The 72,089-nt window shown below is 43.8% G+C and overlaps 1 protein-coding gene across 1 annotated transcript; it reads right to left on the bottom strand.

The window, feature by feature from the left end:
• Positions 1–16,281: 16,281 nt before the first annotated feature.
• On the bottom strand, positions 16,282–71,347 carry LOC142463856 (uncharacterized). The gene is made up of 51 exons (XM_075566669.1): positions 71,272–71,347; positions 70,152–70,413; positions 69,697–69,811; positions 68,340–68,427; positions 67,410–67,516; positions 66,600–66,816; positions 65,959–66,084; positions 65,283–65,400; positions 64,859–64,997; positions 64,391–64,501; positions 63,614–63,683; positions 62,755–62,892; positions 61,508–61,672; positions 60,474–60,568; positions 57,386–57,512; positions 56,865–57,120; positions 56,152–56,204; positions 55,758–55,858; positions 55,367–55,518; positions 54,234–54,372; positions 53,056–53,166; positions 52,687–52,866; positions 51,428–51,667; positions 50,543–50,699; positions 50,123–50,251; positions 49,221–49,371; positions 48,680–48,723; positions 48,172–48,384; positions 46,598–47,604; positions 46,182–46,528; positions 43,742–45,533; positions 39,276–43,063; positions 35,605–38,774; positions 34,880–35,184; positions 34,133–34,307; positions 33,482–33,729; positions 32,111–32,294; positions 31,137–31,479; positions 30,349–30,527; positions 29,984–30,053; positions 29,782–29,894; positions 28,538–28,569; positions 27,489–27,666; positions 26,613–26,717; positions 25,823–25,863; positions 25,493–25,615; positions 25,266–25,364; positions 23,692–23,820; positions 21,591–21,630; positions 21,188–21,311; positions 16,282–18,134 (listed from the first exon to the last, which is right to left on the bottom strand). Exons 1-51 carry the CDS (start codon positions 71,345–71,347, stop codon positions 17,498–17,500), a joined length of 17,109 nt encoding a protein of 5,702 aa, XP_075422784.1. The 3' UTR covers positions 16,282–17,497.
• Between the last annotated feature and the right edge of the window lie 742 nt (positions 71,348–72,089).

The raw sequence follows: 72,089 nt of genomic DNA, 5'->3' as shown, positions 1-72,089 counted from the left end.
CAGGAGTCCAGAACACGGCCTCTGCTATGTAGAATAAGCAGCAGGCCCCAGGAACCAAACAGATAGGCTCTGCAGAGAAAGGACAGCAAGCCTCAGGAAACCGGGAGCTGAAGTCAGCACTGGAGTGACCTCCGCTTCAGCACAGGAACCAGAAACACGGCCTCGGCTATGACGAATGGGCAGTGGCCCCAGGTACCGGTAGATAGGCTCTTGCTGTGGAAGGATAGCAGACCTCAGGAAACAGGGAGCTGAAGTCCACACTGGAGAGACCTCCGCTTCAGCACAGAAGACAGGAACAGGCCGCTGCGTGCGACTAGCAGCCAACCTCAGGAAACAGGGATCTGAAGTTAACATGAAGAGTACTCCCGAACTAACGAAAAAAGACGGTGCAAAACAGCGCTAAAAAAATAATAACAACGATACTTGAAATAAATATTGCAGGCAGCCTGCCAAATACTGACTGTACAGTCGGAAAATGGACCACAGAGAAAAGAAAGAATTGCCGGCGCCAAATCAGTCCTTTAAATAATAATAAATCCGAATAAAGACCAAACCGTCTCTTGAAAAGTCCCAAAAGTGTCCTTGAACAGATAGGCAGTGAAGGGGTCAACGAACGGCTCACACCAAATGGTAGTGCAATATGTAAAAAAGAAAACAAACAGATAATGGTGCAGTACGCCAAAAAAGTTGACATTAAAACATTAAAAACTCACACATGACAAACATAACACACAATAACAGACAGACACTAGCAAGGCTATAATCCTAACAAAAAGCTATTTATTAACATATAAAAATATTGGGTTCCGGAGGATACAGCACTTAAGTCCAGAGGGGTAAAATTGAAACCCTACTTACAGGACAGTAGATGGTAAAAGCAGTAAAGCTGAAGATCGCTCAGGTGCTCTTCTCTGATGATAACTGGAGCTCCTTTAGGGATTGCCTCGTGTGGGGGATGGATGTTGAGTTGCACGAAAACCGGAACTTCCTAGTGGATGTGACGTCACACGCTGCGGTGTTACTGAAATCGCTGCTCCTCTTCCTCTCCTTTCCCCCCACAGCCTGCACAACTGCTGCCAATATCCTCCACAACCAAACAGACAGCTCTAAAAACAGAATAATCTCCCAACGACGTGAAGAAGTGCACGCATGTGCATGAAACGTCGTTGGGAGATTATCCTGTTTTTAGAGCTGTCTGTTTGGTTGTGGAGGATATTGGCAGCTGTTGTGTAGGCTGTGGGGGGAAAGGAGAGGAAGAGGAGCAGCGATTTCAGTAACACCGCAGCGTGTGACGTCACATCCACTAGGAAGTTCCGGTTTTCGTGCGACTCAACATCCATCCCCCACACGAGGCAATCCCTAAAGGAGCTCCAGTTATCATCAGAGAAGAGCACCTGAGCGATCTTCAGCTTTACTGCTTTTACCATCTACTGTCCTGTAAGTAGGGTTTCAATTTTACCCCTCTGGACTTAAGTGCTGTATCCTCCGGAACCCAGTATTTCAATGTTAATAAATAGCTTTTTATTAGGATTATAGCCTTGCTAGTGTCTGTCTGTTATTGTGTGTTATGTTTGTCATGTGTGAGTTTTTAATGTTTTAATGAAGAGTACTCCGCTTCAGCACAGGAACAGGCCACTGCATGAGACTAGCAGCCAGCCTCAGGAAACAGGGATCTGAAGTTAACATGAAGAGTACTCCGCTTCAGCACAGGAAACAGGAACAGAACTCTGCGAGAACTAGGGAACAGAACTAGAGAGATTAGTACACAACAGAGCCAAGCCTTAGGGCTTGTGGCAGAACACTTGTGACAACCAGGAAGGGTTATGCTCGGCAGGGAAGCATTGTAGGAAAGGTGTCTTTAAAGGTCAGTGAACCAATTGCAGAAGGGGCGTGTGGCAGCACTGCTTTGAGTGAACACAGGGTGGAGCTCCAGCCAAGGTCAGGAGCAGTATTCCAGGGCTGCACAGGTCTGTAAGGTAAGGCAAACCGCAAACTAAGGTGCGGATCCGTTACAGTCACGGACTGCCATTGGCTTCTGGCAGTCACGTGACCGACCCTGCGCTTCCCTCAGTGGCAAAATTTAAACTTGCCTGCCTCCTGCATTTCCACACGCCTCCGCACGCATGCGGAAGCGCCGTCTAAAGCCGCGCTGATAGGGATACTCAGCGCGGCTCAGTGCGGTCTTTTTGACCATGTCCGAGGCCTAAGTTAACATAGGTAATAGAAGTGAAGTGAAAAATAAGCGCAACTTAATTATAAAACATGCAAACCGTGATTAAATATAAATTTAATTTGTTGTGGTGCAGCTCCCAAAAAAGACAAAGTTTCATTTGTCTATGAAATACAGGAAGATACAAAAATGGGGCACAAACACAAACAAAAAGGAACAAACAGGTGTGTTTCCAATTAAAAAAAAAAGTGATATAGGTGAAAAAATATGGATGGCTTACATCAGGTTAATGGGCTCTGGATCAGCAAAACCTGAGAGGGTTTCCACTTGGGAAGAGAAAAGAAGAAAAAAAAAAAGACAATAGTGCAATATTGTCTATTAATTCAAAATTGTATTGGAGAAAAATGCAGACTCACAAACAGAAGTTTAAAACCTAGGCAGTGTCTCACGATTGGTCCCTCCTGGTCCCTAGTGCTATACTGGGTAAGAGTCCACAGTAGTTCTGGCTGTGTGCCAGAGTTCGCAGCTGTTTCTCAGTCCAGCCGGTGCTCCCTGCGTCTCTGTGCTGGGGAAAATGTTTGCCGCTTTGCCCCGGTCCGGTGGCTGAGTCACGTGATGTTGCATAGGAGCCGGATGGTCACAGTCTCAAAGGAAGAGGCAGACAACAGCAATGCATGTAGGCGAGACGCCGTGGGGCAGAGAACATTTGGCACAAATCCAACACGTTTCACTCTGCAAAGAGCTTCCTCAGGGATTACAGAATAGTGGGAACTAAGGATCACTTTATACCTAAAATCTGTGATGTCACAAATTTGTCCCCAACGTTTAGCAATCAATACAATTATTATTTATAACATATTTAATATATAACATAAAATAGAACTTTTTAATAACACATGTAGCAGGGTCCCCCCTGGCCCTCCTCACCTGCGCAGAGTAGCGGGTACCCCCGCACCATGTCGGGCAGTTGCAGGGGCGATCGCGGCTCCCGACGGCATCAGTGACAGGGCGCCGCCATCTTGTGCGCGTTTGCACATGCGCGGTGCGCGTTTGAAGTTGCGGCGGCCATTACACCTAGCGCAGGAAAGTGTAGGGAAGCAGGAAAGACACCTAGAAGTCGCGCATGCGCAGTTAGGGCGATGCAGCGGCCGTTACTGGTTTGCACAGGCTCCATGGAGAGTAGCGGCGGCCATTATAGTGCGCGCACGCGGCCCCAATGTTAAAGAGGGCCATAAAGGACTACAATTCCCAGCAGCCTCTGGGGACTGCACTTTCACCTTGGTCACAGGCAGCCAGACAGCCAATAGAGCGTGCAGCTTCTCCTGTTGGAGAAGGATACATTGTTGTGTGCAGAGTCAGGAAGCAGACTGTGAAGCACATGTGTTAGTCAGGCTAAGGAGACAGTGGGGGAGGGAAGGGGGGGCAGAGAGCTGCGAGCTTCTGCCCTCGGACAGAAATCCCCCGGGCTAGAGTTGAGGCCCTGACTCCCCACTAGTGAGGGTGGGTGTTCATAGGGACAGGCCCTTAGGTAAGGACCCTGTGCCCCTTCAGCTGTGCAGTTCCTTAGAGCAGGGAGAGACCCTGTGCAGTTCCTTAGAGCAGGGAGAGACCCTGTGCAGTTCCTTAGAGCAGGGAGAGACCCTGTGCAGGTCCTTAGAGCAGGGAGAGACCCTGTGCAGTTCCTTAGAGCAGGGAGAGACCCTGTGCAGTTCCTTAGAGCAGGGAGAGACCCTGTGCAGTTCCTTAGAGCAGGGAGAGACCCTGTGCAGTTCCTTAGAGCAGGGAGAGACCCTGTGCAGTTCCTTAGAGCAGGGAGAGACCCTGTGCAGTTCCTTAGAGCAGGGAGAGACCCTGTGCAGGGACCCAGTGAAAGGGTTTGCTGCATGTTCCTGTAAGCTGTGTTGCTGATCCAGAGACTGTCCTTACGATGGGACGTCCGGCGGGACCCCATCCCACGCGGAGGTACAGATCAGATCAGCCCTGGGCCAAGCGGCGCCGGTAGACCCTTTGCGAAGACACCCAGGTGCAGGGACACCTGGGCAGGTATTTACAACCTTCCACACGTGCACCAACTTTAACTTGCTACTCACATGTGACCGGCCTGTTCACACACTTGGGTGGGCTTGGACTCTTTGGACACGGGGTTGGGAAGGGGGTGTAAGGGTATAGCCCAGTTAGGGGCAATTTTATAGCTGCCAACTAGTGGCAGAGAGTAACACGGCTGTGTTGCTATACAGTATGATGTGATGTGATGTTATTGTGTTATTTGCCCATATAGTAAACCTGTGTTATATATACCTTGGTGTATGTGGTTCATATATGTGGGTCCTGTGTAGGGGACATTCTACACTCCTAGAATCCTGCACAGGTGGAGGCGCTGTAATTAGAAGATCGTTCCAGAGGATTCACCCCAGGCTCTCACTAGCGGAGGCTCAGGCCTCCTGTGAGCCTTGCATGTATACTGCACCACACCTGGTAACATATAGGTTCCCCCTCACATACACTCTATATGCGATTGGGTGGGGGAATACCCGTTACACACATAATATATTAGAAGTTAAAAATGGTTGTGTAGGATTGAATATGATTAGAAAACATATACCGGTAATTAAAAAAAATTAGAAAATACACTTGTTGCAATTAGGTTAAAGGCCACAAGATGGTGGTAAAGAGCAGGAATACTACATAGCAGAAATGACATGAATTTAATAACACACTAAATTCATGTTTAAATATATACAGCACCAATAAATACAATCTATAAACACATTAATTAATGAGAGAAGAAGTATAAAACATATGTTAGTTGATAAAAGAGTTTACATCTATATCAATATTAAGTCCATTTGGATGGAGGGTGTTTAAATAATAAATCCTGAGACCTATAACTGGCAATTCTGAACAAACAGCTCCAAGGAGATCTTAATGTCACATAACCCTGCCTGATCAGCAGGATAGTGAACTCCGTTAAAGTGACTGTACTATATACTTCTGTAACGGTGTTTGCCCGGACCAATCTCATATTGCCCTCCCTATGTGGACACTGACCCCTGTTACATGAAGTGTAGTGTGGTGCACCTGCTGGTTTACAGAATCCCTGAGTCTCCCACGATGGTATGGGGGATAACATCAGGACTGGCTTATGAGGTAGTGCTGAGTTGTACTCACTCATGGTACAGCGCCTCCATCTCTTCCAGACCCCCAGCGTAGTAGAGAGGAGTCTCTGAAAGAGAACCTCTATGTGCACCTTCTTCCCAAGTGACTCCACAATCAGGACAGAAGCGATCTGTTTCTTTGGCATCCTTTATTGTCACCATACAAGGATAGCCACCCATCATAGCGGTTGGTCTTCTAGCCGCTCATCTCAGGTTGCCAACCCAAAGGAAGTCCCTGGACACCACTCCTAGTCAGGACCCTAGAAGCTGTCGTTGCTCTTCCCTTACTCCCTGATGGAGTAAGAGGAATAGTCTGCCCACACCACTCCCCTAAGGGAGGGCCACAAAAGCTGCCTAAGCCTTGACAGTTTGCTGGGTCAGACCAGTCTCACTCAGATGGGTGAGACAACTCACTAAATACAGTATGTGCTGCATATTAAATAGATTCAGTAGGCACCACCCCTATGTCACTGTAAGTGGACACAGAGCCTGATGTCACTTCCTTCACTAGATATTACACAGCACAGGAGTGTGAGGGCAAACCCCATGATTACTCCTGGCAAACCTGCCCTTAACAGGGATTATTGCACAGGAGGAGAAAGGCATGTAACCCCAAAACTACACAGGGCTACACTTCTATGCGCAGTGTGGAGAGGTTACCAAGTACAGCTCAACCCCCTTATAACGCTGTGCTTGGGGTCCAAAGAATCGCATCGCGCTATAAGCGGATCGCGTTAGAAATAATGTACAATTTGTATGCATTGTACAATAAAGTATTTAAGACACCAATAAATCGTGTTGTAAAGTATTCATAAATACGAAAATTGGGAGCCACGCTTGCATCGCGCTATAAGCGGATCCGCGTTGTAGCAGGGTTGAGCTATATACTTTGTATGATATGCAGTGGCCCTAATTATAAGGGTCATATGAGTATTGAAAACCTCTGTTTGTGCCTGTTTTGTTTATCCATAAACTGTTATACATATCCTGCTGTGGTGTCCCCCCTTCTTACTGGCTACACATACATGTGGGGGGGGTTATTATATTGTATGAACTCGGGCTCCACCTCATATACTGAGGCACCGTCAAATAAAGAGGGGTTACACTATCCATCTAAATAAAAATGAGATCCCCATATAAAGCTTTACCTTACCCAGGTGATATACCCCTGAGGGTCCCTCTCGGGACTGAAACGTCAGGCGAAATGTTTGCTTGTTGGACTTATTGCATTCTCTCTTTTTTCTTTGCCGCTGGTATTTTGGATCACAGCCGTGATCCGTATAGACGTACGGTTACCTTGCGCCCCATCTGCCTGTACCGGTTCCCTCCTGTCCTTCAGACGAATTATTAGTCATTCATCTCCTTTTAACATCAATATAATGCATGTGTGCTGTGTAATCGATTCCAGTTGTGTTTTGATCACAGCTCAGCTGCTGTGCTGTCTGTGTGTTCTTCAGCGGGTTTTCTCTGTTCTTCTTTATGTTTTCACAAGGAAGTAATCAGGCTGCAGTGGCTGCTCGGCTCTGAAACACAGGTGATGGGGGTAAGGTGATTGTGTAACCCCTAGGGGTATTTATACTTACTTTTGACACTCATTTGGTAAGGTGTATGGTCAGAAGAAAGGACTTGATAGTCCTGAAACGTTACTATATGTATATACCTGCTCTGATGCCTTAATACAGCAGAAGTTAATTTAACTCAACCAAAGCTCCTGTGTGCTTCCTCTATTACCAATACCTTCTCACGTCCATCTGCCTGTACAGGCAGTCTGCCTAGTGTGTGAAGCCATTTTGCCTGGCTACATATGCACATACTTAGGCACTTTTAAAATGAGAACCTGCAGATTAGACTTTTGCCACAGTGTTACTCCCTACTCTGGCACACAATGATGCTGAATTAAAAGTTATTTTGCTCTTTTTAAAACAAAAAAAAACATTCTGACATTTCTTCCAAATGTAGCACCCTTTCCCCCACCCTCAGGAAGATAGTGTCGCTACTGATGTATTCTGGGTGCGGTGCGTACCTGTGAGGTGGAACAGGAGGCCTTGAGAAACTCTGCGGTGGTGTGGGGAGACATCAGGACAGGTTCTCAGGGACAGTCTTCCATGGTTCAGCGCCTCCAGCCAGCGAGGATCCTGGTACAACCAGGATGGTCCACACTGGTACTCAGATAATGTCTCAGAAAAGTAGCCATACAGTATAGTCCAACTGAGTCTTTATTATTGACATATGATATTCACAGCAGGTTCATTTCCTGGAGCAGCACACTCAAGGCATTGATGCCCTGTAGGCCCCTTCCCAGCTCCTTTACCCCTGATGGTATATAGGGTAAACAGGCTCCCAATCCACAGAGGGAGGGGAGAGAGCCCTGACTTCTCGGAGAGTGTCAGCTTATGTACCACAGAGGAGTGGCTTGTAACCCTGCCCCATAACAGGGCAGGTCCGATACTGACAGGCATCACATTTTGTGCATGTGACCCAGCCAGTATCCTCCGCAAGGATGACACTCTTGGGTTGTTGTTGGGCCCGCCTCTGGATACAGTGACAGTGTATCCAGGCTGCAACAACAGGCTAGGCCTTCAAGAGATAGCATATCCCTCACAATGCTTGCGCCTAACAGTACTTACACTGTTAGGGCCAAAAGAAAGACAGTAGCCGGAGGACTAGGCTACACAAAGAAAGCCCCCCCTCCATTAATTGCCCTAATGGAGATCCTGCCCTACTGAAATACTACCCCTCATTCCATTTATCAGGGGATCTCTAACCTCTTCTCTGCTAAAAGAGCCGTTGCAATTCCATTGGACTGGACAGGATCCAATCATCGGCCGGGAACAGCAGTACTTATGGGCCCATAGCCGGTGAACACAACAGTTGTCCATCATCGATCCTAGCGAATAAGTTTAATTCCAGTAAGGGCCGCCGAGAGGGGGGGGGCACCCGGTACAAGTGTCCCGGGCCCGGTGGCGGCGGGGCGCCCGGTTGCCGGACAAAGCAGTTGCCGCCGGGCCCCGGCTCTCCCCACATCTTCTCTATCTCTGTCCCTCGGTTTTTTTTGTTAATATGTACTGGGTTTTTTTTTTTTTTTTAAGATGAGCATTGGGGGGGTTATATGAACATTGGGGGGGTTATATGAGCATTGGGGGGGTTATATGAACATTGGGGGGGTTATATGAACATTGGGGGGGTTATATGAACATTGGGGGACTTTTTTTATATGTATTTGTTTTTTCATATATATGTATGGGGTTTTTAAAAAAAAATGTATTTGGGGGGGATGTATATATTTGGGGGGGCGGGGGGGATGTATATATTTGGGGGTGGGGATTTTTTTGTATGTATTTGGGGGTGGGAAGTTTTTTGCATTGGGAGTGGGTTTTTTGTGTATATTTTGTGTGGGGAATTGATTGTGTGAGGGGGGGATAGAATGATTCTGAGGAGGGGGATTGAGTGGGGTAATTGACAGAGGGGGTAGAGAGAGGAGAGAAGGGAGTAAGTGTGAAATGCAGCGGAGAGAAATACATGTGAGGCTAGGGGGATTGAGTGAGTGGGGTAATTAATGGAGAGAGTGAGAGGTGAGACGGAGGAGAAACTCATGGGAAGAGGGAGGGAAGTAGAGGGGACTCGCGAGGTGTGACATGGGGCGCGGGGGGTCAGTCAGAACTGTAGTCCTGGGCCCCGGGAAATCTGTCTGCGGCCCTGGTTCCAGCCAACTGTCATCTTTAGTTGGTTAGTGTGAGCCATGGGGAATACTTTCTGATTGGCTGTCCAAGGCAGTGCCAACACCGGTGACTTGTCACGCAAGGGTAAAGAAAGTGTTGCTCCGCGCTGGTGCTGTCTCTGTGAGTGTGTTGCACTGTAAAGCTTAGCCTCTTGCTGCCGTCAGCCGCAGGGACTCCACAACCCCCTATGAAGGATTGAGCTCCTTTACTGGAGACTCGCAGAAACAGAGAAAAGAATTGGCAGAAGGCGCACTGAGCAGCGTAAACATTTATTTAATAAAAACCCACAAAGGGTATAACAAATACAATATGACCAAAATATAGGTGTAACTGGTTTTCTGGCCTAGCCGGACCCACCCAATCTCACATTGGCCCCTGTGGTCTAACCAGTCCCCATTACAGTGTAGTGTCTGGTGGTGCACCTGTTGGCAACAGGACTCCTGAGTCTCCCGCATGAGGTTGTGTGGGGATTGCCAACCCAGACAGGCAGCTGAGGTAGTGTACTTGAGTCCTACCTAGATCCAGTGCAGCGCCTCCACCTCATCAGGATCCCAGCGTCCGCTTGTGGATGGTCCTGGTGAGGAACTCTTCTGTGGTGCACTCCTCTGTGTAATCACTCCACACTTACACACGAGGGTATGATTTAACAAGATCATCTTTATTGACTTGCGGCGGGTCAGCTGCCCCTCACAGCGGTTGTACTCAGCCACTCATGTTCACCGCACTTCCCTCTAAAAGGTGTCTTCTCCCAAATTGGTGGATTCCCTATCTCCCCTTAGAGAGATATTCCCTGTGCCAGGTCCCTGGTCACAGTCTTATGAGCTGCATTCTCCCAAGTCTGTACTCAGACTTGCTCCTTCTACAACCAACCAACTGAACTCTTCTCATAACCTCTGAAGCACTAACTTTTGAGCAGTGCTGTGCCTTATGTATCCTCTGGGGGCAGGCACAACTCTGACATCACTAATCATGGATTCAGAGTATGTGGCCACTCCCATCCATACATAGGGCACCTCACCAGGGTGTGAGGGCAACCCTCCATAATTACTGCTGGCATGCCCATAACTTACCAGGCCTTACTGTCAGCAGGAGAGATGACTGTAACCCATTTTACAGCATGGTTACATAGGCAATATACAGTACACAGTGCACAAAAAATGAATACAAATAAAAGTGAACAAAATAATACAATAGACTCATAATTGCCCAAAAAACAGAGAGATATGTCGGAGAACTCCGGTTTAACAGCTGGGTGCAGTTGATGTAAAAGATCTGGAACAAAACCGCTCGCTCACGCTGTGGGAACCCTCACTCTCACAGACGTCACTCTACAGCTGGAAGTCCATGAAGCAGCCTCACGTGACCTGTACGCGTTTCGCACGCAGTGCTTCGTCAGGAGGTCACGTGATGAGGCTGCCCAAGGGTGTTGTCAAGAAGATGGATTCTAGTTGCGTGTTCTGGTCAGTGAATGTTCTGCCTGTGGTCTTGAGGGTATCACAAGGGCAGCAGAACACCTGGAACTTATATTCTAAGCAGGTAGCATTATACTAGACTGAAGGGAGAGTTATGGGAGGGAAGCTAGGTTTGCCTGGTTCCCACAACATAGTGCAGGACAGCTGTTTACAGAGATAACAATTGGATTCAGAACCCAACCCAGAACTGTAAGAAGGAGCTGTGACGTGATATTCCTAAAGGGGGTGTTCTTACAACACTGATCCCTCTTGCAGGAAGGGACTGTGAGGAGCTGTTCCCATAATGGGAATGTTCTTATAACAAATAGGCAAGTCACTTTATCTCCCTGTGCCTCAAGCACCAAAATCATAGATTGTAAGCCCATCTGGGCAGGGGCTGTGTCTGTAACAATCCTACATGCTGTGCACCGTGCACTGTACTGTAATTGTGACGGGCTTTGGGTCCCATTGGGAGGAAAGCGCTATATGAAATAAGTTATTATTCATATTTTTTAGGCAAGGGCTGTGAAAATAAGAGGCGCTTGCCGGAAGAGCTGTGAAGAGATGCTTTCACAATTGGAGTGTGCTCTGTAGAAAGGGATTGTAGAGGTGAGCTTTTCCACCCATTCACAGCAGTGTATGTGTCTTGTAGACCTGTAGTCTCCATCACAAAGGGTTATAGGGTGGGCAGTTTCATAGGGTGAAGGACATGGTGTCTGAATAGTTATCTCCTCATTCCTAATATACAGCTTTCTTATCGCAGCTGTATTATGTACTCATGAGTTGGTCAGATAACAGACGCAATCACTCCCCCGTCCCCCAGGCTGTAAAAAGGGAGAGAGAGAGAGAGAGAGGGTTATATCTGTGATTATAATAATATTTATATAATGCTGTAAATAACTGCAAATAACAGAAAACTTTCATCTTGTCTTCAAGTAGCACTTCAGACCAAATGGGATTTGCTGTCATCGTTGGCTCTAGATTACCAGTGACCGACTCGCACAGTCATGGTTTAATATCTAATGTACGGTGACCTCCTGACATCAGATGGTTAGGGACAGGATGAGACAGTCCTGGGTTTATATCTAATGTACGGTGACCTCCTGACATCAGATTGTTGGGGACAGGCTCAGACAGTCCTGGCTTTATAGCTAATGTAAGGTGACCTCCTGACATCAGATTGTTAGGGACAGCCTTAGACAGTCCGGGGTTTATATCTAATGTTGGGTGACCTGCTGACTCCACATTATCTGGGACAGGCGTAGGCAGTTCTATATTTCGATCTAATTTACAATAACCCCCTTGACTCCAGATTATTATGGAGGGACTCAGGCAGTGCTGGTTTTATAGACTTCAACAGTTCCAAACTGCTCTCAGTTATAATATTATGTTCCGTGTATCAATGCTGTGAAGCGCTGTCTAGATGGTTGGTGCGATATAAATATATGCATATATACTTACCATACATACACTCCCTTTGCACTTGAAACAATGTAGACAAAACATGTTACATAGATTCCTTTTTTATTACCTAACATCTGGATATGCGATTTATACTCCCTAACAAGCTCATTGACCCCAGCGGATTTAATATGCCTCAGGATATGATTACTAGGTATACCAGTGGTTTTCAACTTTTTTTGGTTAAGGAACCCTAAGTGAAATTCTGAGGAACCCCAACCTTCTCTATTAGCGTCTGAGATCAGATGCATTGTAAGGAACCCCAACCCTCTCTAATAGCACGTCTAAGATCCGATGCATTGTAAGGAACCCCAGCCCTCTCTATTAGCGTCTGAGATCAGATGCATTGTAAGGAACCCCAACCCTCTCTAATAGCACGTCTAAGATCCGATGCATTGTAAGGAACCCCAGCCCTCTCTAATAGCGCGTCTGAGACCAGATGCATTGTAAGGAACCCCAACCCTCTCTAATAGCGCGTCTAAGATCAGATGCATTGTAAGGAACCCCAACCCTCTCTAATAGCGCGTCTAAGATCAGATGCATTGTAAGGAACCCCAACTCTCTCTAATAGCGCGTCTAAGATCAGATGCATTGTAAGGAACCCCAACCCGCTCTAATAGCGTCTGAGATCAGATGCATTGTAAGGAACCCCCAACCCTCTCTAATAGCGCGACTGAGACCAGATGCATTGTAAGGAACCCCAACCCTCTCTAATAGCGTGTCTGAAATCAGATGCATTGTGAGGAACCCCAACCCCCTCTAATAGAGTGTCTGAGACCGGATGCATTGTAAGGAACCCCAACCCTCTCTAATAGCACGTCTAAGATCCGATGCATTGTAAGGAACCCCAGCCCTCTCTAATAGCGCGTCTGAGACCAGATGCATTGTAAGGAACCCCAACCCTCTCTAATAGCGCGTCTAAGATCAGATGCATTGTAAGGAACCCCAACCCTCTCTAATAGCGTGTCTAAGATCAGATGCATTGTAAGGAACCCCAACCCTCTATAATAGCGTCTGAGATCAGATGCATTGTAAGGAACCCCAACCCTCTCTAATAGCGCGTCTAAGATCAGATGCATTGTAAGGAACCCCAACCCTCTCTAATAGCGTGTCTAAGATCAGATGCATTGTAAAGAACCCCAACCCTCTCTAATAGCGTGTCTAAGATCAGATGCATTGTAAGGAACCCCAACCCTCTATAATAGCGCGTCTAAGATCAGATGCATTGTAAGGAACCCCAACCCTCTCTAATAGCGCGTCTGAGATCAGATCCATTGTAAGGAACCCCAACCCTCTCTAATAGCGTGTCTAAGATCAGATGCATTGTAAGGAACCCCAACCCTCTATAATAGCGTCTGAGATCAGATGCATTGTCAGCTTAGGTAAGAATGTAGAATTATACATTGTCACATACTTTACTTATAAAAATAAGGGGGGGAAAGGGGGAACGTAGTATTGCTGCTTTAAACAGATCTGAATTAGTTAGGGCAGTCTGTTAGTAGTCTTTAGCGCCCCCCCCCCAAAAAAAAAAACTAAAATGGAGGATGTCACTTTGGGTGTGGGTACTAGTCTCTCATATAATGTATTAGTTTCTTTATATTTACATAAACTTCATGGAATTATATATGGTTTTATTAAAATGATTGATCATCAATTTTTTTTGGTTTGTTATATAAATATTGTTTCTTACATGCTTCCACAATGATCTCACAATTCTCCTCCGCTCGTTAATATGCATTAGCGACTTATTATTTTAGTAATAAGGCACTCCGCATATATCAACACCGCACGCAACTAATGGGTTCATTTAGGGCTATTTAATCACCTGTCAACACACCTGCCTTTGGCCCCTGGTGGAAAAGTCTCACAAAACAAGTAAGGTAGGATAGGGCTATTGGTGGCCCCCTCCGCACTGCTGGGAGATTTGTCCCAGAGGAAGTATGTGCCCTTCCAGTGCCAGGTAGGACGGACCGGCAGAGGTTTGCTTCCATGGGGGGACGCCATCTTGCTTCAGACTGAGCTCCAATGTGGGAGGGAAAAGGGCCCTGTTAGATATGCTTGGTCACAAGTGCATATCTTTACTTCTCTTATTGATGTTAATGTTTTTTTTAAGGTATTGCACCATAAGGAGTGTATTTGTGTCCTGTTATGTTTTATTGTTCAAGTACTTGTTTTATATTTAGCGTAGGATGATGTCTTTTTACCCCATGTTATGAGGGACCGGCTAAAACAGTCTGGCTTTAAAATCTAATGCAGAGTGAACCCCTGACTCCATATTATCTGGGACAGACACATACAGCAGGAAGGGAGCAACCAGGTCTTGGAAAATTATTCATTGATTAGCAACTCCAGTACCAACGTTTCAACTGCATATTCAGTCTTTGCCAAGGCGAGGGTAGCGTTGGTACTGGATCTGCTAATAAATTAGTCATTTTTCCAAGACCGAGTGCCTGGCTGCTTCGTGACTTCCTTTGGGGTAGGACAGGATCTCCCCCAGCTCCATGTGCACCGGCAAATGATCTTCAGCATCGCCTCTAACTGCGTGCCTGTGATCCTCTCGGTGTCCTACAGGCTCAGCCAGTCCTGGTTTCTATATCTACCATAGGGTGACCTCCTGACTGCAGATTATCAGGGACAGGCTCAGACAGTCATGGGTTTATATCTAATGTTGGATGGTTTCCTGGCTGCAGATTATCAGGGACAGGCTCAGACAGTCCTGGGTTTAAATCTAATGTTGGGTGGCTTCCTGGTTGCAGATTATCAGGGACAGGCTCACTGTCCTGGGTTTATATCTAATGGAATATGACATTGTGGTGTCAATTAAGGCTAACTATATTAAATTCCTAGTTAGGTAAGGAGACCTCCTGACTACTGATTATAACGGACTGACTCTGAGAGTCCTGGTTTATATCTAACAGAGGGTGACCTCCTATCTGCAGATTATCAGGAACAAGCTCAGACAGTCCTGGTTTATATCTAATGTAGGGAGACCTTTTGACTGCAGATTATCAGAGACAGGTTCAGGCTAGGTCCCCGCTGCAGCCGGCGGTGCACGCATCTGCGCGGGCGCCTCTCACCAGCCCCTTACTTCCTCCTTAGCTGTCCCCAGTGGCGCCTCGCTCCCCGGCTCACTGCGCACTGCGACGCTTCAGCCAGCAGGGGCTACAATAGGATTGTGTTCCCGTGCTGCGACGTGTCACGTGGTGTGGCAGGGAGCCAATGAGGAGGGGAGATTGCTGGCAGGGGGGTGGATCCTTCCTCAACCATGCTCAGCCCTCAATGCAGGACACAGACACACAGACACACACACAGACACACACACACAGACACACACACACAGACACACACACACAGACACACAGACACAGACACACACACAGACACACACACAGACACACAGACACACAGACACACAGACACACAGACACACAGACACACAGACACACAGACACACAGACACAGACATAGACACACAGACATAGACATAGACACACACATACACAGACACACATAGAGACACATAGACACACAGACACACATAGAGACACATAGACACACACATAGACACACACATAGACACACACATAGACACACACACAGACACAGACACAGACACACACAGACACACACAGACACACATAGACACAGACACACATAGACACAGACACACATAGACACAGACACACATAGACACAGACACACATAGACACAGACACACATAGACACAGACACACATAGACACAGACACACATAGACACAGACTCACATAGACACAGACACACATAGACACAGACACACATAGACACAGACACACATAGACACAGACACACATAGACACAGACACACATAGACACAGACACACATAGACACAGACACACATAGACACAGACACACATAGACACAGACACACATAGACACAGACACACAGACACAGACACACACACATATACACACACAGACACACACAGACACACACAAAGATCAGAAAATGTGCATCATGGCCGCGGCCCCCGACATGGCTGCGCCCACCCGACCAGTTTTGGCCACGCCCCCGCGCCTAAAAACGGCTCCCTGCAGATCGTGGTGAAATGCCGTGCACGTGCCGCCAGGACGCAAGGGGGGCGCACTGGCGCGTGCAGCGGGGCCTTAGCCTTAGACAGTACTGGGTTTATAGCTAATGTAGGGTGACCTCTTAACTGCAGATTACAATGGACAGGTTCAGACAGTTCTGTATATCTAATGGAATATGACATTGTGTTTTCAGTTAAGGCTACCCATTGTAAATTCCTAGTTATGATTCATTCACAGAAAGGACACACACTGTATCTTGCTCATAATTAATTTAATAGATAACATTTTCTCTATATATTTATATATCACAGACCATGACAGTTTTAGGCACAAAGAGAACAACAAACTTCCCTGCCCGCATATCATAAATTCGGAGAATTTCTAACCCTTTCAAACCAGCTTGGAAACATCAATGAGATCTCAACAGAACCTGGAGGTGGACGGTGAAGGTTAATCATGGAGTCACAATGTTCCTACTAGAAAGCACTTTGAGGTTGGATAACCATTAGGTAATAGTGATACAGTAGGTGCATACATGCATACATGGCCACATGGTTCCTCAAGATAATATGTGATAGAAAGATCACCCAAGTACTTGTATCTGATGTTTACAACTTTATAGTCACACACATGTACCCATATGACCCATAAGAATGGTATCACCATATGATTATCCCTTTTGTAATTTCCTTATCAAACAAAATATGAACTTCAGTGAGTTCTTCTCTCTTAAGAGACTCAGCAATGGCGTTGCGTCTTTCTGAAATTGTCTTTGAGACTTCTAGTTATTCTTTTAATTATTTGTCTTCTTGGCATCTTTGTCTTGGTTAACACTGCCCATGGACAGCTGCTGGGTGCTCTTTTTGGCGGATCACTTCCTGGGAGGTTGTCTTCACCTTCTGTTCTGTTTTAATATTCTGTTCCAGGGACTGGGCTACTGGATTAGCCTTTTGTTTTGGAGACTCAGTTACTGATTTATCTTTTGGGTTATGGGGTTGAACTTCTGGTTTGTCCTTTTTATTAGGGCTCTCAGTGACTGTTTCTTCTTTCCTGTCCTCATCTTTAGGGGATTTTGTTACCTGTTTGTCCTCAGAGTTCTGTTCCTTTGAAGACGTTGTTTCTGGTTTATTGTTATTCTCTTCATTCCCCTTTGATTCTTTATTGTTGTGATTGTCTTGGCTTCTATTCTGTTTGGACTCTTGTTGGTTTTTCTTGGGATCGTTTAAACCTTGAGATTCAGTCACCAGTTTATCTTTCTGTTTTGGCGACTCAGTCACTGGTCTCTCCTTTGCGTTGTGGGTTGGGGGTTTCTGGGTTATCCTTTTTATTAGACCTCTCAATGGATTGTTTCTCTTTTCTATCTTCGTCTGTTGGGGTTTTTGATACTTGTCTGTCTTTTTAATAATATTCCTGGGAAGACTCAATTTCTGGTTTATTTGTCTTCCTATTTAAATCTCTGTCTTTTAAATTCTATTGTCTAGCGTTTGCATTGGACTCTTGTTGATTTTTCTTTGGACCCTTTGATTCAGTCACTTGTTTATCCTTCTGTTTTGTAGACTTGGTCACTGGTATTTCATTTCTTTCCTGGTCTTTGGGTGGCTTTGTTACCTTCCTATCTGTTCCATTTGGTTCCCGTGAAGACTCTAAATCTGGTTTATTTTTCTGACCACCTTCTATTAAATAATTTTGATTTTCTTGGCTGTTATTTTCTTTGGATTCATTTTTGTTCTTCTTTGGATCATTTGAATCTTGAGAATTAGTTGATGGTCTTTCCTTCTTCTCAGGGGACTTAGTCACCGGTTTCCCATTCTCCACATCTGACTTGTTCTTTTTATCTTTGCTTTTTTCTGACTCACTAGATCCTTCTGACTCGGTATCATCTTCATGGTCGTCTGTATTATAGTGCCCCTCTGAAACATTCTTCCACTTTTGGTCTTCCTTGGGCAGTTTACAGTGGGTGTCAGCACAGGCACAGCCTGTGACATAAAGGTAGGAATATTCTATTGCATTGCCCGAAGGGCATTTTAACTTGATAGTCTTCTTCTGCATTTTTGTCTCCTGACAACAGCTACACTTGTGCTCCATGTCCTGTCTTTCTGCAGAATATCTGGAGGAAAGAATATGCATGGAACAAATTACTGTACAGCTCAAAGTTTAGAGGAGCTCATACCTAAAAAATAGTCCTGTGGGGTCTTACAACATCTATGGAAAACTCTCTTGTATGTCAACTGAAAAACATCACTACACATATTTTTGAAACCATGACATTTGAAGCCAGTTCTTGTTTTCTGAATACCAATGTTTCCAGTTTAGTAATACTCCTCGATTGTTTGGAAGATAAAGGCTTGAGCTGCACTGGAACCTCATGATGAGTATGACTTGGGCTGACACTCAGTACTGCAGGTTTTCTTAATACAGAGTTCTATGGGATTCTCATATTCTTCATAGTGAATACTAAATCCCCCTACCAAATCATTTTACCTATTTTTCCTATTAAGCACTTAAATATGTTGCCATTTATAGATTGGGGTGTCTATACTGGCACTACCAAGGATCTCAATCACTACAGATGCCTGCGGAACATGTGCACAAGGCAAACAAGGCACGCAAAAGCACAATATTACTCTGACAATCTCCTCCAGAATACATCAAACCCAGCTAACTTCTGGAAGGTTATCAACAATATATTCCAGCCTTCTAACCATCAACAGCCAAGTAATATCACTAAGGGTGATATTACCCTGACAAACCCCACTGACATTGCAAATGCATTCAATGATTACTTTGTGGGGTGGGTTACTAACTTAATAGCTAAACGCAACCGAAACCACAAACCTGAATCTCATCCTGGGAGTACCCATATAGCCCCACCCCTCCCAACACTGCTCCACAATTTTCAATTTGGCCCAGTATCCGAAGAGGAGATTACACAAGCGCTCCTCAAATTAAAACTAGGCAACCAATGTGGACCTGACCTACTACAATCTAGGTTCCTAAGACTTGGTGCCCCAGCAATTGCCAACCAATTGCTTCCATAGTCAACTCTATCCTGTCTGCAGGCCATATCCCTAAGACCTGGAAAACTGCCAGAGCTGTCCCAATCTTCAAAAGTGGGGACAAAAACACTGTCTCAAACTACAGGCCAATCTCCCTTCTCCCAATCCTATCCAAAGTCATGGAAAAATGTGTTCACTCCCAATTAAGCGATTACTATAACAAGACAAATTTCCCTAGCCAATTCCAATCAGGCTTTCACCCCAAACACTCCACAGTAGCTACGCTGCTAAAAGTTTGCAATGAAATCCAGTGTGGAATGGAACGGGGACAACTCACTGGTGCAATATTCCTAGATTTTGCAAAGGCTTTTGATACGGTTGATCATGCTATCATGCTATCCTGCTTAAACTCCAGAGCTCTGGAATAGGGAAGCATGCTTTAAACTGGTTTCAGTCCTACCTATGAGGTAGATCCCAACATGTGTCCATCTCAGGCTCTAACTCCAATACCTTGGATATCACCTGTGGCGTCCCGCAAGGCTCTGTTCTGGGGCCCCTACTCTTCTCAGTGTTCATCAATGATCTTCCCACAGCTTGTAAGGAAGCCTCAATACACATGTATGCAGATGACACAATCCTATATGCACACAGCCATAGCCTCTCTGACCTTGAACACATACTTCAGTCTGACTTTTTGAGACTCGAAAACTGGATTTCCCAAAACAAACTGTTTTTAAACACTGACAAAACTGTAACAATGGTATTTGGGACCAAGACTAGATTTTTAAAGCTTCCAGTGACTGAGCTCCAGATCAGAACCAACGCTAACACCACCCTAACTCCTGTTACTAGTTTTAAATACCTGGGCATATGGTTTGACTCCCACTTAACATTTGGAATGCACATTGATACCCTGATATCCAAAACCTATGCCAAACTAGGTGTACTTTACAGGAACAAATCCTCCCTAAGCCTGCTGGTCAGAAAGCGTATTGCACAGCAGATGCTAATGCCAATTATCGACTATGTTGACATAGTTTATAGCTCGGCACCCCAAACCCACCTTGACAAACTTGACACCCTCTACAATTCAATTTGTCGTTTCGTTCTCCAATGCAACTACAACACACATCACTGCGAAATGCTCAAAGAACTAGATTGGTCATCACTCGAGTCTAGGTGCAAAGTTCACCTTTCCTGTCTTGTCTTCAAATACTTTCTGGGCAAACTAGCCACCTATCTGAACAAACTCCACACCCCTGCCACATGCAGCACTTATCGTCTGAGATCTGACTCCAAAAGACTGTTCATGGTCCCAAGGTTCAGCAAAGTATCCGGCCGCTCCTCCTTCTCTTACCGTGCTCCCCAAAACTGGAACAACCTACCGGAGACTCTTATATCCACCACCAGTTTAAGTTCTTTCAAAACTAAGGCTGTCTCACATTTTAATCTGGTCTGTAACTGTTACATAAGCCTATAATATACACCTTCTCTAACTGTGCATGCAATGTATTGTATATAATGTATACCCTGTTCATTTATGTAACTATGTATTTGTAACCATGTATTATTTGTCAAATTAACTATGCCCAGGACATACTTGAAAACGAGAGGTAACTCTCAATGTATTACTTCCTGGTAAAACATTTTATAAATAAATAAATAAAAATATCACCATGAAAAAATCCCCACAATTCATAGACAAGCAACTGTTCATATTTAATACCACCCAATCCTATTGCGATATAAAGCAATACTGTGTATGACACCTGTGACAACAGACTTCCGAGCATTCAGATTCACCTGTAATAATGACCTCACTGACCCCCTCCTCTGTTATCTACCACCCTACAAACACCAACAATGATTCCTATTCTGTAGGGAAAGACTGTTGGGTGTTACTGCACAAACTCAACATGGGGTGTTTTGTTTTAGTGCTAAGTTTTCTCTTTAGAGAAGGAGCTTTGTGGAGTTGGACATACACAGTACCATTATACCACGCACTGTGCTCATACTTGGGAGGCATGGCAGGGTTTCTCTCCCAGGCATGAAAGAAAGCTTTAGCACTTGTTTGGAACCCGCCATACATTAAGGGTGCAGCAACATATATTCTACTTGAGATGACAGATGACGTCCCAGGGTCCCTGGATTTGCGGTCACTTACATGGAGGAAGAGTCACAGTTGCCTGTGCATGACGTCATCTCGATGGGTCCGAGGGACTTGCAGCTGTTCTGAACGATGATGCTTTCCGTCTTGGTCATCTGGCACTTCTTTTGCCTCTGAATACCTACGAGAAATGATCATGACATATCTTATTAAAAGAGCTATCCCACTCAGCAAAAGCATTCAGCCATGTAACATCTTCTTTATCATTTCTTAGTAGTTGTTTGATGATTTAAGGTGCACTTAACAACCATGTTTATAACATAGGTGCCAAATAAAAAAGTACTATAGAAACAGCATTATTCTGCCTACACCTCATCTGCTCTTCCATCTACCCACCACCCTTGGACCCTTGCACCCCTGAATCTAACCTGCCACCTGCTTCAGTGTGAGAAATACTTACAGATTAAGCAGCAACCCCGGGGATCCTTTTCAATGGTTCCCTGAAATACAGAAACAGAATGTGAAACCTTAAGTCTAAAGGTACGTACAGGGTGACAGGTATAACCACAGTGAACCAATGACTTGTTTATGAGTTAAAGGGTCAGTCCAAAGTGACCACCTGTGATATGGTTATTGGGTTACATAGAGTAGTTCAGTTTGGTCTTACTGTGTTTAAAATACATACTGTATATGCTTATGCACAGTATAATGAGCTGGGTCTTTCCGGACCGATGTTTTGGGTGAGTCACTGGGCTACCAGCTTGGTGCCAATGTGTCTACCCAGACATCCGACATGAAAGCCACAGAGGATGCCAGAGGTGTGAAAAGCATTTGGGCAGGAGGTTTAGGCTTGAGTACCCACGTCCTGGGATGAATGGAAAGTCCCCGGGACTACCATTTGCCTCTCCAGACTGTGAGGAAAAATAGAATAGTATGGCGGTTCACTGCTGCCGCCGGGGTATAAAGGTTCCACACGCAATAAAATAAAGGTTAGTTTATTAGTGCATAATACACAAAAAAGTCTGCCACAGAGCGAACTCTGACGCGTTTCGTCCCACCAGGGACTTTGTCAAAGTCCCTAGTGGGACGAAACGCGTCAGAGTTCGCTCTGTGGCAGACTTTTTTTGTGTATTATGCACTAATAAACTAACCTTTATTTTATTGCGTGTGGAACCTTTATACCCCGGAGGCAGCAGTGAACCGCCATACTATTCTATTTTTGCTCAATATACCTGGGCTGGAGCACGCTGATTTCCTTTTCCGGTTCATGGGTAGCTGACGTCATCACTGACCGGAGACCCGGCGTGTCAAGACTGTGAGTGCCCTTCTGCTTGTTCTCCCTTCCCCTACCTCCGCAGTGAGGATTCCTTGTCCGTGGCTGACACCGGGTTAGGAGGGCAGTGGCGGAGGGTAGCGGCTTACTTAGCTGGTTGTTCCTCCACAGGGGACGCAGCGGTATTACTGCTATCTATTCCTCCTTACCACTTATAGCCCCTACCCGTTGATAGTCACGGGGCACGGTTCAAGTGGGGTGTCTACATTGTTGCTTCATTCATTAGTGGGACACTGGATGGAGGAGTGCTTTATTTATTTCTTATTGGAAAATGTTTCTGGACTTTATGTAGGATCAATGCCTGTGTACAATTGGTAGCACCAGTTCTTTCCTGGGAGTGATTCTAGGATATTTGCTGTTCCAGTCTGTGAGGAGCCTAAATCAGTGGATGGCTTCTGCATACCACGTGGCAGAGGTGGCAACCTTATGCATGCCCTTGGCTGATGCAGAATATCCGCTTGCCCGGCCTCAGGAGACTGGCATCGCTCTGATTGGCTGGTAGGAAATTTCCCACGCTGGGATTGGCTGTAGTATTTCATGAATGAACTCTGAAATACTATAAGAATCCCTCAGCCAATCCGGTGATCAGATTCTAAGCGCCAGAACAGCAGCGGCAAATTTGAATGTACCAAAAGAATGCTCTCGGAGAAATAGCAGCGAGCCGGCTTCAGAAATTTCAGGTCGAAATATTTTCTAAGTCCAGCTTTTTGCGGCCAAGTTCTGAGAATTGAACGTAGCGGGCGCAGCTAGGATTGCAAGCCGAATTTAGTTCCAGGACGTTTGGAGCTAACCCCCGGTGAAGTGCTTTCAGGACCTCTGGGGGTAAGAGAGCGTGGCGTCAGGAACTTCATGCCGATTTGAGTTCCAGGACATTTCGGGCTAAGTCTTTGGTTTTTGCGTTCATTTCAACTAGGAAAGTCTAGTTTTGTAGCCCAGACCCCCAGTAAGTGTGTTTTCTCATGTATTTTGTGTTCCACTGTGTGTGTGCCTTTTCATGCGAATAAATGTACAATTTATTTCAGTGAATGATCCCGGTAAAAAGGTGTAAACGCCTGGTCTCCCGTGACAAAAGTACAAGCACAGTGTAGCCCACCCCACATCCTGGCAAGCCCTCCATTTATACAAAGGTGTTGCATTGTGGGTAGCAGCAGAACCAGTCATCCTAATTCCCTCCATGCACACACAGAGTTTGTATAGGAAGCTGTAGGGTGATGGGTCGGATACTCACCGGGACGCAGTTAGCGAGGTCGATTCTTGGGCAGGATATTTTTGAGGCCACGGTCAAGAACCGCTCTTTGTGCCTTACACACTCATACTCAGTACAATTATCTCCAGGAGGGGACCAGCTCTCCCCGGGCTGGAAGGGAACACACACATATAGATTTGTTCATTAAGACCATTCACTCTGTTACTGACTTTGTTACCCAATTACTGGTCTGTCACCTATTCACTTAAAGGGACAATCCATGCAATATCCTATGTGTTTGTGTTTTTTTTAATTTAATTTTTATTTTTTAAATAAATCAGTTCTGTAGTATTATATGATACTTACTACATTTTTTTTAAAATTCAACTTTTACTGCCATTTTTAACGAGTTTTAATATACTGAGCATCCTTTGATATCTATCGCTGGTTTTATCCCACCTCAGCAGTGCAATATCTTTGTAACACTTTCCTGCTTGTGATCATTTGTTGCCAATATTCCCAGCAGTTCGAGCTGCAAACTGTAACAATAGATAATGTCACCTTGGTAATATAAGGATACATTGTAGCTACTGAGTTACACTGACTGAAAGATTGATTGAAACTGAAAGGCAGCCATTTAGTGAACCCTTGTAAGCGGGATCTTCGTTGATCGATCACGGGAGAACGAATCGGTTGGCAGCTTACTGTAGGTTATTCGTTTTCAATAAAGTTAATCAAAGGCTGCATGTATTAATACAAAAAAAGATATATATTCTTAAAGTGCTGTTTGGAGTGCCGCTTTAATTCATGGGCAGCTCACTCACCTACTAAATTACTGATTGATTCACTGACCTACTGACTCATTAATTCAAACATTCGACTAATTGAGTCCCTTACTCAATTCTTCAGTAATTGAATCACCTTCTGATTTACTAATTCACTCATTAATTCAATGTATTACCCAGTGGCTCACCCACCTACGTATAAACCTACTGACTCGCTCACTCACTCACTCACTGACACACTGCATCACTCACTCACTAACACACTGCATCACTCACTCACTGACACACTTCATCACTCACTAACACACTGCATCACTCACTCACTGACATACTGCATCACTCACTCACTGACACACTGCATCACTCACTCACTGACACACTTCATCACTCACTAACACACTGCATCACTCACTCACTGACACACTGCATCACTCACTCACTGACACACTGCATCACTCACTCACTGACACACTGCATCACTCACTCACTGGCACACTGCATCACTCACTCACTGACACACTGCATCACTCACTCACTGACACAATTCATCACTCACTCACTGACACGCTGCATCACTCACTGACACACTGCATCACTCACTCACTGACACACTGCATCACTCACTCACTGACACACTGCATCACTCACTCCATCATTGGTTTACTCACTGACACTTTGATTCAATCAATAATAAGCTCCTTTACTCATTGATTAACTAGTTCACTCATCCACTCAGCCAGGTTTTTCCTTTCTCTCTCTATTTATCCTATCCTCCCTCCCCCCACCTCTTTCTAAAGCTACTATAGACACTATGATACGTGGATTACTTACCTGGAGGAGGTGAGTGGAGTTATCAGGTAGATCCATGACACAATGAGTCTGTACACACCTTCCACAGCACTGCCCTGGGACCTCCCGATACACATACCCCTGGAGATGACAACCAATTAGACATGCCTCCTGACACCCACATGACGCTCGTCCTTCCTACCACGCAGTGACACACACAGAATGCCTAATGTCACTTGCTTTGTTAGTGTGACACTTTAGGGCCTCACCTCTGCACAGTGCTTGTCACATGGGATTGGGGTGCAGGAGATGGGGTGCAGACCGGAGGTCTCGTACATTGTAGAATTACAGATGCACCTCTCACATGGGTGGGCAGGAACCAGGACTCCAGGCTAGGAGGAAATAAGAGAGAAACATTGGCCCTTATTGAGTAAGTGGTGCTACTTCATAAGACACTTGAATGGGCCAGAAGGTATATTATGGAGTATCATTGCTTAGTAAATACAAATATATCCCTTAGTCCCTCCAGCAGTGACAATGATAGAGAGGTTGCAGAGTGACACAGAGAAGACTAACATACTGCGTTACAGTGGCTTTACCTGATATTCTGTTCCATTATATACACACACTTCTTTTGGCTCTGTAGAGAAAGAATATCAATTGCTTAACAAAAGGTGATATGCTGCACATCAAATAAAGAGAATATACATACAGTTTACTGGTGCTGCTGGTTCACTGGGTGCCTGCCATGGTAATCCAGATCTGAGCTAAAGAACAAAGTACTTCCAGCGCACTACGGATTTGCTGAACAAGAGGAATTTATTTTAGTGGCTAAAATAAATTCTCTTGTTCAGCAAATCCCTAGTGTGTTGGATCGACTTTTTTCTTCTGTTGAGAAAGAGACACAACATATGACATTAACCCAGCTCCTGAGTGCCTTATTGCCCTAGCAGTGCCGCTGTAACCTCCTAGGCCCAGATCCCAATAAGGTGCTAAGCTTTAGCACACATGTATTCCCATGAATGGTTGTAAAGTTGTGCCAAAGCTTACCACCTCTTTGTGGCTCTGGTCGTTAATTAGGTAGTCAGCTCCTGAGTGCCTTTTTGGCCAAGTAGTAACCCTATAACATCTTAATGCGGTAGCCCAGCTCCTAAACGCCTTATTGCCCCAGCGGTGATGCCATAGCAGCATAATGAGGTAGTCAAGCTCTGAAGGGCCTTATTTTTCAAATAGTGACCACAAAACATCATAGTGGGATAACCCAGCCTTATCAGTGCTTCATTGGCCCAGCAGTGAGCCTGTCACATCTTAATGAAGTAACCCAACTCCTGAGTGCCTTATCAGTGGGTTCAAAGTGGCACATTAGGATTCTGTAAGAGAAATACTTACCACATTTGTATACAGGGCAGCAGGTTCCTACAGGCATATACACCACAGCTTCAAAGCCAGGCTCACAAATCTTCTTAACGTTGATGCACAGGCTGCTGTTACAACCTGTCAAAGAGCAAGAGACTGTTAGATACCCTCTGCACCCTAAAAAAAACAAGACCCCAGATGTGACCCTACTACACTTGGCTTAATGCACAAATATGTAATAGACAACTCCCCCTCACTCCAGCACTGTTAATCAGGGCTGCCGACATGGGGGGAGAGCTGGGACATATGTTTCAGGCCCAGCAGCTGCGTGTATCCCGGTCGGCGCTGGAAGTTGGGTCTGGCCAGAGGTCAGGCCCAACTTCTGCATCCAGATGCCGGGCTTCTGATTGCTGCCGGGCCCTAGCTCTCCCCAGCTGCTGCCTCCCATACGGTTCGGTGCCAGGTCTCCGTCCTCCGCCAGTCAAGAGCAGAAGTTGGGCCCACGCAGAAGTCTGACCCAACTTCCGCATCCGCGTGCGGGACCAGTGTGGTACTGGAGACCTTCCACGGCTGCATCTAATTGTCTCTGTATTGACTACCCCAAACAGAGCTGTCACAACTATTCCAGTACTCATCACACACACACACACACACACACACACACACACACACACACACACACACACACACACACACACACACACACACACACACACACACACACACACACACACACACACACACACACACACACACACACATCCCCCCCCCCTGTTACTGCCAGTATCTCTGCAATTCCTGCACTGACCACCAGATACTCAGCACTGCCACTACACCTCAATCCTACCCGGCTGCACCCATCCCAGTATTGACCCCCAGAAGTCAGTGGGTGCAGTTTCAGACACTCACGGCACTCAGTGATCTGACAGCAGGGGTTGGCAGGGTCAGGCACAGACTCTGGCGCAGATCCCTCCTCAGTGCAGGCTGCAGCAGTGGGTGACGGGCATGAGTGTGCTCTGCACTGCACACTCAATGTAGTGTTATCACAGACACAAGTCTGACAGTTACTGTCCCACGTCTCCCCGGGCTGAGAAAAAGCACAGCAAAGCAGCGCGGTCAGTATTTAGATATACTGTACATATATTTAGAATATACAGTGTATATGCAATTTGTATAATATATATTTGAGAATGGCGTCTTATTTTTTTTATTTTTTTTAGACCGTCCGGTAATAGTTTCATACCACTTAGTCTAAAGATGTGATTATTACGGTTGCATGTATGTGGTTATGGGTATGGGTATGTATGTGGTTATGGGTATGGGTATGTATGTGGTTATGGGTATGGGTATGTATGTGGTTATGGGTATGGGTATGTATGTGGTTATGGGTATGTATGTGGTTATGGGTATGTATGTGATTATGGGTATGGGTATGTATGTGGTTATGGGTATTGGTATGTATGTGATTATGGGTATTGGTATGTATGTGATTATGGGTATTGGTATGTATGTGATTATGGGTATGTGATCCTTATTACCAAGCATGGTCTTGGGCAGCTGATCAGGCTCTGTGACGCTTAATTGTTGTAAGTTGTCTGCTGATTGGTGGGATATATACGGTTCGTTTTATTTTTTGTATACTGTTAATAAAGCTTCTTTAACTTGTATAGCCATCCCGAGTGCTGACATAGAGGCTCTTTTTTCTATATGTATTTGCCTCGGAGTACCACTCTGTCACCCTGGTTGGTGTTACTTATTACTTATCAGTGTTTGCCGGGGGTTCATGTGAATTATTTCCACTAGAGCAAGTGCTTCTTCATCTCCTTTTTTGTTTATATATACAGTATATAAACATATATATAGATATATAATTGTTTGTAGGCATATGTGTGCAATATTTGTGACTGTGTATATAAATGTGTGTGTGCATTTGTGTATGTGCGTGACTTTCACATTACCTCTCTGGGCATCCCATCAGGGCCAGTACAACCTACAGGAGAGAGAACAGCCATGGTTAGAAGCATGGTATGGTTGTACTACTCATTGGGTGACAGGGTGTCTGATTGTGTTAGCTTGCCACTCATTGTGTGACATGGTTGGTATTAGTGTGAGAGTGCTATGTGTTAGGTGTCAGAGTGTGTGATGGGGTGAGGGTTCTAGTCATTGAATGACATGGTTTGTGATGGTGTAAGTACTTATTAGGTTACATGGTATGTGATGTAAAACTGTTACTCATTGGGTGGTACAGTATAGTGATAAATGGTATGAGAGTGTTGCTCATTGGATGACATGGTGTGTAATAGTGTGAGACTGCTACTTATTGGGTGTTATGGTACGAGGCTGTCACTCATTTAATGGTGTGAAAGTGCTACTCATTGGAAGACATGGTGTGTGATCGTGTGAGAGTGCTACTCAGTGGGTGAAATGGTGTGAGGTTGCTACTCATTGGGTGATATGGTATGAGAGTGCTACTCATTGGTTGACGGTGTGTGATCGTGTGAGAGTGCTACTCATTGGGTGATATGGTATGAGAGTGCTACTCACTGGTTGATGGTGTGTGATTGTATGAGAGTGCTACTCATTGGGTGATATGGTGAGAGTGCTACTCATTGGTTGATGGTGTGTCTTCGTGTGTGAGTGCTTCTCATTGGGTGATATGGTATGAGAGTGCTTCTTATTGGGTGATATGGTATGAGAGTGCTACTCATTGGTTGACGGTGTGTGATCGTGGGAGAGTGCTACTCATTGGGTGATATGGTATGAGAGTGCTACTCATTGGTTTACGGTGTGTGATCGTATGAGAGTGCTACTCATTGGGTGATATGGTGTGAGTGCTACTCGTTGGTTGACAATGTGTGATCGCGTGCGAGTGCTACTCATTGGGTAGCAGGATCTGTGATGCCATGGGAGTGCTACTCATTGGGTAGCAGTGTGTGTGATAGTGCTACTCATTGGACAGAAGCTTGTGTGGTAGCATGTGGGTGATACAGATTGCGTATCAGAGTATTGTGTATGTATGATGGGGTGAGAGTGCTAAACGTTGAGTAGTGTGATGTTCAGTATGTAAACAAGGGAAAGTGCTACATACAGTAATGGGATGCATTGTATGTAATGAGTAGACCCTGATAGCCATTGTATACCATAGTGTGTACAAAGAGGTGATTCACTTCCCCCCTGGCCCCATTAGTTAGAGATAACATACCGCAGGAAGAGACACATTGCTCAGAGATGGTGTTGAAGAGTGTGGTCCCCTCGGGGCAGTAACATCCTTCCACAAAGTCAGTAACATCTTTGTCCACATAGACCTGGTTGTACCTGGAGCAGCAGGGAGAGGAGAAGTTAGGGGACAACAGAGGCACAATTCCTTGATGAATATTACAGCAACCCAATGATCCTTTACACACCTGGCATTGCAGGTAGGTTCTACCATAGGTCCACAAGCCTTGTACACCTTTTTTGAGGGGCATTTCTTAGCTGTACACAGGGAACAAAAACATAGAACTAAGTAAGACAACCAACTAGCATGTGGTGATTTTCTATCCACAGTTAGGACATAAGACCATATTATAACATCTTTTAACATGCTGTTTAACACAACAAATAGTAACATGCTATCTATGGGATGGAAGTAATAGCATAACACAGCAACTGGGAACATTATATGCTTAATACAATGGTAGCTCCATAAACACCATATGGCTAATAGGATTGAGGAAACCCCATAACATTAGATAATATCTGTAGGATGTTGGTAATTTGTGGTACTCACTGCATATGCCCTTTGTGCTGTTCCTCCAATCAACACAGATGCCCGCTGTGGCACAAAGCCTGGCATAGCTCTGCAGGCTGGAGCAAAGAATGGCACCCTCGGGGTTGCTGCAGCCATCCTTCACGCAGGCCTGGTAGAATGGTTCTTGTGGCAAAGCGTGGTGGCACTCCTTGAAGATGCTGGTGGAGAACAGAGCTGACAGGTCAGTGCCATATTGAACTGAACAGTGATGTCACATTGTGCCAGAGGCCAAGTATATTGTTCTGACACACACCCATCAAGCCTCAGAGGCAACAGGTTATATATATCCCCAAACCCACATCATAATTAACTCAGGCTCAGGGATGATTGCCTGTGTATCCTTGCATAAGCTGTACAAGACCTAGAGGCAGTGCTGGCTCTGTATTTCTACTCCCACATCCCCACCTGTACTGTACAACCCTGGAGTTACAGGCTCTGTATGTTATATTTCTCACATACAATGTCCTGCCCTAGAGGTCACAGGCTATGCTTCCCTGCACCCATTGCCTGAACTATCCAATGCTAGAGATCCAGCCTTAGAGTCAACACTCTTCCATCTTTGGAACCCTGAACTATCCAATCCTAGAGATGCAAAGCTCAGTATCTGTGCTACTATCCATTATATCATCTAGCCCTAAAGGCAGCTGATTTTGCATCTCTGCAACCTTCAATTATTCAGTCAAACAGGTTCTATGCTATATATAGATAGTATATGGTATTCAGCTGCTTCTATATCTTTGCACTGAGTCATCGCATTGGGTAAGCACCTGCTCAATATAATCTTGCAGAGCTCTGAAGGGTTGCAGGGCTCTACTGGCTCAGTTGACTGGATGGTTGTAGGATACATGGTTGGGAGAGAGAGTTCTGTGGCTGGAAGACCTGATGAGAACGTTGACGGCAGACTGGACAGGAGTGTGGAGAAATATGAGGATGGGAGGGCGGAAGATGGGAATGTGGGTCGGGTGGTGGTGGGGGCTCTGGTGGTGATGGTACTGCAGGTAGATGTGTCCTGATCTGGAGCCCCCCAGTTTCCTGCCATCTGGGCACATGATGGAGCCAAGAGTCCATTGGGAAGAATGCAATCATCAATACGATTGTTGGAACATTTCCCTTTAGAACAGAGAGAGAGAGAAAATCAGTATCCACAGAGATATATGTGCAGACAAATCTGCCAAAGCGTCTGCTTTCGGACAAGATTCCCCATAGTGTTCAAAGTGGCTTGATATAGACTAAAGCCCATAGGGTACATGTAGTGAATATGCGTATTATCTATCTACTGATAGTTTTGCTGATTTAATATTAGGAAGATATTGCTAAAGAAATATACATTGATCAAATGTTAAGAAAATATTGACCAGGTAAAGTACTATTTGACAATTGATTAGGTATAAGAAAGATATTGGTTTGGTGTTCATAGAGTACTGTTTCACTATTGATGTCAGAAAGATATTGATTAAGTATTGGTAAAATCCTATGTGGCTGTTAATTTTGATCAGGAAGATATTTGTTAGCAATTGTAAGTATCAATGTGCTATTAATTAGATTTGCAAAGATACAGATATAGTATTGTTTTGGTATTGATCAAGAAGGTATTTAATACATATTATGTGTTAGCTGCTGAGGAGGTATGAAGAAGACATTGATTCTGCATACATAATGTATTGATTAGGTAATGGGTACGCATCAAGGAATCATTGATTAGATATTTAACATATTACAAACAGAGGTTTGAGGTCCTCACCACAGTGGCCCTCGGTGTTGCTAGAGAACTTGCTGTATGGAAGTTTGACTGTGAAGCTCTTGACCGTGAAGGAGATATATGCACCCAGCTCTGGTATCTCCATTACCAAGTATATACCGGCGTTAGTGATGGTTATGCCATTTCTGGTGAGTGCTGGGTACACTCTGTCCTCATTGAAGTACACCTGGAGGAATACACAAACTAGTATATACAGAACTTGCATATATATATATATATATATGCAAAAAGATGAAGATGGAGAATGAATACAAATTAAAAAAGGAATAGAAACATAGTGAGGTGGAAATAACAACAGAAATGAAAACTACAAAGAAAGCCACCAGGCTGCAAGTGATAATGTACCCAGGAATTATAGAAAAACACCAGTACTTGTATGTGTGTGTATGTACAGTATGTGTGTGTATATATATATATATATATACATATATATATATATATATATATATATATATATATATATATATATATAGATGTGGAGGTATCTGTACCGTGTTAGCCAAGCATAATAATAAAAAATGTATAGACTTTAGCCACAGAACGGTATCGTCTATTAATTTTTGATTATATATATATATATATATATATATATATATATATATATATATATATATACAGCTCAACCCCATTATAACGCGATCCGTTACAACGCAAATCCACTTATACTGTAACGCGATGCAAGCGTGGCTCCCAATTTTCGGATTTATGAATATTTTACAATACGATTATTGGTATCTTAAATACTTTATTGTACAATGCATACAATTGTACATTATTTCTAACGCGATCCGCTTATAACGCGATTTCATTCTTTGGACCCCAAGCACCGCGTTATAAGGGGGTTGAGCTATATATATATATATATATATATATATATATATATATATAGCCTTGTGGCTTTCTTTGTAGTTTTCATTTCTGTTGTTATTTCCACCTCACTATGTTTCTATTCCTTTTTTTAATTTGTATTCATTCTCCATCTTTTTCACTCTGTAATCTTTTTTCGTTATTTCTCTCAACCCTATTCTATTTCAATGCCTCTCTCTTTCCTCAGATTGTTTCAATTTCCTTTATCCCAACTCTTTACTTTCTCTACATGGTATCAGTGTCCTTCTCAATCTCTTCCCTCGTGACCCCGTCTTTTTGCCTCTCCGTGCCTCTTTCTTTCCCTCTCTCTGTGTCTCACATTCTATCATTCTAACCTCTGAATTTCTTCATTCCTCCCTCTCATTCTTGTTCCTATCTGACTGGTACACCCTGGTGTCCTGATGTATTGGCCTCTGCCTCACATTGATTACTCATGGAAGGATCATTTTTTATATTGTCTGGATTTGTCCACTTATCCACCCTTACCTTGCCCACTGGTCGGTCATTAACCTTCTGGGCAGTAAGCACCACTGTGTCGTTCTTGTACATGATGCGAAGAGACATAATGCAGGTTGGGTCATTCGGGTCACAGAAGAAGTTGTCTATATATACTCGGAAGTGGTCAAAGCGTGGTGTGATCTGCTGTACCAAGACATATGTGCACGGCCCATTGAAGGCATAGTAGGTGCCATCAAAGGTGATATAATGCGAGTTCCCCCATCCACCACAGACACCTGAGTACACAAGAAAACAAAGATCAACACAAGGTCCATCCTCACTAGAAGGGCAACATTCGAGCAACCTTCCAGCTGCAGGAAAGGTGGAAGATGCTGAATAAAAATATGGGGTGGATACATGGTAATGAAATAGTGAGTAAAAGGAAAAGAAGAAGTCCCATCAGAGTAAATAGGGAAATAGGCAGACAGGCAAAGAATGGTGGCTGAATGGGTCCTTATTGGTTAGCTAGATGTAAGGATATGTATTTAAGAACAAACGGCACACAAGCCTCATTTAAAGTTAGTCATCTTATCAGGGATTGGAACAACACATCAATTTCCCAACCATGCATTGGCTAGACGACTCAAATAGATGAATCTGACATGTTTGCCCCATTTAAACATGGCGGCTCTGACTCACATTCACATTCCTTTTGGTAGCAGCAACCAGTGGCATCGTATATCTTCTTGGGCAGGAAGCGGTTGGCACAGACCACATCCTGTATAGGTGGGCACGGCATCTCCTCTATGACTATGTTGTTCTGGCCAAGGCAGGTTGCCTGGGTACACTTATTCATCATCCAAGTCTCATTCAGCTGTGGAAAGAAGAGGAAGTTAATATGTTATAGCTTCAGCTTAGAAAGGCATTTCGGGGCTGAGGCATGTTTTATTATATTATAAATCAGCATGGAGACATTCAAAATACCCCATCCTGTATTTAGAGACCTTATTTCTTGTGATAACATGTAATATTAATGGATTTGCAATAGTACTTGATATATTCATAGTGGGTAAGTCTGATGAACAAGTCAAGATGGGCAAAAATACAACCTCCCTCCTTTAAGTTTAAAGACTCGTTGTAATGTTGGAAGCTGAGAGTGACCGCATTGGGCTTTGTTCCGCACTGTTCTGTACTTTGCCCGGAATGCATCCGGTGCTGGACACTGTTGAATCAGAACGCTGGGCTTGAAAAAAGAATTTGGTCTGAGTGTTTTAGTTATGTTCTTATCCCTCAACACAGCGACAGCAACAATGATAGAGCTCTGCAATATGATGCAGGCTATTCAGATAATAGGATTATATCTAAATAAGTGGCACAGGTCACATCAGTAGGAGTGGAGGTCTACTGTAACACTGGCTATGCAAAAAGGTATAGAGGCATTTGTACCCTTCTTGGTGGCATTAGTGCATTGCACTCATAAGAAGATGAGCTGGTCGAGCTGGTACTTGAAGGTGAGGTCCGTGTTTGAGATGTCTTTGTGCTCCTGCCAGTTGTTGTTGGGCTGCTTGTTTTCGTGGAAGAGACAGTCACTGTACTAGCGTTGATGGTGTCTGCTGTCATGGTGCTGCTTGAGATGGTTGGTGCTGTGGAACTATGGCATTCTTCACTGTATCTCTCCACCTGGCAACTCTCATTGCACCGTGCATAGTAGCACCAGCCTACATTATCAGTCGTGTTGTACAACACTTTGCCTGTGAGATGGAAGGACAGATATAATCAAAACTGTGGAATTTATTCATGAAGATCAGGACCAGTACACAATAATGAACAGATCTACTATGTTGACTTAGTGTGGTGCCTGACTCCTCCTCCTTGCAACTCTAAGTAATAACTAACTAACAACAAAATCTTTACCTCAATTGATGGCATTTTGTTAAGGGACATTGGTGAGTAGTAATGGGTGTTTTACTACATACTGGTGAGAGATGTCATAATTAGTGTCACTTCATGCTTTGGCTCTCTGGATCTCCCTTTGCAAAAACACACTATGCAGCTTATCACCAAAAATGTGATAACACTTAATCATAATTAAATGAATCATCAATAAAAATGGTCAATGGCGATTACAATTCTCTGAATAGACCTCTATGAATGTAACACATAACACTTACCAGGGGGAACAAAGGCTCCGTTGACATTGCACATACACATGGTGGTGAAAAATGTTTGTTCTGCTGTTGTTGGTTGAGCTGCTTTGGAAGTTAAACTTTCCTGTTCTCTAGTGGTCCTAAATGTAGTAGACTCAAAGACAGCACCTGTTGTGGATCTGTATGATGAGGACACTATGTCTGGGGATTTTGAAGTTGATTTAGTAATGTCTGAGAGCTTTGTTGTAGAGAAGTCATGGTTAGTAGAAGATGTCCTAGTAGTAGCTGTTTTGTCAAATGTATATTCCTTAGTAGTAGTAGTCACCTCATTCAATAATGTAGACACTCTAGTACTTTTTGGTGATTGGTAGGAACTAGATTCTTCAGCTGAAGACTTAGTGGTTGACTTCTGATAACCTGTAGTAAGTCTTGCAGAGGTTGACTTAGTTGTACTCATGTTACTAGGAGTAGCTGTCACTTCACCAGATGCAGTAGACACTTTAGTAGTTTTCATAGAACTGGGTTTATGCGATGTGGTTTCTTCATGTGAAGACTTAGTTGTGGATTTATGGAAACCTGTAGTTAATATAGGAGATGTTGCCTTAGTGGTACTCATCTTACTAGGTGTAATTGCCTTGGTAGATGTTACTTCACCAGATGGACTAGAAACTTTAGTCGTTTTTATGGAAATGGGTCTACGAGATGTGATTTCCTCATTTGGAGACTCAGTTGTTGACATATATAAGCCAGTAGTAAATATGGAAGATGTTTCCTTAGGGGTACTCATATTACTAGGTGTTGTTGCTTTGGTAGTTGTCCTTTCAATTGCTGCTGTGGGAACTTTAGTTGTTTTCAATGACATTGGTGTATAGAAATGTAATTCTTCATCTGACTCAGTTGTTGACTTATGGGAAGCTGTAGTTCCCCTAGAAGAGGTTGGCGTAGTTGAACTCATCTCACTAAGAGTAGCCCATTTGCTACTTGTCACTTTCTGAGATTCAGTTGATACTTTAGTAGTTGTTACTTCACTAGATTCAGTAAGAGATGTTGCCTTAGTGGTACTCATCTTACCCGGCGTAGTTGCCTTGGTAGATGTAATTTCACTAAATACAGTTGGCACGTTAGTAGTTTTCAGAGAAATTGGTTTATGAGATGTGGTTTCATGTGAAGACTCTGTTGTTGACTCATAAAATCTTGTAGTTGGTCTAGGAGATGTTGACTTAGTGGTACTCATCTTACCAGGTGTAGTTGCCTTGGTAGATGTAACTTCACTAGATTCAGTAGGCACATTAGTAGTTTTCAGAGAAATTGGTTTATGAGATGTGGTTTCATGTGAAGACTCTGTTGTTGACTCATGAAAATTTGAAGTTGGTCTAGGAGATGTTGACTTAGTTGTACTCATCTTACCAGGTGTAGTTGCCTTGGTAGATGTAACTTCACTAGATTCAGTAGGCATGCTTGTAGTTTTCAGAGAAATTGGTTTATGAGATGTGGTTTCATGTGAAGACTCTGTTGTTGACTCATGAAAACTTGTAGTTGGTCTAGGAGATGTTGACTTAGTGGTACTCATCTTACCAGGTGTAGTTGCCTTGGTAGATGTAACTTCACTAGATTCAGTAGGCACATTAGTAGTTTTCAGAGAAATTGATTTATGAGATGTGGTTTTTTCATGTGAAGACTCTGTTGTTGGCATATGAAAATTTGAAGTTGGTCTAGGAGATGTTGACTTAGTTGTACTCATCTTACCAGGTGTAGTTGTCTTGGTAGATGTAACTTCACTAGATTCAGTAGGCACGCTAGTAGTTTTCAGAGAAATTGGTTTATGAGATGTGGTTTCATGTGAAGACTCTGTTGTTGACTCATAAAAACTTGTAGTTGGTCTAGGAGATGTTGACTTAGTTGTACTCATCTTACCAGGTGTAGTTATCTTGGTAGATGTAACTTCAGTAGATTCAGTAGGCACGCTAGTCGTTTTCAGAGAAATTGATTTATGAGATGTGGTTTCTTCATTTGAAGACTCTGTTGTTGACATATGAAAAGTTGTAGTTGGTCTAGGAGATGTTGACTTAGTGGTACTCATCTTACCAGGTGTAGTTGTCTTGGTAGCTGTAACTTCACTAGATTCAGTAGGCATGTTAGCCGTTTTCAGAGAAATTGGTTTATGAGATGTGGTTTCATGTGAAGACTGTGTTGTTGACTCATGAAAATTTGTAGTTGGCCTAGGAGATGTTGACTTAGTGGTACTCATCTTACCAGGTGTAGTTGCCTTGGTACTTGTCACTTCACTAGATTCAGTAGGCACGTTAGTCGTTTTCAGAGAAATTGCTTTATGCGATGTGGTTTCTTCATGTGAAGACACTGTTGTTGACATATGAAAAGTTGTAGTTGGTCTAGGAGATGTTGACTTAGTGGTACTCATCTTACCAGGTGTAGTTGTCTTGGTAGATGTAACTTCACTAGATTCAGTAGGCATGCTAGTAGTTTTCAGAGAAATTGGTTTATGAGATGTGGTTTCATGTGAAGACTCTGTTGTTGACTCATGAAAACTTGTAGTTGGTCTGGGAGATGTTGACTTAGTGGAACTCATCTTACCAGGTGTAGTTATCTTGGTAGATGTAACTTCACTAGATTCAGTAGGCACGCTAGTCGTTTTAAGAGAAATTGATTTATGAGATGTGGTTTCTTCATTTGAAGACTCTGTTGTTGACATATGAAAAGTTGTAGTTGGTCTAGGAGATGTTGACTTAGTGGTACTCATCTTACCAGGTGTAGTTGTCTTGGTAGCTGTAACTTCACTAGATTCAGTTTGCACGCTAGTAGTTTTCAGAGAAATTGGTTTATGAGATGTGGTTTCATGTGAAGACTCTGTTGTTGACTCATAAAAACTTGTAGTTGGTCTAGGAGATGTTGACTTAGTGGTACTCATCTTACCAGGTGTAGTTGTCTTGGTAGCTGTAACTTCACTAGATTCAGTAGGCACGTTAGTCGTTTTCAGAGAAATTGTTTTATGAGATGTGGTTTCATGTGAAGACTCTGTTGTTGACTCATGAAAATTTGTAGTTGGTCTAGGAGATGTTGACTTAGTGGTACTCATCTTACCAGGTGTAGTTGTCTTGGTAGCTGTAACTTCACTAGATTCAGTATGCACGCTAGTAGTTTTCAGAGAAATTAGTTTATGAGATGTGGTTTCATGTGAAGACTCTGTTGTTGACTCATGAAAATTTGAAGTTGGTCTAGGAGATGTTGACTTAGTTGTACTCATCTTACCAGGTGTAGTTGTCTTGGTAGATGTAACTTCACTAGATTCAGTATGCACGCTGGTAGTTTTCAGAGAAATTAGTTTATGAGATGTGGTTTCATGTGAAGACTCTGTTGTTGACTCATGAAAATTTGAAGTTGGTCTAGGAGATGTTGACTTAGTGGTACTCATCTTACCACGTGTAGTTGCCTTGGTACTTGTAACTTCATTAGATTCAGTAGGCACGTTAGTCGTTTTCAGAGAAATTGCTTTATGCGATGTGGTTTCTTCATGTGAAGACACTGTTGTTGACATATGAAAAGTTGTAGTTGGTCTAGGAGATGTTGACTTAGTGGTACTCATCTTACCAGGTGTAGTTGTCTTGGTAGCTGTAACTTCACTAGATTCAGTATGCACGCTAGTAGTTTTAAGAGAAATTGGTTTATGAGATGTGGTTTCATGTGAAGACTCTGTTGTTGACTCATGAAAATTTGTAGTTGGTCTAGGAGATGTTGACTTAGTGGTACTCATCTTACCAGGTGTAGTTGTCTTGGTAGCTGTAACTTCACTAGATTCAGTATGCACGCTAGTAGTTTTCAGAGAAATTGGTTTATGAGATGTGGTTTCATGTGAAGACTCTGTTGTTGACTCATGAAAATTTGAAGTTGGTCTAGGAGATGTTGACTTAGTGGTGCTCATCTTACCAGGTGTAGTTGCCTTGGTAGCTGTAACTTCACTAGATTCAGTAGGCACGTTAGTCGTTTTCAGAGAAATTGGTTTATGAGATGTGGTTTCATGTGAAGACTCTGTTGTTGACTCATGAAAACTTGTAGTTGGTCTAGGAGATGTTGACTTAGTGGAACTCATCTTCCCAGGTGTAGTTATCTTGGTAGATGTAACTTCACTAGATTCAGTAGGCACGCTAGTCGTTTTCAGAGAAATTGATTTATGAGATGTGGTTTCTTCATTTGAAGACTCTGTTGTTGCCATATGAAAAGTTGTAGTTGGTCTAGGAGATGTTGACTTAGTGGTACTCATCTTACCAGGTGTAGTTGTCTTGGTAGCTGTAACTTCACTAGATTCAGTATGCACGCTAGTAGTTTTAAGAGAAATTGGTTTATGAGATGTGGTTTCATGTGAAGAATCTGTTGTTGACTCATGAAAATTTGTAGTTGGTCTAGGAGATGTTGACTTAGTGGTACTCATCTTACCAGGTGTAGTTGTCTTGGTAGCTGTAACTTCACTAGATTCAGTATGCACGCTAGTGGTTTTAAGAGAAATTGGTTTATGAGATGTGGTTTCATGTGAAGACTCTGTTGTTGACTCATGAAAATTTGTAGTTGGTCTAGGAGATGTTGACTTAGTTGTACTCATCTTACCAGGTGTAGTTGTCTTGGTAGATGTAACTTCACTAGATTCAGTATGCACGCTAGTAGTTTTCAGAGAAATTAGTTTATGCGATGTGGTTTCTTCATGTGAAGACACTGTTGTTGACATATGAAAAGTTGTAGTTGGTCTAGGAGATGTTGACTTAGTGGTACTCATCTTACCAGGTATAGTTGTCTTGGTAGATGTAACTTCACTAGAATCAGTAGGCATGCTAGTAGTTTTCAGAGAAATTGGTTTAGGAGATGTGGTTTCATGTGAAGACTCTGTTGTTGACTCATGAAAACTTGTAGTTGGTCTGGGAGATGTTGACTTAGTGGAACTCATCTTACCAGGTGTAGTTATCTTGGTAGATGTAACTTCACTAGATTCAGTAGGCACGCTAGTCGTTTTCAGAGAAATTGATTTATGAGATGTGGTTTCTTCATTTGAAGACTCTGTTGTTGACATATGAAAAGTTGTAGTTGGTCTAGGAGATGTTGACTTAGTGGTACTCATCTTACCAGGTGTAGTTGTCTTGGTAGCTGTAACTTCACTAGATTCAGTAGGCACGTTAGTAGTTTTAAGAGAAATTGGTTTATGAGATGTGGTTTCATGTGAAGACTCTGTTGTTGACTCATGAAAATTTGTAGTTGGTCTAGGAGATGTTGACTTAGTGGTACTCATCTTACCAGGTGTAGTTGTCTTGGTAGCTGTAAATTCACTAGATTCAGTAGGCACATTAGTTGTTTTAAGAGAAATTGGTTTATGAGATGTGGTTTCATGTGAAGACTCTGTTGTTGACTCATGAAAATTTGTAGTTGGTCTAGGAGATGTTGACTTAGTGGTACTCATCTTACCAGGTGTAGTTGCCTTAGTACTTGTAACTTCACTAGATTCAGTAGGCACGTTAGTCGTTTTCAGAGAAATTGCTTTATGCGATGTGGTTTCTTCATGTGAAGACACTGTTGTTGACATATGAAAAGTTGTAGTTGGTCTAGGAGATGTTGACTTAGTGGTACTCATCTTAGCAGGTGTAGTTGTCTTGGTAGCTGTAACTTCACTAGATTCAGTATGCACGCTAGTAGTTTTCAGAGAAATTGGTTTATGAGATGTGGTTTCATGTGAAGACTCTGTTGTTGACTCATGAAAATTTGTAGTTGGTCTAGGAGATGTTGACTTAGTGGTACTCATCTTACCAGGTGTAGTTGTCTTGGTAGCTGTAACTTCACTAGATTCAGTATGCACGCTAGTGGTTTTAAGAGAAATTGGTTTATGAGATGTGGTTTCATGTGAAGACTCTGTTGTTGACTCATGAAAATTTGTAGTTGGTCTAGGAGATGTTGACTTAGTGGTACTCATCTTACCAGGTGTAGTTGTCTTGGTAGCTGTAACTTCACTAGATTCAGTAGGCACATTAGTTGTTTTAAGAGAAATTGGTTTATGAGATGTGGTTTCATGTGAAGACTCTTTTGTTGACTCATGAAAATTTGTAGTTGGTCTAGGAGATGTTGACTTAGTGGTACTGATCTTACCAGGTGTAGTTGCCTTAGTACTTGTAACTTCACTAGATTCAGTAGGCACGTTAGTCGTTTTCAGAGAAATTGCTTTATGCGATGTGGTTTCTTCATGTGAAGACACTGTTGTTGACATATGAAAAGTTGTAGTTGGTCTAGGAGATGTTGACTTAGTGGTACTCATCTTAGCAGGTGTAGTTGTCTTGGTAGCTGTAACTTCACTAGATTCAGTATGCACGCTAGTAGTTTTCAGAGAAATTGGTTTATGAGATGTGGTTTCATGTGAAGACTCTGTTGTTGACTCATGAAAACTTGTAGTTGGTCTAGGAGATGTTGACTTAGTGGTACTCATCTTACCAGGTGTAGTTGCCTTGGTACTTGTAACTTCACTAGATTCAGTAGGCACATTAGTAGTTTTCAGATTAATTGGTTTATGAGATGTGGTTTCATGTGAAGACTGTGTTGTTGAATCATGAAAAATTGTAGTTGGTCTAGGAGATGTTGACTTAGTTGTACTCATCTTACTAGGTGTAGTTGTCTTGTTAGATGTAACTTCAGTAGATTCAGTAGGCACGTTAGTAGTTTTCAGAGAAATTGGTTTATGAGATGTGGTTTCATGTGAAGACTCTGTTGTTGACTCATGAAAATTTGTAGTGTGTCTAGGAGATGTTGACTTAGTGGTACTCATCTTACCAGCTGTAGTTGCCTTAGTACTTGTAACTTCACTAGATTCAGTAGGCACGTCAGTCGTTTTCAGAGAAATTGCTTTATGCGATGTGGTTTCTTCATGTGAAGACACTGTTGTTGACATATGAAAAGTTGTAGTTGGTCTAGGAGATGTTGACTTAGTGGTACTCATCTTACCAGGTGTAGTTGTCTTGGTAGCTGTAACTTCACTAGATTCAGTATGCACGCTAGTAGTTTTCAGAGAAATTGGTTTATGAGATGTGGTTTCATGTGAAGACTCTGTTGTTGACTCATGAAAATTTGTAGTTGGTCTAGGAGATGTTGACTTAGTGGTACTCATCTTACCAGGTGTAGTTGCCTTGGTACTTGTAACTTCACTAGATTCAGTAGGCACATTAGTAGTTTTCAGATTAATTGGTTTATGAGATGTGGTTTCATGTGAAGACTCTGTTGTTGACTCATGAAAAATTGTAGTTGGTCTAGGAGATGTTGACTTAGTTGTACTCATCTTACCAGGTGTAGTTGTCTTGTTATATGTAACTTCAGTAGATTCAGTAGGCACGTTAGTAGTTTTCAGAGAAATTGGTTTATGAGATGTGGTTTCATGTGAAGACTCTGTTGTTGACTCATGAAAATTTGTAGTTGGTCTAGGAGATGTTGACTTAGTTGTACTCATCTTACCAGGTGTAGTTGCCTTGACAGATGTAACTTCACTAGATTCAGTAGGCACGCTAGTTGTTTTCAGAAAAATTGATTTATGAGATGTGGTTTCTTCATTTGAAGACTCTGTTGTTGACATATGAAAAGTTGTAGTTGGTCTAGGAGATGTTGACTTAGTGGTACTCATCTTACCAGGTGTAGTTGTCTTGGTAGCTGTAACTTCACTAGATTCAGTAGGCACGTTAGTCGTTTTCAGAGAAATTGCTTTATGCGATGTGGTTTCTTCATGTGAAGACACTGTTGTTGACACATGAAAAGTTGTAGTTGGTCTAGGAGATGTTGACTTAGTGGTACTCATCTTACCAGGTGTAGTTGTCTTGGTAGATGTAACTTCACTAGATTCAGTAGGCATGCTAGTAGTTTTCAGAGAAATTGGTTTATGAGATGTGGTTTCATGTGAAGACTCTGTTGTTGACTCATGAAAACTTGTAGTTGGTCTAGGAGATGTTGACTTAGTGGAACTCATCTTACCAGGTGTAGTTGTCTTGGTAGCTGTAACTTCACTAGATTCAGTATGCACGTTAGTAGTTTTCAGAGAAATTGGTTTATGAGATGTGGTTTCATGTGAAGACTCTGTTGTTGACTCATGAAAATTTGTGGTTGGTCTAGGAGATGTTGACTTAATAGTACTCACCTTACCAGGTGTAGTTGCCTTGGTACTTGTAACTTCACTAGATTCAGTAGGCACATTAGTAGTTTTCAGAGAAATTGGTTTATGAGATGTGGTTTCATGTGAAGACTTTGTTGTTGACTCATGAAAATTTGAAGTTGGTCTAGGAGATGTTGACTTAGTTGTACTCATCTTACCAGGTGTAGTTGCCTTGACAGATGTAACTTCACTAGATTCAGTAGGCACGCTAGTAGTTTTCAGAGAAATTGGTTTATGAGATGTGGTTTCATGTGAAGACTCTGTTGTTGACTCATAAAAACTTGTAGTTGGTCTAGGAGATGTTGACTTAGTGGTACTCATCTTACCAGGTGTAGTTCCCTTGGTACTTGTAACTTCACTAGATTCAGTAGGCACGTTAGTCGTTTTCAGAGAAATTGCTTTATGCGATGTGGTTTCTTCATGTGAAGACACTGTTGTTGACACATGAATAGTTGTAGTTGGTCTAGGAGATGTTGACTTAGTGGTACTCATCTTACCAGGTGTAGTTGTCTTGGTAGATGTAACTTCACTAGATTCAGTAGGCATGCTAGTAGTTTTCAGAGAAATTGGTTTATGAGATGTGGTTTCATGTGAAGACTTTGTTGTTGACTCATGAAAAATTGTAGTTGGTCTAGGAGATGTTGACTTAGTTGTACTCATCTTACCAGGTGTAGTTGTCTTGTTAGATGTAACTTCACTAGATTCAGTAGGCACGTTAGTAGTTTTTAGAGAAATTGATTTATGAGATGTGGTTTCATGTGAAGACTCTGTTGTTGACTCATGAAAATTTGTAGTTGGTCTAGGAGATGTTGACTTAGTAGTACTCATCTTACCAGGTGTAGTTGCCTTGGTACTTGTAACTTCACTAGATTCAGTAGGCACATTAGTAGTTTTCAGAGAAATTGGTTTATGAGATGTGGTTTCATGTGAAGACTCTGTTGTTGATTTGTGAAAACTTGTAGTTGATTTAGGAGATGTTGATTTAGTGGTACTCATCTTACCAGTAGTAGTATCCTTGGTAGATGTCACTTCACCAGATTCAGTAGTCACAGATATAGTGCTAGTTGGGTACACAGCTGATGAAGGTAAGGCTGTGGTGGATGCACATTCAGAGCAGCAGAGCACCCGAATTTCATAATTGTAGCAATAGGCAAATGGCCCATTCTGTTCTTCATTTCTGCAGATGAGACCATTGCTGATGCTGCACTGTACATTCTGCTGCAATTCATCGAGTGGGATGTCTGGAAGGTCAGTCGATCTGCACTGGATGTCAGATGGTTTCTCGCAGATCTTAAATCCTGAATTTCTGATGTCTTGATAGGTTTCAAGGTCTCCATTTGAGTCCTCATTAGGGAAGCTTAAATCAAACCACTGTGACCATTGGCATTCATGCTCACAGTCTGACTTAGCTGAAGTGATTCCAGGTGTGCTGTGAGATTCAGTCAACTCTGAGTTAGTGGTACTCATCTTACCAGGTGTAGTTGCCTTGACAGATGTAACTTCACTAGATTCAGTAGGCACGTTAGTAGTTTTTAGAGAAATTGATTTATGAGATGTGGTTTCATGTGAAGACTCTGTTGTTGACTCATGAAAACTTGTAGTTGATCTAGGAGATGTTGACTTAGTGGAACTCATCTTACCAGGTGTAGTTATCTTGGTAGATGTAACTTCACTAGATTCAGTAGGCACGCTAGTCGTTTTCAGAGAAATTGCTTTATGAGATGTGGTTTCTTCATGTGAAGACTCTGTTGTTGACTTATGAAAACTTGTAGTTGGCCTAGGAGATGTTGACTTAGTGGTACTCATCATACCAGGTGTAGTTGTCTTGGTAGATGTAACTTCACTAGATTCAGTAGGCACGCTAGTAGTTTTCAGAGAATTTGGTTTATGAGATGTGGTTTCATGTGAAGACTCTGTTGTTGATTTGTGAAAACTTGTAGTTGATTTAGGAGATGTTGATTTAGTGGTACTCATTTTACCAGTAGTAGTGTCCTTGGTAGATGTTACTTCACCAGATTCAGTAGTCACAGATATAGTGCTAGTTGGGTACACAGCTGATGTAGGTAAGGCTGTGGTGGATGCACATTCAGAGCAGCAGAGCACCCGAATTTCATAATTGTAGCAATAGGCAAATGTCCCATTCTGTGCTTCATTTCTGCAGATGAGACCATTGCTGACGCTGCACTGTACATTCTGCTGCAATTCATCTAGTGGGATGTCTGGAAGGTCAGCCGATCTGCACTGGATGTCAGATGGTTTCTCGCAGATTTTAAATCCTGAATTTCTGATGTCTTGATATGTTTCAAAGTCTCCATTTGAGTCCTCATTAGGGAAGCTTACATCAAACCACTGTGACCATTGGCATTCATGCTCACAGTCTGGCTTAGCTGAAGTGACTCCAGGTGTGCTGTGAGATTTAGTCAACTCTGAGTTAGTGGTACTCATCTTACCAGGTGTAGTTGCCTTGATAGATGTAACTTCACTAGATTCAGAAGGCACGTTAGTCGTTTTCAGAGAAATTGATTTATGAGATGTGGTTTCTTTTTGTGAAGACTCTGTTGTTGACTTATGAAAACTTGTAGTTGGTCTAGGAGATGTTGACTTAGTGGTACTCATCTTAACAGGCGTAGTCGCTTTGATAGATGTAACTTCACTAGATTCAGTAGGCACTTTAGTCGTTTTTAGAGAAATTAGCTTATGAGATGTGGTTTCTTCAGGTGAAGACTCTGTGGTTGACTTGTGAAAACTTGTAGTTGATCTAGGAGATGTTGACTTAGTTACTCCGCTAGTGTTATCGCCTTCTGTGCGGGTTGTTTCTGTGCTGCTGTATCTACCTGTCACTGCTCCAGATGTGGTTCTCATTCTTTCAGTGGTATAGAGAGTAGGTCTTGTCAACAGAGAAGTTTCTTTAGGGATACTGGTTGTGTGCCTTGTAGTTTCGATAAGAGCATGAGTAGTAGATGACTCACAGTCCTCCATAGAGCAACACAGAACTCTCACTTGATAGTTGTAGCAAAGAGGGAAATTCCACTGTTGATCTTTGTTCTTACAGATGAGACCATATGTGACATTGCAGGTCACCACCTGCCCAATCTCTTCAATGCTTTTATCTGGAAAACGCTCAGCTCTGCACTCAATGTCTTCTGGCCTGTTGCACATATAGTTACCACCAACCTTGATGTTCTCTAGTGTCTCAAAGTCTCCATCAGAGTTGACAATGCTGGGGAAATGTACATCATACCAAGAGGTCCAAGTGCATCTCTGTGTTTTGCAATGGGTGGTGCGGACAGTGGCCTGAGACTTGTGGGTAGATGAGACGGGAGATGTTTGCACATGTGCTGTGCTTGACTTCCCAGGAGTTGATTTAGCTGTTGTTTTGATTGAGGTATATATGGGCTTTGTAGAGTGGATGGAGGCTGCCTGGGAAGTAGACCGGGATGACACAGTTGAGATTATTGTGGTGTTTGATGGCATGGGTTGTGAGGTGCTAGTGGCAGAAGTGGGGGGATTAGTAGACTGTCCACAGGGAACATAGCTACAGCATAGAATACGGATCTCATAATTGAAGCAGAGCTCTGAGAATTGGTCCCGGTTGTAACACACAAGGCCCATTGACTTGTTGCACTGGATGATCTGACCAAGGTCCTTGACAGAGATGTTGGGGAACTTCTGGGCTCGACATTGTACTTGTGATGGGGCCATACATACGGAGTGACCATTTTCCCTGATATTGTCAAAAGTTTCAAAGTCCCCTTCATTTTCACCATACTTGGGGCAGCCGACATCGTACCACACTGACCACTTGCAGACTTCCTCTAGGCAGGACACGGAGGTCAGTGACACAGGGGCTGCAAGGGAATTATTTTTATTATTATTTATTTGTAAAGCGCCAACATATTCTGCAGTGCAGTACAAGTATAGTATATGGGGTACAGAGAGATGTAACTTACACAAACAGATACAAAACCTAACGAGGGCCCTGGTCATGAGCGCTAACAATCTAGAGGGAATGAGGGATCATGTTCAAACAAAACATAAGGTGGCTTCTCACTGTGGGACGTAGTATGGTCCAGCCGCACAGTGGATTCCATTAAGTTTGAGCATGTGGATTTTAGGATGCGTTAGATGGAATCAATCCAATTAGGCATATTAATTGGCAAATGGAAAAACAAACCCTCTATTCACTTGTCTGAATAATGTCAAACTTAAGATCATTGCCACCTACATGGATTGTGTGTGTGGAGAAAAGTGGAGATCAGACCATAGGCATTCTTAAAGAAACTTCAGGAAATAGAAGCATTGAGAACATATAGTAGAGAGAGTTAATGGAGGGACCCTGACTTTATAGAGAGGAGAGTGGCCCATATAGAATTAAAAAAATCTAAGGTTAGAATGTGATGTATCCCTCTACCTACCTGTGGTGGAGAGGTTCTCAAGAGGTGGGGTGGTTGTATCAAAATTGAAGGTTGTGGCAGGTGCCTCAGTGGTTTGGACGCATGGGTAGACGCTTCTGTTGATGGTCCCATTTGATGAACACATGGCCGTTATGCACCCTCCAATGCCATCAGTGGTATTGTAGATGACATCCCCGTAGTTGTATTTCATATTCCCATAGTAACAATAGCAGGCTATGAAGTTAAGAAGAATTATAGTTGGGACCAGGAACAATGCAGACTTTTGAGTTTCCTGACCTATATACATCTAATTTCCTAAAGTAATAACACAAATCCTTACTTTCAATGGAAGTGTCCTAAGCAATTACTTTGTGTATATGTGTTTATAACCCCCACTGAATTGGGTTGAGATCTCCCCTACTATGCCAACCTCTTCCCCTGTTTGCAACCACTTCAGAAAATTCAGAGAACATAGAAAGAAGGGTTTACAAGATTAGATTGACTTATTTAAACAGAGATCTGGACTCACCACGGAGGTCCATCTGACAGCGACGTCCCTTCTTGGTGCAGATACTGAAAAAGAGCGAATACGTGCGAATAGAAATGGCTACGTTTAGAGGGTAAAGTGTCCCCCTCCCTAGAAAGCACCACCACATTAAGTAAAGTGAAACTACAGTATGTCAATGTCATCGCTATTTCTGATTACGGGGAGCAACCACACTGAGTTCCGAAGGTAGTTCTAAGGCTAGGTCACTGCTGCTTGCTGCGGTGTGCGCTGTAGGGACAAGAAGTGCCCCTCAATGGAGCCGGGCACACTACCTACCCTGGCCGCTGCGCGGCCAGATTTTTCTGAAGACAGGAAAACGGTCTTCAGAACTGGCGACGGAGCGCTGGCCACGCCCCCGGTGGTTCAGCCAATGAGGGCGAACCTGCCAGGTGATGTCATGGCCACATCCCCCGACCACCCCCCCTCTGTCACGGCCACCCCGTCTTTCCACCTGCAGCTCAGTGAAGACGGGGAATCTCAGCTGCACACGCCGCCAACCTGGCCGCAGCCTAAGGGAACTCACCATGATTCACAGTTTCTGTAAGATGGCACCATTTCCCCAAGATTATAGCGTTTGCCATCATCGTCGTAACAGCCACATTGTGCCTGAGCCACACACTGCATGATATCCTCATCGAAGAAGGGACGGTCTTTGGGGCACTTTGGGTAACAGCCTGGAAACGATGGAGAACCTTTATTTTAACCACAACTTGAACTTTCCAACAGTAAGGCTAAGGTTGAGTCACTGCTAGGTCCGTAGATGCCTTTTACCCACTGAAATTACCATTTCAAGAAAGAGGGGAAATATTGGGCAAAGAGATTGAGACAACCCCGGAGGGAGCGAAGGGTGAAAGGGAAATGAGGCTGGGTTATCTTTCACCATGAAAGGTGTCCACTTTCTGGAGAAAGATGATGACCTCTCTCTAGATATAATAAAGAAAGAGTGAAAAAGGGGCACAGATAAATAGAGGTGAGAGAGAGAACGTCAGGGGAGAGAAAGAAGGGGCAAGAGAGAGAAGGGAAGTGGTAAGGGAAAGGGTAGGGGGGGAGAAAAAGAAGGAGGTAGAGAGAGTGAGAAAAGCAAAGAGAGTGCAATACTTTGTGAGCAGTGAAACCTTTTAATAGACCAACATATCAGTGTGTACACAGTTGTCTTGAGCGTAAGTTTATGCACAAAAAACTTTGTATGATTAATATGTTGGTCTATTATAATGTGACACAGTCCATGAAGTATCTTACTCTTTCTAGGACCTATAAAGCTATCAGAACCCTTCAACAAAGATAGTGAAGTCAGAGATTAAGAGGAGAGGGAGAGAGGGAGAGAGAGACTGAAGAGTGAGTTGATCTGAAACAACTTTTTCTCACACTGGAACAAATTCCCGCTCGGGGGTAAGAACTCCCACCACCATTCCATTTCCGTTTTACCTTCTAGTCCTGGCAGCTGGTTCATGCATTTCCCACTGGGATTCCTGCAGGTCTTCATGCAGGGAGCTCCACAGGGCTTGTAGTGCCACTCACACTCTCCTTCTGGGTTGTAGTAATCACAGAACAGAGCTGTCGACAGCAAAGTAAGCATTAGAAGGTTCTTCCAGTCAAGGGGGGAATTCTGATGGGCAACTAAATATCAGAGGGTTTGTGTTATGTACAGTGTATGTGAGCTTTTAGGACCACAAAAAACAGAGTCAAGACCGAGTCACAAGTAAAACATCACTGAGTGAAGCTATGCAGTCGTCTGTCCTTTATGTTCTAAATCTCCTACAGAAGAGACACGACCCTGCATTCCTTTTTCTAACTGCAGTCCAGTACTTGTTTTGGCATCTCTAGTCTTTTGGGGACGGAACTTACGGCAAATCTCCGGACTCCTCCATGCTACGCAGATTCCGGCTTTGTTACAGGCTGTAGCATATGCTGCGACGGCTGTGCAATAACACTCACAGTCTCCTCCACTGTCACACGCACAGGTGTCACTGACACATGCTTCGTGGTAAGGTGTGGGATCGACCTGGAAGTCATAAAATGTTAGGGGCCTCTTCTTGCAGGTCATAGTCAGGGGGTGGAAAGTGTGTCAAAGGGTGAGTATTTTCAAATGTGTTGGGTAGAGGACGCCCCAAAATGTGTATGGGAAAAGGGGTGATGTGTAAAAGACGAGCACTCCAAGGAAATGTGCAGATACAGGACACGCCAAGGATGTTCTCACTTAATATGGGTTCAATGAGTCATGTTCAACATTAGGCATGTCTCGCTCATTTGGCGTGAGTTACACTCACTGGAAGAACTTTCATTGGCTGAAAGACCTTCTCGCTCATTGGTGGAAAGATTTACTCGTTACTCTTATTCACTAGAAGGCTTTTTTTACAGTCATTGGAAGACAATATCACTTACTGGAAATCACTGAAAATCTCAGTCCCTAAGAGGTTGTCTCATTCACTGAAAAACTGTCTCGCACCTTGGAAGACAGTTATACACACTGCAAGTCTGTTAACTCAATGGAAGACCCACTTACTGGCTGGTAGGCTGTGTGTCCCTTGTTTTGCTCAATGGCAATCTGTCTCTGTCTCTAAAAGGCTCTCTCACTCAATGAAAGACAACCTCATTCGGTGGAAGGCATTATAATTAATTAGCAGATAATCCGATACCACGTGCCAGTGATTCCACTTGAATTTCACTCATTTGGATTCTGGACATCTGCAGTTATTGTCTCTCTCATTAGATGGAGAAGTGGTGACCTACCTTGGACTGGCACTTGGAGAAGACAGAGCTCATGATAATGCTGCAGTGCTTCTGGGCCCAGGCCTTTCGGTACGGGTTGGCAATACAAGGGTCCCTAAGCAGTTGGGCATCTGGGCAGGTGGGGGAGGCCTTCCAGCTGTTCCCAAACTCTTGCACGTTGATTACCACTGACTGGCTCCTGGTGGTAAACTCATTGGACACACTGCCATCATAGTTGCCGCAGAGACCACACACTTTGCCCTGATGTTAAGAGAACATAAAGGGATGAAATTATGAATGTTTTTCTCTGGTGTAGAAACCAGATGTTTTTCTCTAGACATATAATAATTCACTATATCCAGAATATGTAGGATATAAGGCTTTACAGCAAGTGGGGGAAAATGGTATTTCATCAATCTCTATGTTTCCATGATTTGAATTATTTATCCAATCCACTGGGAAAGAGAAGAAAGGGAGACTCCAGTGGGAACCAAAAAAGTGAAAAATACAAAGAGTACAACTTTAAGTGACCATAGAACAGGAGCCATAGAAACAAAGAAATTGAAGGCGTATACCACTTGGCCCACCTAGTCTTCTTATTGTCCTATCTGCTGTAATACCTCGGACCCTATTAGATACTTTATTTTCTTTCATCTTTGGGCTACCTTTGTGTCTTTCCCAAGCACTTTGAAATCTCCTTACTCCTTACCACCTCTGTTTGGAGTCTATTCAATGACTCCACCATTATTTCCGTTAAGAAGCACTTCCTCCCGCGTCAGAGCAGGACCTCTTGTTTTAGGACTTCTCTTTCTCTTCCCTCCAGCACCTTGTTGAATCTTTTGATGTATTTAAAAGTTTCAATCATATCCCCTCTCTCCCTTCTCTCCTCCAAGCTGTACATGTTGAGGTCCTTTTAGTCTTTCCGGATACATTTTACGACGTAGATAATGCAACTTTTCGGTGGCTCTTCTTTGCACAGCTTTTTTTAATGTCCTTCTCGGAATATGGTCCCCAGAACTGAACGTAGTACTCTAGGTGAGGTTTTACCAGTGATCAGTAAAGTGGCATCATTAACTGCTCTCTTCCTTCTGCTAATACCTTTATCTACACAACCCAGCATCCTACTGGCATTCCCCATTGCATTGCTTTCCCAATAAAGAGGTACCCTACTCAAACCCCCCAGAATCAAGAACCAAAGAACATTGAATTAAGAGAGTGCTCCAATCATGCACAAAGAGGTAATACAAGCATTTATTGAAAGAACATGATCTATTACTCACCTTGAATTCTGGACTAAGCTTGATGAAGATGCTGGTTTTTCGGTCCCACATGAGGACCAGTCCATTCTTGGCCTCAATTACCAGGTAGATTCCCATGCTTCGGACCTGGTAGGGCACCTCACTGCCAACTTCTCTCTCCAACACCTCAAAGGCTCCCTCACTCAGCTTCAGCTCAAAGTTCTGACAAGTCAAAGGACATGGCGGTCAATAGGAAAAGTTAAGGACGAATTAAAGGGAGCGGTTACATAGAGCAACAGGTGAAGAAGTTATAGGGATGGGTTATTGGGAGCACTTGTAGGGACCAGTAGGATTAGTTAGGGAGAAGTTATAGGTAGCGGTTATAAGTAGCTTTAATAACTTCCTACTCACCCCCAGAAAGACCTTTATGGCCTTAGAGCAGGTGGTCCCAGTGGTCCCACATGGAATGTTCTCAGTGATGACTCGGAATGACCCATTTCCTGTGTTGAATCCACAAAAATCCTACAAAGAGATTTTCAAATATCAGGGAAGAAACAGAGGGGTTGATCTATTTAAACGTGGCAAAGATATAGCTTGCTGTTTATCAAAATCGTATTGCTTGAAATATAATTTTTCAATGAATTAAAACGGATGTATTTTATATTATAATTTGCAGCCAAGAGACTTTGAAAAGATTCAAAGCCCATTCAGTTGAATGGCCCTAGAGGTGTCTTATGAAAGAGCACTGCTTAGTAAATACGGGCCTATATTTCCCTAAATAGTTTAGGATTTAGAAATGTCAGTATTAAACATAGTGGATTACTGCAGTGAGGGTTTCCAGTAGGGTCGCTGGCGACTTTGTCATCCAAGGGGATAAGAGAGGGCACAGGCAGCTTAGGGTGAGAAGAGTGCTCTGCTTCTTATATTGAGAAAGAAGAGAAATGAGAGATAGCTGCTGTATATTTCAGGATGAGGGGCAAGAAGACCTCTTCTTAGAGGGGGAGGGAGTGGAGTGAGCGATAACTGTGAATATTATTGTAAGCAGGAGCAAGGTAAGAGATATAGTTGTCAACGTATTAAGAAAGACATTTGGTTTGTAGTGGAGCTTGTGCTCCTATATACACTGTACTGGAACTAGTTAGTTATTTGCACCCAATGCTGGCTGAGGTCTATTCTTGTCGTAAATCTCGTGATTTAAATACATCCGAGGGAATAAGGCAGCAGGCACTCCGAAAAATATGACGAAGGAAAGTTTCTTTAGTGGACAGCATACCCAACACGTTTCGGGCGCAGCTGGAACTGAAACGCGTTGGATATGCATACATAATCCAATAAAGAAAAATGCTGTCATCGTATTCTTCTGAGTGCCTGCTGCCTTATTCCCTTGGAGATATAAAAAAAGAACACAGTGAGTGTGTGTGTGTGTGTGTGTGTGTGTGTGTGTGTGTGTGTGTGTGTGTGTGTGTGTGTGTGTGTGTGTGTGTGTGTGTGTGTGTGTGTGGTCTAATGGAAGTCCAGGCTGGATCACTGTCAGACTCGACCTGGAATTGGTTATCATGTATGGTGTACGTGGTGGGTTATTGCAGTACCTGAGTCAGGGTATATTCACAGTCTCCGTTAAAGTTAAAACGCTTGCCATCGAAGGTTATATAATGCCCCTCTCCATATATAGCGCAGGTCCCGTGACATGCCTTCTTTGTACACTGCCACTTCCGATCCTTACAGACGCTGATAGAAGAAGAGTCATAGAGAAGTTTACAGTATCGTAAGACGTTGTGGTACTTTGCCTGCTTTTCTAGCTACCCAAAAAACTGTTTAATACTGTTCCCGCCTTAAACCCTTCTCGCTGACTGCCCCGCACATCTGGAATGCCCTTCCCCTCAACACCCGACTAGCACCCTCTCTATCCACGTTTAAGACCCACCTTAAGACACACTTGCTTAAAGAAGCATATGAATAGCACTGTGGATATTCTGAACACATGGCACATAAAGCTTGGCCCCCTGCAGACGCACTTACCAGAACTCCCTCCTACTGTCTCTGTACGTTCTCCCTACCTACCAATTAGACTGTAAGCTCCTCGGGCAGGGACTCCTCTTCCTTAATGTTACTTTTATGTCTAAAGCACTTATTCCCATGACCTGTTATTTATATTATTTGTTATTTATATGATTACAACATGTATTACTACTGTGAAGCGCTATGTATATTTATGGCGCTATATAAATAAAGACATACAATTCAATACAATATTGAGCCCAAACTCTTTGGACCTTGTAATATAGAAAAGGTTTTTATACAAAGTTTTTTCGAGGTTGACTCTGGATTGGAAAGTGTTTGTCAGTCAAGTGTATTCATTTTTTAAAATAAATCTTTTGCCACCCTGTCCTTACCAGACAGCCAATAAAAAAGTGGATGTGGAGAGAGGGGGGGTCTTTGTTTGTGTAAACTCTTGTTGAACACACAGGGACATCAGACACAATGGAGCAGTCAGAGGAAATCAAACTCCTCCCAAGGCTCAGCTCACCGAGTTTACAATCTAACTTTAAAATACTTATAGGTGTCAGATATTACTAACAAATTACTCAATAAGTTCACTTTGGTCCTGGGAGGGATTGATCTTTTAATGCACACCAAATGCTGGGCTGGGGAATTGGTGACACCGTGTGGCCATTCAGAATATTGCAGCTGTGTATTCTGTGTAGGTCCAGTTCTCACTCACCATGTATTGCAGCCTTGCTGGATGCTGTCCCCACTGTGGTAAATATCCCCATGGTTTACACACGGACACTGCTCCACAGGGACACAGCTACCATTGTTATTGAGTACAAGCCCATCAGGACAGATGCAACCCGAGGCACACTGAATGCTGAACTGCAGACACAAGAGAGGTAGGTCAGAAAGGGTTAATAGCGATGGAGCCCATTCCTTGCATTGCAGTAATGCTGCAACAGTGCCACCCTCTGGGCAGATCTAAAAGTACAGTTATGTGAGTGACACCTGATACCGACTGGAAGGGCAGCTGAAGTTACAATCATACTCCCCCCCCGCCCCCCCCATGGGCAAGTCATAGCTACTTTATACATGGTGTATGAGAAATTCACTTCACTTACACACTCCATGTCCAGTGTCAGACATGACTTCTGACACTCAGCACCTCCGGCTCCCAACGAAGCATTGGCACAGTTAAAATACACCATATTTCCAGGGCACTCTGCAAAACAGGAAGGGTTTGTGATAACATGGAACACCTGTCTTCCGCTTAGCCATGGCGGGCAGAGTCTCTGTCGCAGACCCAGCAGGGGAGCTACGCGGAGTTCTGGGGTAATGTTCTACATGTGTCATTAGTTCAGTGTCTCCCATTGTCCCTTCCTAAGGAAGAACAGAACTTGTTGGCCTCGGACTATCTACTTCATATAAAGAAAGAATCTCTCGTGTCCCACCACGGTGCATTGGTGCGGCTGTGCTCCGGTTCCTGTCTGGATCCTGCATACTTCCTGTAATTACCTGCTGTACGGGCTGTTTTCCCAGCACACTGCAGTCTCCCGCTCTGACACTTGCTGGAAGGAAATGATGAAGCTCAGTAAACAGAAAATGCTGCATGTGTTCCTCTCTCATTCCAATGCTTCCTGTTACATTTATGTGTAAAGGTGTAGCGGTGGGCCAGGATAAATATTGTTAGATTGTAAGCTCTTTGGAGCAGGGACTCCGCTTCCGAAATGTTACTTTTATGTCTGAAGCACTTCTTACCATGATCTGCTATTTGTATTATGTGTTATTTATATGATTGTCACGTGTATTGCTGCTGTGAAGCGCTATGTACATTAATGGCGCTATATAAATAAAGACATACATACATACAATATGGTTACTCAGATGCCACATTAGCATTAAGAATTGTAACGTCTTCTTTTTATTGTTTTTTTCATTGACTTTGCATACATGTTATAACCCTCATGTGCATCATTACTCAATGTCAACTCAACACCAAGTGGGCATCGTACATGTCCTGCTGATACTGTACATTTCTGACACCTTGTGGTTACTGAGTGTATTGCACAGTATCCCTGCTCGATGGAGACAATATATTGGTCATATACAGGTATAAGTGTATCAGGGACCAATGGTTGATATTGTTGGTTATTAGACCAATGGCGATACCTTGTGGCTGCTCTGCATATTGCACGCCTGTTTGTATGATATATATCGGTATCCCTTACCACATAACACCGTTATCATAGACGACCTCCCCTGAGGGCATCACTGAGCCTTTGTAGTAACAGGGGCAGCTCTTAGCTGGCACGCAGGACCCGCTCTCATCCAAGAAGGTCCCTTTGGGGCATCTGCAGCCATCCAGAGGGGAGAATCGAACACCACAGCTGGGGTCGGGCTCACTCAGGGAGCGGCAGGTTTGCTGGCAGGTGGTGATGGTGTATTGGTAGGAAGCGTTCTTGGGACAATCCATAATGTATTTACCTAAGAGGAGAAAATAAAGGGTCGTCCCATGTCAGACTAAAGTGACCTAATGACAGTGACATGTTTAATAGGTGGAAGGGGCAGTCACATGTAGGATCAAAGTGACGTAATGACAATGACATGTGTAATGGGTTAAAGGGTCTGTGTAACAGCCATTTTTAAGTTTGAGTATCTCGATTGAAAGTGTTACGGGCCTTAGTGCTTTTGCCTTCTTGCGAGTTTAATATACTGTAGTGAGCAGGATGCAGGAGGCGCACATACTTACCGCAGAAGCTATTCCTCCACCAATGCAGGTGGACTCCCTCAGCGGCACAGGTTCGTACGTAGGAGGATAAAGCCGCACACACACTGTCCTCGCTCTTCTCATAGTTACAACTGTCGTACATACAGTTCTGGGACGAAAGTAAAGCTCTTAGCTCCCACGTATCAATGTGCAGTAACTACCATTAGCCCCAAGGAGGATGTGAGTAACCCTGAAGTTCTCCCCAAGGAGGATGTGAGTAACCCTGAAGTTCTCCCCAAGGAGGATGTGAGTAACCCTGAAGTTCTCCCTGAGGAGGATGTGAGTAACCCTGAAGTTCTTCCCGAAGAGGATGTGAGTAACCCTGAAGTTCTCCCCGAGGAGGATGTGAGTAACCCTGAAGTTCTCCCCGAGGAGGATGTGAGTAACCCTGCAGTTCTCCCCGAAGAGGTTGTGAGTAACCCTGAAGTTCTCCCCAAGGAGGATGTGAGTAACCCTGAAGTTCTCCCCAAGGAGGATGTGAGTAACCCTGAAGTTCTCCCCAAGGAGGATGTGAGTAACCGCGAAGTTCTCCCCAAGGAGGATGTGAGTAACCCTGAAGTTCTCCCGAGGAGGATGTGAGTAACCCTGAAGTTCTCCCCGAGGAGGATGTGAGTAACCCTGAAGTTCTCCCCGAGGAGGATGTGAGTAACCCTGAAATTCTCCCCGAGGAGGATGTGAGTAACCCTGAAGTTCTCCCCGAAGAGGATGTGAGTAACCCTGAAGTTCTCCCCGAGGAGGATGTGAGTAACCCTGAAGTTCTCCCCGAGGAGGATGTGAGTAACCCTGCAGTTCTCCCCGAAGAGGTTGTGAGTAACCCTGAAGTTCTCCCCAAGGAGGATGTGAGTAACCCTGAAGTTCTCCCCAAGGAGGATGTGAGTAACCCTGAAGTTCTCCCCAAGGAGGATGTGAGTAACCCTGAAGTTCTCCCCGAGGAGGATGTGAGTAACCCCGAAGTTCTCCCCGAGGAGGATGTGAGTAACCCTGAAGTTCTCCCCAAGGAGGATGTGAGTAACCCTGAAGTTCTCCCCAAGGAGGATGTGAGTAACCCTGAAGTTCTCCCCAAGGAGGATGTGAGTAACCCTGAAGTTCTCCCCAAGGAGGATGTGAGTAACCCTGAAGTTCTCCCCAAGGAGGATGTGAGTAACCCTGAAGTTCTCCCCAAGGAGGATGTGAGTAACCCTGAAGTTCTACTCCACTGACAATATTCTACATTGTATGTAAAGGCTGAGTTTCGCTATACAATTCTACACTCAGATACATTAATATGCTGCTCTACAATGTTGCTTAGTATCTCTATATACAGCCTCCTGTATATGAACACACTGCATTGAATAATAATGGTGAGTATCTCTATTCATAGCCATAACCTAGGAAATGAACATGCTGCATTATATCTAACAAAGCTAATAGTTCCAGTGCGCTCTGACTATAGGAAAAGTAGCAACAAGTGGGAAATGCAAAGTCAAATGAATATTTAATAAATGCACAAGTTAAATACAAGGAGCAAAGTGACACCAACACAATAGAACAAAACACACTAAAAAATAGAAAAAAACTGGGAAAATGTGGAAGTGAGGGAAAAAAAAAAAGGGGGGGGGTGTACACAATGGGGGATAAACAGGGGGGCAACGTTTCGGGGACTTCCTCAGGCCCGTTCCCCCTTGTCCCAAAGGAACAAGAGGTACTTCCCTTATCCCAGTACCACTAAAACAGTGAACAAAATAAGCCCTAATTAACTAAGCAACACAAGATAATCTAACAAGCAAAAAGTGCTAAGGTACACAGTAATAGCAGCAAAGCAGGAGAATGTAAGGTGAGTACACTGCAATAGCAGGAAAGCAGGAGAATGTAAGGTGAGTACACTGTAATGGCAGCAAAGCAGGCGAATGTAAGGTGAGTACACTGTAATAGCAGCAAAGCAGGAGAATGTAAGGTGAGTACACTGTAATGGCAGCAAAGCAGGAGAATGTAAGGTGAGTACACTGTAATAGCAGCAAAGCAGGCGAATGTAAGGTGAGTACACTGTAATAGCAGCAAAGCAGGAGAATGTAAGGTGAGTACACTGTAATAGCAGCAAAGCAGGCGAATGTAAGGTGAGTACACTGTAATAGCAGCAAAGCAGGAGAATGTAAGGTGAGTACACTGTAATAGCAGCAAAGCAGGCAAATGTAAGGTGAGTACACTGTAATGGCAGCAAAGCAGAAGAATATAAGGTGAGTACACTGTAATAGCAGCAAAGCAGGCGAATGTAAGGTGAGTACACTGTAATGGCAGCAAAGCAGGAGAATGTAAGGTGAGTACACACTAATGCAAAATCAAACCACAAGGTACAGAGCAGCAATAGTAGTCTCTAGTTCTCTCCTCTCCTGCTGCAACTGGGGCTGCTCATGTTTTAGTGGTACTGGGGTAAGGGAAGTACCTCTTGTTCCTTTGGGACAAGGGGGAACTGGCCTGAGGAAGGGGCTTGTCCCCGAAACGTTGCCCCCCTGTTTATCCCCCATTGTGTACACCCCCCCCTTTTTTCCCCTCACTTCCACATTTTCCCAGTTTTTTCTATTTTTTAGTGTTATATTCTATTGTGTGGGTGTCACTTTGCTCCTTGTATTTAACTTGTGCATTTATTAAATATTCATTTGATTTGGCATTTCCCACGTGTTGCTACTTTTCCTATAGTCAGAGCGCGCTGGAACTATTAGCGGTGTTGGTTATTATGTAGGAGGATGTTGTGTCCTCCTTATGTTCCTTTGCACCCTGCATTTAGCTATACTACATTTCTCTATCTGACCGTGAGTGCTGTCTATCATTTCTGTTTTTGTATGCTGCATTATATATTAATACGAAGTAGGCCTTTGTTCTTTCTGCCGCTGGAAATTGACATGCTGCATTGTACAATGAAATTGAGAGTAAGAATATGCAATGCTGTTGTATATAGTGATGGTGAGTATTTCAGTACACTTCTAATGCCCCAAACTCATGATCTGCCAGGTTGGTCTCTGCCCTGCAAGTCTCAGCTGCCCTGTAACCCTCCCAGCAATACAAACTGGGGGGGTCTTTCACAAAAGTCACCCACCTTCTGGTAGACAATAGGATTCACCGCAGCATGGCAGGGGGCAAAGGGACCATTGACATCTGAGAGCAGGGAGCACCAGTGCTGAGCATATCTCTCTGTGGGCACCAGGGAGAAGAGAAAGGAGGTGAGCAGAGGAGCTGATTGGGTGTGGATTAAGCTGCCATAAAGTGTCACCTGACATTAATAATACTGTCTGGAGTAATTAACACTTTCCATTGTATTATTGTTTCACGCTAACTCATTCCTACAAAATGGAAGACAGAGGAATGTCAGGGCTAGAGGCCCTGCTCTGGCGCCAGAGGCCGGGAAGCACAAAGCAAATTTGCAGAAGTATTTCTCCAAGCATAGTGGATGCATGGAACATATTCCCAGTTAGTGGAGGTGGAGACTAATACAGAAACAGCTTGAGTTAAAGAGAATGGTATCCCTACTATGGAAAAAGCCTGAGATCAAATGTGGACTGAGGTTTCACTGTTTATCAGGACAGAACCATTGCTGTCATATTATATGTATGTTGGTGGTAAACATGGAGAAGAGACCTATGAGGTTTGGAAAGCTCTCTACACATGAAGAAGAAATTGTGATATTTGGAAACGTCTGTATAAATGAAGAAGAGAAGTAGAAACATAGGCTCCACTGGTCTTCCAAAGGTTATTACATTTATTGCACAAGCATCAGGATAGAAACATTGATGCCTGTGCAATCAATTTGATCATCTTTGGAAGACCAGCGGAGTGCCTCCTATTCTACTTTGATTACACCGGTGGCTCCGCAGGCAGCGGGACCATTGTTGATGTGCACTCATGGCGATTTGTACCTGATATCGTGAGTGCACCTTTATTTGGACTATGACATGACACTAGGCCTGTGAGGTTTGGAAAGTTCTGTATATACAATTAAATTTTTGAATTATTCTTGACATATTTATTACAATCTAAACCAAATGCACTCGTTCGTAGCTTTTTCACAGTGCTCCTATGAGATCCCCCCCCCCCCTGGTCTCCCCAGCCCTGGGGATTAAATACGAAGTGTACCATTTTCCACGCTGAGCGAGCATGGATTTTCATAGCTGTCCTTCACGTCCTCGCAGTCTGCCTGACTCTTCCATGTGTTGGCAAAGGCGGCGGCCATCCCTTCCAGAGCTCCGCTCACAGATCGGAAATCATCCGTACGGACGTTGTTAAAGTCCCCGCAGAGACCTACCGTTCCCCCCCCCAGAAATAAGATCCTGGTAACGTATCTGTGTATAATGCATCTATATCCCTATACACAACAAAAGACAGGGTGCCCAATGCTACATCCAATTGACAAAACATATATGGTAATAAGAATAAAGTTGAAATACTTCAATAATGATAATAATGACTTGGTTATTTAGTTTAACCCTTTGGCCAAAGCGTCATAAGCCTGCATACCAACGCCAAGGTATAGCCAAATGAATGCAGGTCCTACACTACACTGTGAACCCTTCCTTTTACCTCTGTATGAGAGGAAGAACCATAGTAGGGCCTGTAATTGCAGCAAAGTGAAAGACCTCCCAAGTTAAAAAGGTGAGGAGGAGTGTATATCCCTATACACACATAGACACCCATAGTCCAGGTCGGCTATATTAATTTAACCGGTAACCAATTTCAGCTGGCACAGCACCCTCTTACTCTAACCCTCCCTCCCACTTACCTTGCTACCGACCTATCCCCCAAAGTAATAACCAAAAGGGGATCTTCCACCAAAGAGGTTGACCACCGTTTGATAGACAATAGCATGTATGGCAGGGGCAAAGGGGCAATTTACCTTGCAGACCAACAACAGGTACGTTATGAACCCCTTTGCTGCAGTGTGTTGCATGGAACCTCAGGCAGTAAAGGGGTTAAAATACAGGGAATTCTAATACAATACAGGGTGGAGTTAATTTTACACAACAGTAGACATTAGTGGAAAGGTGGCACTGCACCAAAGGCCTTCAAATTTCACTGGAAGGTGTAAGTGCAGTGAATATTAGTTCCTGGCCAAGAGTGCATCTAACATTATTGAGACGCTTCATTGAGAAGGTGGTCTTTTTCGATGGGACTTAAAAGGTGGGAAGAGAGTTGTCTTGGGTACATTCAGGGCCAGAGAGTGTGGTAGGCTGGCATTTTAGGGTGGTATTTATCTTTAATTTCCAGCCTAAACTAGGGCAACATGTAAGTAGACCCCTGGGTGAGGGATAACACTTCCTGTGCTGAGAGCTGATGGTCATATAATGGGGTGCTCTTATAAACAAGCGCTGGGTTCTCCGGCTTACCGCATGTGTCCTCCTGGTAGTCAGCCTCCAGGCTCACATAGAGCTGCATGATGGGGGTGAGCTGGATCTGAATCTGCAGCCCACTGAAGCTCTGAATGATCACGTAGAAGGAGGAAGGTCTGAATATGGCAAAGTTTTCTGAAACAAAACCAAGATATTGGAGAATTAAGAAGCGATGCAGCGTTGGCCTCAATTCTTATTCCATGATCCCCTTGACCTCAGTATGTCCAAGCAAGCAAGTAATTACATGCCATGGTGTCTTACTGGCACGGAAAAGGTTATGCATTGTGTGCTAAGCAAGTCTCTCTATTGATCTCCAGTGGGGGAAGAGTTAAAACACCCTGTGATCAGCAGATCAGTGGCCGGTAAGGGGTTAATTCAAAATGCTCTGCAGCAAATGAGGGGTTAAGCACTCTGCTTATCTCTTGTTAAGCGTTTCGCACTCTAGCAGGGAAGGTGTTAAGAAATTAGCACTAATGGCAGGTAAGTGGTTAAGTATTTTCAACCCCCTCCCCGGGCTCCCGGATTTAAAACCAGTTTGGGCCCGTCCTTGTGTGCATACTGTATCTGACTGCCCAGGGGGATCCTACAGCCTTATTGTCTCAGGCAATTGACACTGTCCCAGGGAAAATAACCCACATAGACAGGTACAGAGTTAAAACACTAACTAGTTACAGTACATAGTTACTTGAACTGACTGTGGAGTAGTGACAGTCTAGGTATGCAATTAGAACAGTACTTATCCAATGCTCCTTTAAACCCTAGTGCCATCACACACATCTCCCTCATTGCCCTCCAAGATTTCACTAACACGTTGAGATGTAAAACACTGTAGAACTGATGCCAAGTTACATGGTACCTGTGGAAAGCGGTATCTGGGTGAAGATGCTGTTCAGTAGGACCGTTCCAGAAGACTTAACAGTAACAATCTGTAGAGAGAAGCACAGTCAGGCTGAGAAGGACACACAGATACAAAACCTCCAGGACTGGTTACCGGGTACAGGGATACTGCGCATGACACCTCAAATGCTGGACATTATGGAAGTCAGCTATGGGTATTGAGTGCTTGGTCCGGCTAGCTCTGGGAACAGAGATACCGACATTGGCAAACATAGAACGGGACGTCTCAGAATATGTGCACTGGGATATAAGTCTGTTACCTCTAACGCAGGACAGTTTAACGGGTGGGCATAGTATATCTGGGATCGAGGGCCATTCACATGAATGCATCGATTCGTAAATATGCTCATGAATGTCTCACGGGCATACATGCAAAACCTAAAACATATTTGCCAGGTGGGCTGAACAGCTTATAAAATGGGTCACCTCTAGTAACTGGAAGGGGATAAACACAGGGATAAAGAGCCCGTCACCTCTATAATTGGACAGGTCCTGTGATTGATATAGGGTTTACAAATTTGCTACAGTATCTCTAGGACTGGATAGACTATGGGGGGTGAACAGGCTAGATAAACGGGATGAACACAAGCATAATAGGTCATGGAATAAACACTGGGATGCACAAATGCACCCTTTGGGCAGATCTGGGATGTAGACGACTGGTCATGTTAAAGAGCTTGGCTACCCACCCAGAATGCATGTAATGCTCAATATTAATGAAGTACGTGTGACTCACTGTAAGTCCTTTGTCCAGGGACAGGGTAACACTCCTCAGACAGGTCTCAGTGTTTGTTACCCCACATCTCCGCAGCTCAGCCAGCACGGTGAATGTGCTCCCCACACAGTCCTGAGGAGAAGATATGTTGGATCAGCAATGTCTTGGTGTAGCTTGGTTTTTGGTCGGGTCAGCATTGGGTTTGGTGTAAGGGATAAGGATATGCTTAATTTGGCGTCTGGACCCTTTTGTATTTGGAGATTGAAGTCTGGTTGGCAATTTCTACCCTGTGCTTGCATGTTTGATCCCTAGGGTAGGGGTGGGTAAAATTAGAGCACCGTTCTAAGTATAGTAGAGTTGGAGTTTGTCATTATGGTTAGGTTTGAAATTAGGATTACATTTATGGTCAAGATTAAGGTTGGGGATTGATAGAGGTCTGAGTTTAGGATTAGGTTAGGTTTAGATTTGAAGGTAGGACTGGTAAGGTACCTTAGTGAAGATATAATTGCAGTCCCCATGGAAGGTGTAATGACCTCCATCATAGGTGGAGATGTGTGAACCTCCTTCCAGAGAACAATGCCCAGGACAGGACAGAGTCTGGCAGCTCCACTGACCTCCTGCACAGGTGCTGAGGTGAGTACAAAGAGTTACACATCGCACACAGGAGATGAAGAATGAGAGAGAGCTGTGTATGCTATAGTGAGAGATGTCACAGTGATATGAGCAGGATGAGAGATAGCTATGTATATCACGGTGAAATAAGTATGCTGAGAGATAGCTGTGCATATCAGTCAGATAAATAGACGGAGAGATATGATGTTTATGTCACAGTGAGAGAGGAGAAGACGGAAGAGAGGTATCTGCGCATGTAACAGTGAGAGAGAAGGGAAGCAACAGGAGATTCACAATGTACCAGTTGCGGCATCTGCTGCTGTAGGATTCCCCTGGTGCATAGTTTCTGTTGTTATAAGTACAGGAGCACTCACTGTGCGGAACACAGCCTCTCTTGCCAATATCATCAAACACAGTTCCTGTAAGAAGCAAATGCACCAATTACTGGATCACTGTCTGTTCCACGGAGCCACCATGTGGTGGGGAAGGACAGACGACATAGGTCATTGGTCCCTTTGGTCTGAGTGTAAGTCTTTCTGTGTCTCTGTGTGTCATCAAACACAGTTCCAGGAAGGAGCATATGTGCCAACTACTGGAGCACTGTCTGTTCCACACTCTGCAGTGGGAGTGAGACGGGTTCTTCTGTCTGTGTCATTGTGTCACCATGCGGTATTGAAGGATAGACTCCATATGTCATCGATCCCTTCTGCCTGATTCAATGTGTCACTCTACAGTGGGAGGGATTCCATAAGCTATAGATCCTTTCTACCTGTGTTGCCATGTGGTGTGAGGGGAAGACTCCATGGGCCATAGGTCCTTTCTGTCTGTGTCATTGTGTCGCCATGTGGTGGAACGGACAACTTCCATGCGTCATCGGTCCCGTGTGTCTGTGTCATGGCACCATGTGGTGAGAGGGACAGACCTACAGTAATTGGCAATAGGTTTCTCTGTCTAAGTAACAAATGGAACAAACTTACCTGGAGGGCAGAAGCAGCCGTCTACACAATGTTCCTCGCAAACCAGCTCCCTCTCGGGGTTAGAACAGGTATCAGTACAGGGAGAGCCACATTCCTTAAACTCCATATTCATTGGGCAGCTCCTCTCTACCAATCAAAATGCTTCTCATTAGTAGGAGGCAGCAAAGTAAGTATAAAATTCATGTCTGTTTTCACCCATTTGGAACTAGTTAGAGTCACCAGGTTCTGTGACACCCAACATAGAACTAGGTACATTTACTAGCTCGTGTTATACACATAAAGCTGGTTACAGTTTGAGAGTCACATAAGGATCTAGTTATATTTCTCCCATAACAAAAATGGAACTAGATCAAGTTAAGTTCAGTCTCAGACAGACATGGAACTATGTAGAGTTACTATTCGTTACCATATCCCAGTACATTGGCATGGGACTAGATTACTAGTTATTGTTAGGGAGACTGCATACAGAGCCATATTTACTAGTCACACATACAGTATGAAACTAGCTCTGTTTCACAAACTTGAACCTACTTATCCTTATCAACTTCCATCAAACACACATGAAGCTACTGTAGGTGCATTGGCTAGCCACGCACATGGTACTGGCCAGAGGGACAAAACTAGCTAATTAGAGCCTTTACCACACTGATATAGGGTCCTCCAGTCTTGGGGCCTCCCACCAGCATGGGCGCATTGCCGGGAGTACTCAGCCAGAGTATCACAGAGACAGGAGACATTGGACAAGGCCCGGCAGCTACACAGATCCGACACGCAGGCATCCACGTATGATTCCATGGGAAGACGCAGCTCACAGTCAGAGAAGGCCGAAATGGAGAGCAGGCCGGAGCATGTCTGCTTCTGTAGGGGCAAGATATTCAGGGGGTTTACTCTTTACTTGGAACAGAAACAAGGAAGGGGGGGCAGACTTTGAAGAAAGTAGACTACAGTGGAATCTTAGAGACATAGGCAACGCTGGCTCCACCTGCTCTGCCGATTGTCCCACCTGCTGTGAAGACTCCAACAACATTTAAGATATTTATTACATTATTTAAGATAATGTTATGTATTTCCAAAGCAAGTTTGAATTAATTTACTATATTAACCTCCACCACTTCTGCTGGGAGACTGTTCCATGCATCTACTTGCTGTACAGTGCCTACCTCACCCCCTAGGGGGCAAAAATTGCATCATGGACAGGCTCGTGCTGTTACAGAAGAAGTAAAAGTCAGGGGGGAGCAGCGTTGAGTGTCGATGCAGCATTCTTGTATTATGAATAGGATCAGAAATCCAAGAAGACCATCCTGAGTCCCAGTAACAAATGACACATCTCTCATTTATTTGAGAGTGTATCTGGCCCCTAATACTCTATATGGGGGACCCATCAGCCTGTCTATTTTGAAGTGTATGCTTGATAGAAACTATAGGTTCCGTATACAGTAGGGGTCCCTTACCAGGTCAGTGCAGTTTGTAGGGGCAGATGGGATGGGATCTTCACATTGCTCTGTGGGTCCGTTCAACTGTTGTAGTTTTCCAAATTCCAGAGGGGTCAGACGCACATCTGCAAGAAGAAGGATCTTTGGTTAAGTATTGTCTCTTCCCAAAAGTCATGTTCTAAGGCAATCTTCCTCTTCCCATGAAATTCTTCACTGCTAGGAAGGAGGGGAGTAGGAGTAATACAGGAATAATGTCCTATTGCTGCATTTAACTATTCCCTATTACTACTCCTATTGTTACGTTTAATCACCTCCTATAACTCCTCCTATTGCTCCATATAATCTCTCCCTATAACTCCTCCTATTGCTCCATATAATCTCTCCCTATAACTCCTATTCTCCATACAGTATAACCGCCCCTATAACTCTTCCTATTGCCCCATATAACGCTCTCTATAACTCCTATTTCTCCATAAAACTGCTCTCTGTAACGCCTATTGCTCCATATAACCGCTCCCTATAACACCTATTGCTCCATATAACCGCTCCCTATAACCACTCCCTATTGGTCCATATAACCACTCCCTATAACTCCTACTATTGCTCCATATAACTGCTCTTTACTGTATATCGCCTCCCATTGCATCATATAACTCTGTAACTCCTCCTGTTGACTCTTCCCAAATCACAAGCTTACACATGTTGCAAAAATTGAAGCAATTTTAATCAGTATTCGTATAGATTCAGTCCCACTTAGGAGTCACATTAGAGTGGACATTTCACAGCACTATAGAGGACCCAGCAGGAGAAGTGGAGGGCCCTTTGCCGGTGGAAGAGGCCGGCAGAACCGACTCCATCCACTGCGCCATTCATTACGGGAAGGATCGAATGCTGAAAATTAGATCACAATGCAGGTGAAATCAGGAGCAAATTAAATGCAGAACTCACCATCAATCATAAAATCGTCCCGTGTCGCCCCGTTAAAATTCCCGCACAGTCCACATGTGCTGTTGATGTATTTTGGTGGCAGTTTCAGCTGAGGATAAAACGCAGGAGGGACCAATGATCCGACAGGCGAATGGCAGACGGGGACGGAGCAATGTGCAAGAATAATGAGACTAACATGTAGGCTGGGGATTTATGCCGAACAGTTGTCATACTCGATGGGTTTGAACATAGTGAAATAAAAATAGAACCCTCTTGCATACTCCTCCTCCTTTTACGTTATATGGTTATGTTACTGTATGGTTACTTTACGGAGTTAAAACTGTAGTTTTTTTCGCTGGAAATACTGTAGAAAAAAAGCGTTACCTGGTGTTTACAGAACAGCTCAACCCCCTTATAGCGCTGTGCTTGGGGTCCAAAGAATCGCATCTCGTTATAAGCGGATCGCATTAGAAATAATGTACAATTGTACGCATTTACAAACAAGTATTTAATACACCAATATTCGTGTTGTAAAGTATTCATAAATACAAAAATTGGGAGCCACGCGTGCATCGCGTTATAAGCGGATTCGCGTTGTAACAGATCATGGGGTTGAGCTGTATATCTTAACGTACAATCCACAAGCACAGAATAACTGTCCCTCTGAAATGTGTGCATACGGGATGTACCGCCTATTGACTCAAGTGACACAAAGTAGAGAATTTGAAGAAACGAACAAAACGCCGGAGGAAGGAGGGTTACCGGGAGGTAAAGGCAGCCGCAGAGCTGGCATTGGGTAAGGTCACAAATGATAGGAAATGTCATAGTGGAGGTTGAAATGATGTTAAGCGATAGCAGGGCACTGGCAGTATGGAGTGAAATAGAGCAGGATGGGAAATAGTTGTTCTTCTTGAGAGAGAGAGAGCAGAAATGTGAGCTAGCTATAGATTTTAGGACAACAATGCCTCTTGTTAGAGGTAGTAACAAAGGAGGGAGAGGGTATGAAGGACCCTGAGATGTTCGAAAGCTTGTAACATATCAACTACTTGTTGGTTCCATAAAAGGTACCATATACCCTACTCCCTCTCCCTCCTTTGTTACTACATGGAAGAAAGTTCCAACACGGCGACCGATCCTTCTTCCTACAGGGGAAGGAGTGATTGGGAGATAGCTTTGAATGTCATTGTGGGAACTGAAGTAGCAGAATAAGACATAGCATAAGCTGTGAATGTTATATTCCAAATAACAGAGTGAGAGATAGCTGTGCATGCCATAGGGATATGAGTAGAGTGAGAGATAGCTGTGCATGCCATAGGGATATGAGTAGAGTGAGAGATAGCTGTACATGCATGAATATATATGTCTATTTCTTTCTCACCAGCACAGCATCATCTTCATTCCACATCAAGGCCAGCCCCAGTTTGGCTGACACCTTCACATAGATGCTGCTTCTCTGTATATGCACCCCGGACTGGCTGTATGGCAGAGAGACCCTGCAATAGGAGACAGTGGTCCTTTAACCACTCTGCTCTGTCACCATGTCCCCTGGTCTGTCACTCTTTCTCCTGCCTTGTAGCTGCATCCCCTTTTCTGTCCCTGTATCCCTTTCACTGTCATTGTACATCTGCATTATCAATGTATCACATTCACTGTCTTTGAATTCCCTGTATAGTCACTGCATCCCCTGGTCTGCCCCTGTATCTCCTGCACTGTCACAGTATTCCCAACTCTGTCACTGTGTTCCCTGTTTAGTCATTGTGTCACCACCTTTGTGACTGTGTTCCCTGTTCTGTTACTGTGTCCCCAGCTCTCTCACTGCTCCCCCAGACTTACCGTTCCGCTCCCACTTTGACCTCCCCCTTCTTCATCTCAATGACTAGGCCTTCGATCTTCATCACCACGTAGGCCAGGGTTGTCCTCCCCATGCCAACTGAGCGTCGGATCTGGATATTGAAGTCCTCATAGCTGTTCCTGCAGTGGGAGGAGAAGACGTAGTTGCAGGTTCCAGGGAACTTGAAGATGTCTCCATCAAAGGTCTTGTAGTGGAAGTTCCCCCAGGTGCTGCAGACTCGGTGATTGTGGGCAGGGTTTATCCCTGCGGTTGGGCAAAAAACATCCAGTGAGTAATGGAACAAACTCAATAAACGTTGTTTCTGCGATGAAATTGACGCTAAGAGAAGTTTTCTGAATGTCCCACAGTCTCACTCTTTAGGAGGCAGCCTCAGTCATGTGAGGGAAATCTTAATTATTCATTGAAATACAGTCTTGCCCATTGGAAGACAGCTCCTCTCAATGGAAGTCTCACTCATTGGAAATCGGTGCCATTCATTAGGAATGAATATCACTCATTGGAAGGCACATACATATATCCATACATACTGAATACACACACACACACACACACACACACACACACACACACACACACACACACACACACACACACACACACACACACACACACACACACACACACACACACACACACACACACACATATATATTTATTTAGTGCAGAATTAATGAGTTCTTCAGTATTAGGTGATACCTTTTTTATTGGACTAACACTGCACTATCGCAACTGGACTAACACGGCTATTTTCTGCTTTATATATATATATATATATATATATATAAAATAAAAAATCTGCATTAGTGGAAAACAGTTCAATGATAATAGTAGACAGGTACTGTAGGTAGATGCATGTTAGATGCATAATTAACATATGATTATAATATACAGTAATTGACAAATGTAAATACATATACAGTAAACCTTCATAAAAAAGGAACATGTAGAATCCAGTTGGATCTATATATTTATATATATTATATATTATATTTTGTCACTCTTAAGGAGAACTCTTCAGACCCATCATTCATGGCCAGATATTTGGGTCAGATGCCCCTGATGTGGAACGGGGTCCTCTAATCCAGGGGCAAAATCACTCACCTTGGGCGTCGGTTGTAGAAGGAGTACTGAGAATCAGGGCAGACAGGAGCCAGAGAACTGGACCCATCGTCCCCATGGTGCTTAGTGACTGGTGATACAAAGCAAGACTTAGAGAGGTGATATCGTCTCCTGTATCCAGCCTAGATATTTATAGGGAAGCTGCCCTCACCTTCCACTGGGAGCGGTCAGCAGGGCCTTTTCTCTGATCCTAGTAATTACACCAAAGGCAGAACTTCCAACCCTTTAATTTCAGGGGAGATCTGTACTGATTGGGCTGGATTATGTTGATCCTGATCCTGTGCCCTCTGCCTTTCGGTCTATTACTCGTTTATTATAGGATTCCTCACTCTTAACCTCTTACTGTATTTATATACTACAGAATCGTTCACTCATTACCTGTTATCCTTATCTATCCTAGGACCCCTGACACTATGACTGCCATGTACCCATCACTCCTCTATACCAAGACCCGTCACTCTATAATGGGGCTGTACCCTTCTCTCTTCTATTACAAGACACCTCACCCTATCACTGTCCTGTGCCCATCACTCCTTTAATGCATTACTCGGTGTGTAACAGATACACATTGTATCGCCCAAGGTGAGTGACTTTGTGTGTAACAGATATACACTGCTCTGCAGTTGCAGATACACATTGCCCTGTGTGTTATAGATACACATTGCCCTGTGTGTTATAGATACACACTGTATGTGTGTTGCAGATACACACTGTATGTGTGTTACAGATACACATTGCTCTGTGTTATACAGATAAACATTGCTCTATATTACAGATACACACTGCTCTGTGTGTTACAG

The sequence above is a fragment of the Ascaphus truei genome, chromosome 12, assembly GCF_040206685.1.
Source record: "Ascaphus truei isolate aAscTru1 chromosome 12, aAscTru1.hap1, whole genome shotgun sequence".
NCBI classification, from domain to species: domain Eukaryota; kingdom Metazoa; phylum Chordata; class Amphibia; order Anura; family Ascaphidae; genus Ascaphus; species Ascaphus truei.
This window is presented reverse-complemented; position numbering and strand designations above follow the sequence as displayed.

Coding starts and splice junctions, on each gene's coding strand:
- LOC142463856 (XM_075566669.1), bottom strand. CDS start 71,347: ATGGGGACGATGGGTCCAGTTCTCTGGCTCCTGTCTGCCCTGATTCTC. Junction 66,817..67,409: donor CTACAAACTGCACTGACCTG/GTAAGGGACCCC, acceptor TTGCCCCTACAG/AAGCAGACATGCTCCGGCCT. Junction 64,998..65,282: donor AGCAGCAGATGCCGCAACTG/GTACATTGTGAA, acceptor TACTCACCTCAG/CACCTGTGCAGGAGGTCAGT.